General features: G+C 38.2%; 3 protein-coding genes across 5 annotated transcripts in view; 1 reads left to right on the top strand and 2 right to left on the bottom strand.

Moving 5' to 3' along the window:
- Positions 1-2,554: 2,554 nt before the first annotated feature.
- LOC138045747 (cysteine-rich motor neuron 1 protein-like) lies at positions 2,555-18,886 on the top strand. The gene is made up of 10 exons (XM_068892356.1): positions 2,555-2,682; positions 5,701-5,790; positions 8,991-9,033; positions 9,909-10,208; positions 12,100-12,339; positions 13,490-13,726; positions 15,626-15,856; positions 16,442-16,675; positions 17,812-17,949; positions 18,727-18,886. Exons 2-10 carry the CDS (start codon positions 5,704-5,706, stop codon positions 18,729-18,731), a joined length of 1,515 nt encoding a protein of 504 aa, XP_068748457.1. The 5' UTR covers positions 2,555-2,682; positions 5,701-5,703; the 3' UTR covers positions 18,732-18,886.
- Positions 18,887-19,253: 367 nt separating this feature from the next.
- LOC138045765 (uncharacterized) lies at positions 19,254-40,985 on the bottom strand. 3 transcript variants are annotated; one of them, XM_068892396.1, is made up of 7 exons: positions 40,884-40,985; positions 40,791-40,804; positions 27,049-27,062; positions 26,498-26,569; positions 25,808-25,853; positions 23,134-23,313; positions 19,254-19,454 (listed from the first exon to the last, which is right to left on the bottom strand). In XM_068892396.1, the coding sequence occupies exons 3-7, from the start codon at positions 27,052-27,054 to the stop codon at positions 19,381-19,383; spliced, it is 378 nt and encodes a 125-aa protein (XP_068748497.1). In that variant the 5' UTR covers positions 27,055-27,062; positions 40,791-40,804; positions 40,884-40,985; the 3' UTR covers positions 19,254-19,380. The 3 variants fall into 3 exon arrangements, with proteins under 3 accessions (XP_068748497.1, XP_068748488.1, XP_068748479.1); XM_068892387.1 differs by lacking the exons at positions 40,791-40,804; positions 40,884-40,985 and adding an exon at positions 28,916-29,019; XM_068892378.1 differs by lacking the exons at positions 40,791-40,804; positions 40,884-40,985 and adding an exon at positions 27,142-27,293.
- A 19,154-nt stretch (positions 40,986-60,139) lies between these two features.
- Positions 60,140-63,059, bottom strand: part of LOC138045481 (serine-rich adhesin for platelets-like) — an 18,631-nt gene continuing 15,711 nt past the window's right edge. The window contains exon 3 of the mRNA XM_068892002.1: positions 60,140-62,631. Within this exon, the coding sequence (XP_068748103.1) occupies positions 62,180-62,631 (452 nt within the window). The 3' untranslated portion in view covers positions 60,140-62,179. The remainder of the gene's footprint in view (positions 62,632-63,059) is intronic.

Here is a 63,059-nt window from a genome sequence, read left to right as displayed (position 1 = left end):
CAAGAGCGCTTTTCATTTGACCAAAACTTTGGGAAAATCCGGGTAAGGTTTCGAATGGAATTGAAATATCCCGGATTTTTTTTTGGGAAATTTGGGTATACCTCGTGAAATGGTCGGCCTAAGGTTCCCGGGAATGCCGGAAATACCCGAAAATCCCGTCCCATTAAATCATTCGAATTCCTCATCGGATGTCATCGGGCCTCATCGAGTTTTTATTTTGTGGCAATATTCGTTGATAACTAAAACTTCTGGTCGAACGGAAAGCACCCCAGATTAAGTTTCGAGAGTGGGTATTGCTAAGTCTCCACGAACGGAAAAAGTACTGCGAATTTCTTATAAGTTTGTCTTCAGGCAATCTCTAAATACACAGACTGAACAATGGTGAACTGAACATTTTTTGTTTTCGTCCACCAACATGGCGGCGTTAACGACGTAACATCAAAACGATTCCTAAGTATTTATTCGGCTATACGCCAAGCTATTTTTGGCACAACCTAAGCTAGAGTTCAGCGAAATATGAGCCTAGCAGTGGGTCTCGGCTTATAGTCGACAATTTAAAAAAAAACTCTCTTTTTCATTGCTTTTAAATAACACCGAATTGGCGTGTATTCACTTATAAGTACAAGGAAAGGTTACGTTTATACAAACGTTGGCCGTGTAGCACTTATATTTTAAACAAGGTTAACTGAATAGAGTGTAATGTGAAGTGCTGGATTTCAATCCCATATGAACCATGTGAGCGTTAGCCCTACAGATGGAAATGGGCCCACACAAGGACAGAGAAAAACTCTGACCAGGGTGGGAATTGAACCCACGACCTTCGGGTTAGATCTCCGCCGCCGCTCTACCGACTGAGCTACAAGGTGGGACGGCCGAGCGAAGGTGAAGACACAGCAAAGAAGAAATGGTTATAAACTTTTACAAATGTGGTGGCTCCTAAAGGAGGCCTTTGTTGTTTTTGACGAACTCCAATACAGTAACTGTTCGTCAGTTCCCTCGCTGTTTGTGTCAAACGCATCATCCATCTCCTCTTCCATGTTGACTTTGGAAAAAAACTCTGTATGAGTGAAATACCGTATTTCCCGTCTTTGGAACAGACCTCCAAAAGGACAAAATTGAATGGGTTTAGCTCAACGTTTGGGTAGACTCCACAAAGACTACATGAAATCTCCAATTTTCATTCGAACTAAAGATTAGGTTTTTCCTTTTGGTTTGTGGTGCAAGTTCTTTCTAAAAGTCCGCAATTCATATGGAGACTGGAAACGAGTTTTGCGCATCATGTGGTTTTTTTTAATTTTACACTTCACTTGCGGGGTGTGCTCAGCTAATAGCCGACTTTCTAGATTGCGTGCGGCGCATGCGAATAATACAGATGGCTTCTAAACAAGTTAAACAGAAGGGGAGAAAGACTCAAATGTATCTCCACGTTTGATCTCGTGTAACAATCCCCTGGTACGTGCAAATAAAGACCTACTGAATAGACTAGGCACATTAAAAAAGGTAAGGTAATTTACCAAGAAAAAAAATTCTCCGAAAAATGCTTGCATGGTGTATACTATTGCTAATTGCTTCAAAAAGATCCGAAAAAATATGAAGAGCTCCAAATTAGTTTTTCACGTGTCAGCTGAAATCATGCCAGTTACATGTCAGCTGATTTGACCTTCCGCTCAAACTATGGTTCCTACGCAAAATTAAACCAATTACTAAGCTACTTTTCCTTTTATTTGCTTCCGATAACCAAATTATTTTTTTGTATATCTTGCGTTTATCGATGATAAAGCCTAAGACAACTTTCTTGAAAAGGAACTCATTTAATTCTTTCAAACACCAAGCCCAACTGCCTTGCCTTAATATTATGAATGCCCAAGAAACTATACTTTTTTTTTTTTTATTTAAAAGTTTGTTTCTATATATTCTTTTTCACTATTTTCCATGTTTTAGTTACTTTGTAAAATAAATAATTGCCTTCATTAAATTGCCTCAAACCTCTGACAACATTGTTGAGAAACATTTGCCTCGGTGGAACGAGTTTTTGCAACAAATTTCGAATATTTCAAAATCAAAATACCTTAATTTGAGATGTACTTGGTTTGGTGATAATTGCATTAAATAATTCATTGCCTTTGAGCTGGCTCTTTGCCACAGTTTATTTGTGATTATTAGAAAACAGATCAGTACAACGTCACAGCTTTTGGGTGTGATATTTGTTTTTACGAAGTCTCAGACTTGGACAGCCTAAAAATATGCGTCCATAATTTTCCACCCTGGTTCGTTGTCTGAAATCAGGTCTCTCAAGCTGAAACGTTGAAGGATTAACACTAGAAAGGAGAAGAGATCCTGTTTTTTTTTTTTACCTATGCACTTTAGAATCACTGAGCAGATCGATAATTAGTAATGACTACTTTAAAAGTTTTCCTTTCTTCAGGAAGTGTTAAGAGTGATATTTGCTTTTCGATGGATTTGTTTTAATATTTACACTCCAGGGGAAAAACTTTGTTTGGTGAGATTGACAAAGCGATTGGATTTTCAAATACATATTTGCAGAGATTTTGAATTTTGACCAAGCTTGACAGCCGAATCAAGACTTGTCGTTACTAGCGCTTGGAATTAAATCAGTTCGTCCTCACTTAGTACCAGCAAGCTTGGCATATAACCTCTGGAAATTGTTGAACGTTTCGTTGGGTAAGAATTTATTTCTTGATAAACTAAATAACTTTAGAAGAAATCTTAGAAATGTAACCTAAAAACTATTTTTTTCTTGATATCAAACGCGCAAGGATAGACGTTATTTCGCCAAGGAAACAAACAATAGATTGCATTGTAAAACCCTTAACTTTAGGCAATTTTGGAAAAACTTCACATTACGTACAAGTTTTTTTACACCTGTGCAATTATAGGCTATCGTTACTAACATTCGCTACACAAAAAAATGCCGAGGAAAAACCAAATTGGAACTGGAAATGGTAAAGTCGACATCATTCAGGAATAAATTGTTCGTTTGTTCGCAATAGTATTGTTTTGTTTTCGCGGAAGGCAGTTTTCTTTCCATCCGGAAAAACTTCTTCCCTCTCTTTCCCCACGCCCTAAAAAAACGTCCACTTTAAAATGGCAGGAGGAAAGCGCAGATGCTCAGTGTTTCCAATTCGCATCCCTTAGATTTATTGAGTTTCTGAAGAAAACTAGTGATCAACGCGAAAACAAAAATGAAGATCATTCTGTTCACGAGCGTGCAAATGACGTTCGTTTCCTCATCTGCGATTTTTTTAACTTTCCGTAACTGGCCAACGAAACGAAGTCCGTAGCTAGCTGAAATACTCATATATTCTTAATCTGGAGTTCTTTTAAACCTCACTTAAAACACAACACGAACTCACAAGCTGTTCGACGAGTTCAAATTTACAATCATAGGTTCTAATATCGAATGTTTCTATAGGCTTCGTGTATCCAGATTAAGTGATATCGCTAGACTCCGAAGTATCTTCTGTCAGTACGTACGTACTTGCATTGAGGAATGTGATGTCCATCAAGCCACGTCTGCAAGTTGCTTTCTTCTGAGGATCATGTTTGTCAAAATCATTCCCATCCGCTGTTTAAATACATTATGACATTTCATATATTTTCAATTAGTCTGCTATATGACAATTCCTGGTCCACGCACCGATTCACTTTAAAGGAAAAATCCGTCTTCATTCGTTCCCTAATAGCTTAAAAAAAAAATTAAAATTATTTTTTCATTAATGTATGAATGTAACGGTGTAATAATCGCGTTGAAGCGAATCAAGATTGAGTTTTTTGTCGGTTGTTTGATCTTACGGTTCGCTCGATTGGCTGTATTCCGGAATAGGAATACATGGAATAGAACTTAGAAATCCCTCGCTTTTACGGAGATTCACACTGTAAAACACCTACTAAAATGTTATTTTAAACATACCTTTATTATACTTTTTTCCTCAGTGCGTGAGCGGGCGGAATTCAACAAATCCTGCAATCTGATTGGTTCCGGGGTCGGGCGGAATTTTCTCATCCGGCACGCTCACGGCGGGCGGAATCCTAGCCTTGGTTGCGTGAGCTTGTGTGATGACCTTAAATTTCCATTTCTTTTTTTACACCGAATCCGTCGTTTACATACGGAAGTTACTTTTTATTAGACAAGAGGTTTGGAAATAGAATTCAAAAATATATATATTTCTCTTTTTTTTTTTGTATATATTGTGCAAAAGAAAATTCAGGTGTCCCTGCCTAGGAGAGTTCCAAATTAGACTAATCAAATGGTTCACTGCTGCTCAGAAAAAGTAATATCTAAAAAGTATATCCCGAAAAAAACAAATATTAACTCTTAATATATGAGAGCTTGCCAGACCGTTGGTGATGTTACCTAACTTGTTTAATGTTACCCAATGTTTGAAACGTTCAGTTTGTAAGTCGCTTTAATACTACATTCGCTATCAAGCGCGGTACGAGTCAACAACTAAAAAAGTGATTGCAGTGAGGAAGGAAGAGAGAGAGAGGAATAAAACAAATAAGTTATTTACCAGCTAAGGGTCGGCGCGATTAGCGAAAAACTGTGACTTCGGTCTTGAAAAAGCTGCCTTCGGCCTGCGGCCTCGGGCAGCATTTTCAAGACCTTAGTCACAGTTTTTTGCTATACGGACCTCCCAGCTGGCAAATAACATATAATTATTTCTTTGTTGTGGCTGTCCTCTGTGAGTATATGGGTGGGTGGGTATATCAGGTCCATATCAGCTGAATAGCTGCCAAAACTTCAACCTGCTCAAACCAATAATAACAAACTAACAAACACCATTCTCACCCAGGTCTCAAGGGATAAGATGAAAAACAATTATTCTGCACGAATAGGAACATCAACTAGAAGGCTTAGAAGTAATGGGTTTTTTTGAGCGAGAATCATTATTTTACAATTCTGAACTGTTTTACTTACAGAACGACAGGATGTTGTGTCACAAAACAACTCGTGAATAAAACCCCGTGCGTCGCGCTTTCTATGACGTAAACGATATTTTCAAAACGACCGACGCAATCAGTTTCCAAATATGGTCATTACGGTATGTGAGCTGGTAACCAAGATTGAGTGAGCCAATCTGAAAGCTAGAAATGCAATATCCGAGATTGAAAATTTAATATATAATATTAATCAGTTAGTAAATGATTAGGCATGGAATATCATAATTTTTTATTAAAAACTGGATCATTGGATAATGCAAATCGAGAGTTTTGATTGGCTAAGCCATCATGGGTTGTGAGCCATTATACCATGATCTACAAACACGGCAAGCATATGCATGATTTTTTGGGCCTTTTCATATTTATTGTAGTCTAGTTTTCCATATTTTGGGGGCGTTTTTAATAAAACAATTATTCCACTCGCGCTTGTTGGATACGAGATGATTATAGCCAACTCGGCGCTACGCGCCTCGTTGGCTATCTATCATCTCATATCCAACGCGCGCTCATGGAATAATTGTTAAATACACAACACGGTAAGTCTCAGCGACAGTCAATTGTCCTTATAACTACTTTGACGTTTTACCAATTAGTCTTAACTACTAATAGTTTACCAAAATAACGGAAACAGGTCGAGTTTCATTGGTGAATAGGGAACTATTTCATTTTGTGTATAAAACTAGTTTCCATTCCATAAATATCTCACATAGAGACTCTTACGTAAATTTTTTTCAAAAGGTGATGGATTCTCGAGTATTTCTTCAAGCTTTAATGGTACTCATCAGCATCGTGATTTTGACAACAGATGGGAAATCATACATCACAAAGGTACCGTGCAAACGATCATAAATTATTGTCAGCAAAGTTAGAGTCTTCCACTCGACTACGAGCAGTTCCTAATATATTGAGCGAAGGTATGAAGTTAACAGCCGTGTGAAGTCTGGTGACTAGTGGCCATTTTTTTCGTGCTCTCATGCACCTCCAGTTTTCGCGGAGTCATTTTTCAGCCGCCAAAGTTTTTGTTTTTGTTTTGTTTGTTTTTCTATATATTTTTTTCATTTGAGCTCGACGGACTTAGCGAAGAAAAGAGTACCAATATTTAGTTGCTAAGCCAGTTACCACGATGTGACCGCATCTGTACACTGACCACACCCGTGCCAACATGCACTCTATTAACAACTGTTTTATAACCTTGGTTACTGTGAAGCAAGTGATATTAATCCACTACTGTAATGTACAGTAGAAAGGAGTTGTAGTATTGCAGAGTAATGTAGGAATAAAGTCGTTAAAATGTAATAATAATAATAAGAATCATCATCATAACTGATGATGATGATGATGTTTATGGCCATGATCGAAGATGTATGAAATCATAGTAATAATAATAATAATAATAATAATAATAATATCGCTTTGATGATCCATACGATGTTTTTGAAATTCATATTTAATCAATACATGTTTCGGATGAAACATCATCCATCGTCAGTTGACAAATGAGAAATAAACTAAAGTTGAGCAATAAATAGTGTAACAAAGTGAGATATAACATGAATAATTAAGGATGAAGGCGAGAACAGAATAAAAACACCCAACCACGAAACAAAACAGAAAAAACCAAACTGTTTAGGCTAAGAAAAGAAACTAATTAGTATGAAAGGGATAAATTAAGATGTTTGACTTGGGAATTTAAAGATGGCTGCTCCCAAAGGATATGCATGGCTTCTTTGATTTTCAATTGGAAACGTGTGGAAGCAGAGTCGAGGATTTTAAAACAGTCTTCTGAACACCGGGAGCGACAATTTTCAGAACCTCTCAAGTGCTTAAATATGTGGGAATGTTTGTCGGAGGCGAGATGTTCACGGATGCGAGTGGCGAAATGTCTATTGGTTTCACCAATATAACAGGCATTACAGCCTGCACATGAAAACTTGTAAATGACTCGCGATCGTAAACCCGCAGGGATAGGATCCTTCGCCCCAAACCAACTCCTAATTTTAAACGGGGTGAACACCAACTTAATTTCCAGGTCGCTGCAAAATTTGTTGACTAATTTCTTAATTCTGCGTTTTGTTATGATGGAAAAGGGACCGATGTACGGTAATTTAAAATACAAACAATTGTCCTTCCGAGCAACACTCTGAGAGGAATCGGAGGTAAAGTAATTGTTGAGAAATTTTCTAACAACATTCTCGATAACGCTAGAAGGAAACAAATTCTTACTTTAATGTTTTGGTAAGGTTGCTTATGTCCAAGTGAAAACCAGTCCAAGTATTACTAATTTTAAATACTCGGTCAACCAGAGTGCGTACTACAGGTACTAGTCCTAATTTGTAACTGAAAGGTACAAAGCTGTAATAATTAGTGAGAAGACCGGTGTAGGTCTTCTTGTGGAAAACCGAGGTAATAATGCCCTGATTACTATGGTTATCTAAAAGCACATCTAAGAATTAGATGGTTTTCCACAAGAAGACCTACACCGGTCTTCTCACTAATTATTACAACTTTGTACCTTTCAGTTACAAATTAGGACTAGTACGCACTCTGGTTGACCGAGTATTTAAAATTAGTAATACTTGGACTGGTTTTCACTTGGACATAAGCAACCTCACCAAAACATTAAGGAAGAATTTGTTTCCTTCTAGCGTTATCGAGAATGTTGTTAGAAAATTTCTCAACAATTACTTTACCTCCGATTCCTCTCAGAGTGTTGCTCGGAAGGACAATTGTTTGTATTTTAAATTACCGTACATCGGTCCTTTTCCATCATAACAAAACGCAGAATTAAGAAATTAGTCAACAAATTTTGCAGCGACCTGGAAATTAAGTTGGTGTTCACCCCGTTTAAAATTAGGAGTTGGTTTGGGGCGAAGGATCCCATCCCTGCGGGTTTACGATCGCGAGTCATTTACAAGTTTTCATGTGCAGGCTGTAATGCCTGTTATATTGGTGAAACCAATAGACATTTCGCCACTCGCATCCGTGAACATCTCGCCTCCGACAAACATTCCCACATATTTAAGCACTTGAGAGGTTCTGAAAATTGTCGCTCCCGGTGTTCAGAAGACTGTTTTAAAATCCTCGACTCTGCTTCCACACGTTTCCAATTGAAAATCAAAGAAGCCATGCATATCCTTTGGGAGCAGCCATCTTTAAATTCCCAAGTCAAACATCTTAATTTATCCCTTTCATACTAATTAGTTTCTTTTCTTAGCCTAAACAGTTTGGTTTTTTCTGTTTTGTTTCGTGGTTGGGTGTTTTTATTCTGTTCTCGCCTTCATCCTTAATTATTCATGTTATATCTCACTTTGTTACACTATTTATTGCTCAACTTTAGTTTATTTCTCATTTGTCAACTGACGATGGATGATGTTTCATCCGAAACATGTATTGATTAAATATGAATTTCAAAAACATCGTATGGATCATCAAAGCGATATCTTACTTCGTGCTGCTAAGAAGTTTTGGTAATAATAATAATAATAATAATAATAATAATAATAATAATAATAATAATAATAATAATAATAATAATAATAATAATAATAATAATAATAACAACAAAAGCAACAGCAACAACACGGGTGACAAATGTCTCTTTAACTTTGGCGCGAAATTTCAGCGTTAATTTATAATTTCACATGTGAAATTACAATGTTGCCATGGCAACTTTTTCTACGGTGTCAAAGTGACGTCTTATGAACGTAATTTGTCACCTATGACGTTAATAGCTAATCAAATGGTATACTCGTGAAATTAGGGAATGATTTCGATTGTGTTTTGTCCAAAAATCAAATAATTTCCCTCGCCTAAAGCGGGCTCGGGAAATTATTTGATATTGGACAAAGCACGCGTGAAATTATTCCCTAATTTCACTCGTCACCACCTGCATTTGATACTATTTGATTACCCAGACTAATAATGATGATGATGATAACATTAATATTGATAACGATAATAGTAATAATTATAATCAGTGACAAAAATTGTCTTCCACACATTAAAATTTTATTGTCCGTTGTTTGCAGGAGGCGAGGGAATCCAAAACCATTGCTGTTAGGGATGTAAACGGTGAGAAGGTTATCCTGGAAATGGTGATTGACATGAGACTTAAATATAATCGGGAGAAGCGTAGATCCCTTGTCCCGAACTGCCTGTCAGTGTAAAAGTGTATGAAATCACATCTGATACCGGGATAAAAAGGTTTGACGTGCCCTTTCATATTTCTGAAAAAAGATTTAAAAGGTTACATTGAATACTCGAAAATGATGAAATAGTTTCAAAAAACATAACCCTTATTCAAGTCGAGACCAATTGGTTGAGAGAAAAACAAAACTTAAAATATCCTTGGATACCCCATTACGCTTCTGCCAAGTGTCATTATCAATATGATACAGGTGATAATAATAATTGTTACGGCATCTTTGGGGATTTATTTTACAAACAGTTCAACTTGTGCATTTATTTAATAATTTCAAATCATTTGTTTCTGTGGGCATATACATTGAATCTATTAACAACAAATGAAGATGTTGATGAAGCAAATATTTGAAGGTAGAAGAGGTACCTAGCATCGGATTGTTTCAATGGGGGGAGTGGGAAGGGATCTACATACTACTTTTGTTTGAAGAGAGGAGTGTAATTTATTTGTGAGACTTTTATTTATCCTCATTTTAGAACCCCCGCCCTCATGCGACGCTCTTGAACGGGACGGGACGGGACGGGACGGGAACCAAAAGGGAGCTGTTTTCCTTTTTTAGTTTTCTTGACCATGCACCACACATTTATATTGCAAAGCACTTTTTCACTATAAGAGACGATTAGTTGAAAAATCCAGGGAGACACCACCGTCCCGGGCATGCGAAATTCTCACTTCTGGTATCCGTCCGTCGCGTTCTTAAGCTTCATTTCGAAGCTAAAATCTGGCTCTCGCTTTTCTCTTGCAGTTGAAGTCAGCTACATTCCTGTTGATTGTTTCTCCGATAGTAGGAAAAACAGGTCATTGGAAAAATTGGTGAAAAGCTTCAGAGGAAACGGATGGATCTGGAAGTACTATCCTAATATGACTCATGTTATTCAAGCTTGCGCCGAGGAGGCATTCAAAAAGGGCTATAAAATAGTTGGAATTCAATTTTATGGAGAGTGCTGGTCTAGTAAAAACGAAAACTATATGTTTCGCAGAAAAAGCAAAAACTGCTTCAATGGAGTTGGCAAGCAAAATGCAAATTACGTCTATCGCCTCGTTGGTAAGATTTTAAGAGTTTCTCAATCTACTTTGAGACTAGTTTATTGTTACAAAACAATTTGTTGTTTAATGGTAATGGTAATAATAAATAAAAATAATAATAGTCTTTATTCAGTCAAAGGATAAAAATACATATTCTAAGTTACAGTGAAAATATATTAAAACATAGACGATAAAATACAATAATAATATGATATAAAAATAATGCTATACTAAATTATGTTCAAAAATGAGTCTATTTACAAAGGTTTTCTTGTACCTCTCCGTTTTTATCTGAGGAAGATGACACCTTCTCCTACGCAAATTAAATTTTATTTCTTTTTTTTTTTTTGGAATCATGCACCTAGCATATAATTATTGATAGCTCTATTGAAAGCAGATTTATCTTGCTGTTCCAAAAGATTCAAAATGCTGACTGGTTGAGCGGTAAAATGACGCTTGTGGCACTTGTCTCAGGATTCTGAGACGGGGCCTCCGGTTTATAGTCCGTATTATATAAGACTAAAGAGTCTGACCGTTTGGGACAACCGGGGTTTAAACTCACGATCTCCCGCACGAAAGCTCCATGCTCAACTACCTGAGCCACCGGTCGAGGATAGCATCAAATGATACACACCACAATCAGAGACCGAGAGTCATTAAAATGACTGAGGAGAAAGTGTTGATATTGGAGTTACATCCGCAAATGGTTTGACCTTCATGTCTTTTCGGAAAATTGAGGCTACCTCTCAAAGCTCTTCATAAGCGTCAAAATCGTATGAAAAACACAGATGCTAGTTAAATCGGCTCGGACAGGTAGTCCAAACTTTTGTGGCCTCGCCTTGTTCTAGACTTGGGCACTTTTTTTTTTCCTGAATTCACTTCAAACTGCATGACAAGAGGTGTGGTAAAGGGAAATCTTTGTTTACATTTTTTGCCTTAAGGCTATCGTTTCTAATCAGAACTACCGAGTAGTGTATTTCATAAAGAGCTATCTGTATGGAATCATGCGCACCTTTTGAACGTAAGAATTTATCAGTTAACCCTGAAAAGCTTTGATGGTAGACTGGAAGAGACCAGTGAATGCTCTTCACTAGTTTACTCAATGACGCACTTCCAGACGAATAATGGAATGGTATAATAATGAAGATTGCAATGCATGGGGCTGTCCATAAGGAAAGGCGTTGAGCAAATAGTTGCTTTGCGACAGGACAACTGAAAGATTGGATACTTATGAGGGTTCGAACCTACGACCTCCGAAACACCGATCGGATATGCTCTACCCGTTGAGCTCTTGGGTCGTTTTTCTGCGTACTAAATGGGAAACGTATCCGGATCCTGCTCAGTGTTCTGCGGGCTCTGCAAAGCCACGCGCCTACATTTTTAAGTAATAAAAATGTAAGTAATTGCATTAAATTGAAATCCTGTCCCTAGGCACGGAAAAAAAAAAACACCAGGTGATGAGTCACGATTGGGTTTCATTTTACCCCTGCCAATGGTAAGGGAAAAGTCTGGCATTTTTCAGCCAGTGACCGAAAGTAACAATTGCAATGGTAAAATCTTCAAATATAGGAAATTAGTTGCTTGGCGACGGGAAAAAGGACAATTGAAAAATGAGAGTCCGAAGCAGGATTCGAACCTAAAACCGTAACGCCGCAGACACAATGTCGATTCAAAGGGCAGAGCATGCGCATGCGAGAAGCGTTACGGAAGTCTTGCCTACAAATCTGATTTATAAGTTGCCTTTTTGCACGTCGCCAAGATACTAGTTTTCGAATCCTCCCCACGGGCACAATACACCTTAATCATCTATAGTTGCGTCTTCAAATTGCTCTCCACTTTCGGTCATAAACCGCTATTTCCGATCTTTTGCTTTATCACACTTTGAGAAGTTTATTGATTTTTAACCTCAGGGAACCCAATACAACCAAAGGCAGCTGATTCTACTTGCAACGTCGATGGATACACCTTTACAGATGGCCAAAGCATGGAAGTCTACAATGGAAACCTGGTGAATGGTGTATGTGACCAGTGCACGTGTCAAAATGGATTGCTAGTCGATTGCCACCACATTTTCCATTGTGTTCTAAATGATTCCAGTTGCGATCGCTATGTAAAGAGACCAGATCAATGCTGCCCTGCCTGCGAACGAGGTATTAATAGGTGCGGTTACACTCACCATGGTAAATGCCATTTCCCATGGTAAATTATCCCGCGGTGCCTCACACTTGAGTTTTAGTATACCGCGTTAACTAGGGGTCACACGTTACGAAGATTACCGAGGTAAAACGAAATCTCACGCAATTCATTGGCGGGAAACTTAATCACAACTTCATCAGCATAGCGATTGGCTCTTGTACCTCGGGCATCAAAACACCCTTCGAACTTCCCACGTTAAATGTCATGGGCGCTTCCACTGATCTTTTTGACGTATCCATGGATATTTAACACGGGAAATTTACCTCGGGAAGCGTCGGTCACACTACTAAATACAGTTTCCCGTGGTGAAAAGGCAATTTACCACAGTAAAAGTGCACCGTGTAACCGCACCTAATAGCTTGATAAAACATAGTCACAAAAGTGTAAAGGCGCTCCAAGGCCAGGTTCAGACTAGGTGCTCCCATCCGGCTCTCGTGTATTGGAACTAGTATAAACGTAACCCCTTGTTGGCGCCTAGATGGTTCGATCGGACCCCCTAATAAATTAAAACAGCTAACGTCAAAAACCTGTACAAATATAAAGTAAATACAGTCAATCTTAAATGCAATAAATTGATAATCATGTAAGTTAAGGCTCTCAGGGTTTTGACTCTATTGAACATTCACTACGAAAAGTCCGTTGACTTCCGTGACGATGCTGTGGTTCAGCTTTTTTTGCAGAAAGATACCCCCGAAGAATGCTTTTTGTTGATCCCGTCTTTGACGAAACACAAAATTGAAGAAAAGATCAAATGCAGTATATTTTTATCGTAGTTTTATACGCAGCTTTGTTTCATTTTGATGCAAAAAGAATGGCATTTTAACTTTTAAAAATGATATTAAAACACCCTGACTTTGCCTCAGAATAGTGGAAATCGCGTTTCCGGCCGAGGACTTGAAATTATAAAATGTTCCGGCGTAGGATGCCCCCGGAACCCTCCTATAGGGTGTGCTCAGCCCCTTGTGCTTGTAAAATTTGAACTTTCCCTCCCAAAAAACACTTAATATCCTACCTGTTTACACTGATAACACGACCATTGCTTGGAAAACACTGGGAAGCCATGGCAAGAATTTAATGATATATTTTGATCGTCTGTATCCATAGATGTTCCTAAAAGTGCACCCGTCTGCTCAGCCGAAGGTAAAGTATACAAACAAGGCGAGAGCATGGAAATTCTAAAGGACATGGGCCAAGGGCAAATGCCAGAATGTCGCCAGTGCACGTGTATGGACGGGAAAATGGATTATGATTGTCACAGAATTTACTACTGCAAGCCAGATAAACTTGACTGTGGGGCTCAAGTCCAGGCTTCAGGGCAATGCTGTCCAGAATGCGCACGAGGTGTGCTAAATATAATGACTGAAAAACAGTGTTGCTATACTTTTTCATCGTTACTATGAAAACTATAAAAACCGTTTAATTTTCGTCTTGATGCATAATAATAATAATAATGATAACAATAATAATAATAAAAATAATAATAATAATTGTAATAATAATAATGATGATGATGATTATGATGGTGCTGATGACGATGATGACCGAATAGTAGTAATACGTCAATAACCTAGCCTTGTTGCAGCTTGATGGAGTTTGCCTTTTTTGATTGACTTAGCCGATCTAAGTTATGCAACAAAGACCTTCAAATAGGCATGCAGCAGGAAAAGTCCGGTCTGACTTTCTTCTCGCAACAGTGCAATGAACCTTGCCCTGACTGGTCATGGTGTTGGTTTGAGTTAAGTGGACCATGAGATTGAGGAAGTGCTCGAGGGGCTTGAGTAATAATAATGGCTTTTGAGATTCTGTTCCTTCCCTGCTGGTTGTGGAACGAACAACATACAAGACAGATATTTTAACTTTCAATGAACAAAAGGACACATAAATTTTTCGATCTGCTAGTCCATGAGAGTTCAAATCCCTGATAGTGGCTTATCTGGTGGGTAACTGGACGCCTCTGTTGTGCTTAAAACTCCGCCACTGGCCTTAATTGGTCAGTGTATTATCTCACTCTATACAACTACTGCTGCTGCTACTGCTATTGCCACTGCTACTGCTGCTACTACTACTACTACTTCTACTACCTGACAATGACTATCATCATCATCTTTCACTATAGTGCCATTTTTATCGATAAATCAATAGCGCTCAACAAGGCAACATGTAAGACAATGTATTAAAATTACAATTTGAATTAATGTAAAATTTATCAACATAAAACAGATAAAGGAGAAATAAGACGCAAACAGCGGTGACAAACATTATAAACAAGCTCATTTGAAATTATTCGTATGCTTCGACATACATCTTCAGAAGTGACCGTTAACTACCAATTTAAACTTTTTATATGTAACATAATTATATAAGGAACTAATTAATGGTTCAAAGACAATTAACTGAATGAGGCAAATAATGGTAAATAAAAGTAGAAAATAACTGACTAATTAACAATTAGACCCTTCGCCCTTGCGGGCTACGGGTCAATAGCCCGTGAGGCGAAGCCGAATGGGCTATTGACCCGTGGCCCTTGAGGGCGAAGGGTCTAATTGTTTTAGTATCATCCAACTAATCGGAAAGAAAAGGCAATAACAAAGTTAGCAAATGCAAGTTGAAGAAATATTTATTTGGGAATAAAACGAAAGAAAGCGTCACGCTTTTCGCTACTCGAGGGCTATTACTAATAGTCCTCTAGTAGCATAGCCAATCAAAATGCAGGATTTGCATTAGTCCACTAGTTGGGTGATACTAATGCTAGTTAGTAAAATTCTGACAGTCCCAACAACTAGCGTTACATACTTCCTTGGACCACTGTTTGCGTCTTATTTTTGATTAAGCTAAAATGGCCAAAGAAAAAGAGTATTTAAGATAAGGAGAAGCTAAAGGGAGTGACTAGTTTTATCTATGTGTATTTTTCTTGTAAATTAGTGATTTATCTATCGTTGAGCAGCATTTGTAATTTTAAATAGTTTGCTCTTAGAATTCCTCAGTATAAGCGCTATAGAAATGATAAATATTATACTATGTTACGTCATGTCATGTCATGTCATGTCACGTCACGTTATGTTATGTTACGTTACGTTACGTTACAACGTTACGTTATATTACGTTACGTGACGTTGCTTTATGTTAAATGGCTGCCGTTAAATCCAGCCGGAATGAATTCTATTTTGTGGAAATAGTCTTTTGTAACTGTCAAAAGTACTGGTTGACTTTGATAATGACTTTGTAATTTTTTTTTTTCAGTTATAACCAAACCACCTCCTCCATCCTGCAAAGTGGGCGGACGGGACTACAAACACGGAGCGAGTATGGAGGTATTCAAGATGTCCGAAGTTGAAAAAGAAGGAAGTTGTGATCAATGTCTGTGTAACAGAGGAGAGCTGACGGATTGTCACCATCTTTTCAACTGTTCTTTAAAGAACCCAAACTGTATAAGATACGTACAAAAACCGGAACAATGCTGTCCTGAATGTGGTACGTAAAGCAAATAGAAACTTTAAGATCAACGACGGGCGATGTTGACAAAGACCTAACCCTGACCAAGAACTAATCACCCCTCACTCACTACCTCCAGAATAGACATGGCGGTTTTTTGATCGAAGAGCCGGAAGACCATGATTCGCGGACTTTCTGGGTCGTAACCAGCAGCAAGTCGTTATTCTTGGTGCTGCCCGGAAGAGGACAACTAGGATAAGAACCTTCAGAAACGACGACATCTACGTGTACAAGAATGTTATTGGAAAATATTATTTCTCGTTATGGTTCTGACTTTTCGATTATTCCAACTCGTAATCCTTGTAAAATAAGGTAATTGTCCATGAATTTGATTGGCATAAACACCGTTAATAGTCAAAAGAAATGTAAAAAACAAGTTATTGTCGTGTACTCAAGTGTTCCTCATAACCTCAAGTTTGGCCATTTAACTTTGTAGTTTGGAAGACAACTGAAATGTACTAAAATGTAAAACGCACGTGCAGGGCGTGCAGTGCTATTTTGTTTTTGCCTCTTGTGTTCATTGATTTCGTCGCTCGTTAAACGATGTCCCTTTTGTACTTTAAGTTTCAGCTCAGCCCAACAAACACGCGTCTGGCTGCAAAATACTTGGTGAGTTGTACAAAGATGGTGAGAGCGCGGAGGTGTTGATGGAATCCGCTGACAAGAGCGTCGTGTATTGTCAACAATGCAGGTGCAAGGCGGGAAAACACACGTGTCATAAGATTTATGACTGTGATATTCAGAACGGGGCTTGTGAAAAGTCTTTCAAGATTCCAGGCCAATGTTGCCCAGTCTGTGGTAAGTCTTGCATGAGAGAGGTTGATTTCTTGAGGAAATCAAATGGCTTAATCTCAAGTCAATGATTTTGCCCTCCTGTTCCCCTTCCAAACCTTAACTGTGGCACGACACGGCATTCGTAATGTATAAGGTATAAATTGAGTATAGAAATTGGTTTCATTTCCATCCTTTGTTTCTCGTTGGAATTAACCCGAGACGAGAAAAATTGTGATTATTTCTGCTTCGAAAAAATAAGTTTTGAAGGCAAACCAAGTTTAATCCACGCCAGGTCTAAATTTGCGCCTTGGGCAGCTTGTGACTCAGAACATTAGAATCCAAGATGGCGGTCGTGTTGGTAAAACGGTCTGTTGGAAAAGAAAAGTGACAGGTGTATGCATTTCCTATTTCAAACGGTTGGCTTTCGATTGCTGTGGTGAGGTTCTTTAAAAATAAGAACAAAAACAAAAGGAATATATAATAAAAGGTAATTGGTTTTAAAGAGGTGTATACATTGTACATTAGCCAAACCCAGAGACGTCGTTTCGTGAGCTCCTTTCTGCCATGGTAACTATTACTACATCCTGTAATTGTCTGGAGGTATCCAAGTTCCTTTTTGCGGTATGATGATGCTTGCCAGCCTTGCCCGGCTGCAATGCGTGTGTTCAATAAGTTTCCACGCATGCGTGACAGCTCAGCTAGCCGCCATGTTGGATTTGGTATGGGCTGGAATTCGGCGATGAACTTATTACCATCTCCCTTGATAGAGCGCTTCAAAAATTCGAGAGAGCGGATGAATATTGCCTTTTCCTTTTTCTATTGAAATTTTCTGTGAGTGCGTCTTCTAAGAAACTACTGCACTGTAGGCTAAAATGATGCGAAAAATAAAACAAGAGCAAGGTTGATTGAATGGTGAAGAAAAGAAATAAAATACATAAACAAGCCAATATTTTGAAAAGCACTGCCTTTCTTCATCAGGGTGCTACAAACAACAACTGTGGTATGCCGAGGCTTTTACAATAGATTTCTTCACCGTTCAGTCAGCTTTCCCTTTTTGGCTTTTTAGATTCTTTCTTCAGGATCCGTTACTTCTGTTTGGTTAAACTGGTCCTTGCTTACTCAATTACAAATTGATCTGCTTTCGTCACGTTTTGTTGAAGCATGTTATCACAATGGGACGCAGCTGGGACCTGATGACAAATGGCAAAAGTTATCAGGAAGCAACTGCATTGAGTGCACGTGTCAAGATGACGGCTCTGCGAACTGCACTAGGGTAGAGAAAGGTGCCTGCCAATCAGGTAAGATCGCGCCCAGTCTTAGGAATTTATCAGATACTAGGGAGCTTAATTACGTAGTAACGACGACCTTTACGGAAAGAAGTTGATAGCAGCCTCGTCCAAGGTTCTTTTCGGCTTTCAACCTGATGTGTTGTCGTCAAGACCCTGGGCACGAGGTCGAAAGCAATAGGCTTAATGAGCAATTACCAGGGCTCTGCAGGCCCACATACGTTGCATGTTAACTTTTATTCCCTTAACGAATTTTTTATAGGCTGTCAGAAACAAAACGATGATTTCCAAACAAGAGATGGGTATTGTACTCCGCCAGGAGATGCTTGGTCAGGATTCCCCAAAAACACATTTTCGTCAACTGCTTTAGTGGCTCTCAGAAGCCCCTAAACGGAGCTGTTATACACATTCATTTTTTATTATTTTCTCAAAGCAGAGGCAGTGTGGCCCAGTGGTTTGGGCGCTTGCCTTGAAATCCAGAGTTTCCTGGTGCAAGGCTCTTTCTGACCCCTCGTTGAATTTGTTCCTGGTAGTCCCTGGTTCAACTTCTCGGTCGCACTTGTAAATAGCCAACTGGTTTGCCTCCGGCCAGTTGGGATTCTCAACAGTTGCTGTTGCTGTTGTCCTGTTCTGTCATTTCGTTGATTATGTTTCATTATGAAAAGTCCCTATGGGAAGTAATCAATTAAGTATGTATGTATCTATGTATAGTAAAAGCCATTTAATAACTTCAGAATTCAATTGCAACGATCTTAATGTTTTTGCTTTATTTCTCTTTGACGTTTTCAGAATGACGAGGAATTGAGCTGGCAGCCATTTCATCTGCAATGAAGCAATTTTTGACAAGAGGAATGTCTATTAAAAATTAACTATAATGTTAAAGTGTGTATAAAGAACTCTCGATGATCACGTAAAAAATAAATAAAGAGCTTAACTTGAGAATTTAAAAGCTAAGAGTTCTCGGTGTTTTGCCTGTTTACCATGCAAAGGCTTCTTTTCTCTTTTACTTGCTGGGATGAAGGACAGGAGAGTGTTGGGGAGGCAAAAACTTTTCCCTTCAGGTCGGAAATGACTGTGATTCGCATGCGCTGCGGTTACTTGCGGCTGCTACAAGACAGCGGAATTATTCAAAAGGCAAGCGCGGTAGTGGTAGTTGGCAAACATCAAAGGGGATTTCAACGGCCCGTCAGCGGCGCGATTAACGGCGCGGCTAAAGAGGAAGGTGTTTTCCGAGTTGTATGTTATTCCCGTTCAAAACTGACTTTTCATACTTTCCTTTCGCAGTACTGCTGAAGAAAGGTTCGTAACCACGGTGATGATTTGAAATCTTAACATGCGGTGGAGTTTTTTTTAATGCTTTTTTATTCTGTCCAAGATTGTAGCTGTGTACAAGTATCTTTGGCAATCTTTAAGTACTTATTGCATACTGGGGTTTTTCCAACTTCATATGCCATCAACGTCCTCAGGGAAATTTCTTCTTTTTATCGGGATCGAGATCTCGTTTGACGTCGCTGGATCTTGAAAAAAAAGAAAACCATTTAGGAGTAATTGCAGGAAATAATAACGAAAATGAGAAAACAGATTATCAGCTTTGAAAAGAAATCAGTTTTCAATGCACTCTAACACGCAAACAACAGTCAGGTAGGAAACTCTAATCACAAAATGGTGTCAAAATAAGGTGCATGAGACCATCGTGTGACACACATCTATCTTTTCTTTACTCTTGTTACACATCACGTGAGGTGAGGTCTTTTTCAGCTGGATGAGCAGCAACGGGACAAGATACGGGTATAAAAGAAGGAGACACTCAATCCAGCACTCGGGATATGGGAATTTTAGGTAACACAGCCCTAAACCCCTACACACTCGCCCCCTCTCTCTCTCTCTCTCTCTCTCTCTCTCTCTCTCTCTCTCTCTCTCTATCTCCTCTGTGTTTTCCTTTTTTGTTGTGTTTTTGTTTATGTAATTTATCGAGTATAAACCGCGCCTGAATCGGGCCTAAACCACGTCCAAAGCTCGTCTAAACCGCATCCAAACCGAGCTTAAACCGCGTACAAACCGCGTTCAAACAGTGTCGAGGCCACATACAAATCGAGTCTGCACTTCGTCCAAACCGTGTCGAAACCGCATCCAAATCGATTCTAAGCCGCGTACGAACCGCGTCTATACCACATCCAAACTGCGATTAGACCTTGTCCAAACCGCGTCAAAATCTCGTCCAGTCTGCGCCACACCGTTCGAATCGCGTCCTAACCGTTATATAAAAAAATTGGAGACCCATCTCTCTTTTAAACTGTGATCGTAAAATTGCTGCAAAATCAGTTGCTAGTAGAATAAGGAGAACTTTGCCGTCGGTGACAAGCAGTGATCAAACTGGTTTCCAAAAGCATTAAAAGCAAGGGGGACACACCATAACACCATATCCAGCGTGGCTATCACGTCACGAATGCACACAACCACTCCACCGGGTTTATTGGCAGCCATGAACAGCTGGAGCTGCCACTTAAGGGGGTGCCATCCTGACGATGCCTAACAAGTCCGAAACAGCTGTCCATGGCTGCCAATGAACCAGGTAAAATGGTGCGAATGCGTTACGTAATGGCCACGCCGGGTTTGGTGTTATGGTTGTGTTCACCTTGCTTTTAATGCTCTGTTTCCAAAAAGACAGTTTCGCCTCTGTTTCCAAAACGTTTATTGGCGAAAACCTAAGGTTGCTAAATCGCACCATAAGTTACACTGACATCGAAAGAAAAATCCAAGACTTCTCCTCTTTATCGATTTCGAATTAACAGATTGTTTCATGCGATTGTTTCATGCGTCTGTCCTGTTATTGATCATGAATTTCGACATAACATTGTCAAAGTAGGTGTGGATCCGGAGACTACTTTGACAATGTTATGACGAAATTCATTGTCAATAACAGGACAGACGCATGAAAAACTGACATCAATTTGTGTTTTGCAATAAAAATAACAAAAAGGTAGAGGGGTTAAAATTAAGTCAAAACACGACAAGAACGCGAGACAAAAATGCGAGAAACGTCAATCTGACGCAAGCAATATAGCGTCATTATCGCATAAATTAAAAAAATTATGTGTCTGTCCGCTTACTGACAATAAAAATTACCCAATGAGCGCGCGATAATTTTTCAGTCATTGTAAAAAAGCTATGGTCCTTTATTGATAAAACTCAAAATGTAAAAAATGTAGTTTGGAAATTCACTTATTTGCTGGATAAAACTCTGTTATAGCGATATCAGTAGCTATGTACAAAACAATGGTTGTGCCCCTCACATTTCTTCAATGTGACTAGAGGGGTACGTGAAGGCTGTCCCCTCTCCCCTAATCTTTTCAGTGTATCTTGGGCAAGGAGTGCAAAGTAAGCCAATATGCCAATGATACTACTCTTATATTACACAGCATAACGTCCTCGATAGGAAGGTCTTTTGCGCTTTACTATTGATATATTCACCCAATTGTCTGGTCTCAGACCAAGATACTATGAGGGTAAGAGAACACATCCCCCATACATAAACCTCTTCCCATGATAATCTTTTTCAATCTAATTTTAGCTCGTAGTCAAGCTGCGAGGCTATTTTAGGAAAGACACCTGATTGGTCAATTGTAATGACGTAATGACCGCTTTGCTGTTCTGCTTTGAGAAAATCGCGTCTGTAGTAGGCATCAAGTTTGTCGATGAGTCTGAAAACTTTGATTTTGAAAAGAGTGGGAAAAGTTCCCGTCCACGTAGAGAAAAATGGTCCATGCTGTACATAGCTGAATCCGATGAAGGTGATGTCGAATCAACAGAAAGTAGGGATGCGAGCTCTTTTGAGGAAGATGTTGAAATTTCGAGCTTCGAAAAATCTTTAAATTTCGATTTAGGATTTCGCTGGATCATGCGACCGCGAGAAAAGTCTTCGCAAGTTTCTTCACAATGACATCTGATCCTCTGACGATGGACCGCGCGGCCATGGGGACGAAACTAAAAATAACTTTCACAGCGTGGCGCGAAGCTTAAAATAGATTGAAAAAGATTATCATAGGGCACGGGGATGTGTCCTCTCACCTGATAGTCTCTTGCTCAGACTAAACTATGAAAAAACCAGTGACGGTACAAGCTGTCATTATTCTAAATTACCGGGAAAAATGAAAAAAAATCTTGAGAATCCTAACCTGTTGGCAACTTAGAAGATTAACTCTCCCAGGTAAAATATAAGCCAAGCAAAGTGGAAGATCTTTTCCAATCATTTATTAAACAATATGACGAAAACCTTCTTTTGACTCGCAATTTGAACCAGTCCGACGTAGCTGGTTTAAATAAGCTAGAAACCTTTACCAAAAGAAGTACTTGAAATTTGGGCAAACTTAAACTATGATGGTTACCCAACCCACTTCGGGGATTTTCCCAATAGTTTTACAATGAAAGCGCGCGCAGGGCCGTACAGGCCATATGATAATAGGTGAATACGATCCGATGTAGCTGTGAATTCACTATTTGGTTTATTTGATTCAATATCCGATGCAGAACTTCACACAGCAAACAATGCTATATTGATACGTAGCTGGTACACAAAGTCCCGACTTTCAATGTTACAATTAAGTTCCCGAAGTGCCATATTTGTCTATCTCTATCTCTACTATTTATATTATAATAAGCTCAATAGCGTATGCATTTTGATTGGTTCCAGCTCACCTAGTATGATCTATGAAGGCGCCGCAAAACGAGGAAACAATGTTGCGAAAACATTGCAAAAGTTTCCCCAGGAAACATTTGTAGCGGAAACAAGATTTGCTTCGCAGGAAGCAAAATGTCCCTGAATTTGTTCGGAAGCATTTTGCTTCCTCAGCAAATGTGTCCTCGTTTGCGCGCCAAGGAAACATTTCGGGAAATAATATTTCCGCAACGATCTTTCCTCGCCTTTGCGGGCGCCTTTAAAGGACATTGGCATAGCTGACGTCATTGTCAAAAACTATTAATTGCTTATTATATAAAACAAATAGATTCCATGTTGCGGTGCGTCTGTTTAGTAATAGATCACAGAAAACGTCAAAATGTGGTAAGAACATCAGTCGCACAGGTCGCGGCACCTTTTTTTTTTCCTTAGCACATTTTGCCGTCATCTGTGATCTATTACTGAACAGACACACGGCAATATGGAATCTATTTTGTCAAATTGCTTGTTGGCATACGTACGGCAGTGTTGACAACATGGTTGCGTCAAGATGGAGAGATCATGACAACTGGAGCAAGAGGGTAGCGAACCATTCTGGCACCATGCTTTATTAAAGACCAGACACCGACACCAGAAGCACTCATTTGTTGTACTGTTCCACCAAAACCACGTGTCGTTAGATCTTCGTCCGGGGTCGCACGCTGAAACAAAGATGTGGTGAAAGAAAAATTATAAAAGATACCAAAGCAAACGAATAAATACAGCTAAAAACCTGAGTTTCATTGTACAACTCATTAAAAGATATTTTGCTGTTTTCTACTCTGGACAAAGCCCTACCCATTCTCAGTATGTCTATTCTTAAATATGTCGTAGGACGTTCCACGTATTCTTAAATCCACCGTGATCTTGGTCGTTTGGAAGATGAAATTGTGATGCAAAGATCAAAGCGTTCCCAACTTCAACTACTTTTCTTAGTTGAGATAAATCTTTTCACCCGTGGCAAACATTTTTTTCCGTTTTCACTTATTTCAAATTTCACTCTCAGTGCACAGTAAAACGTACAACGAGAAGCCGTTTGTCCCATGGCTGAAGTTGGGAGAGGTATGGGTCGTTCCCTTAGATAGCATCACAAACTGCTTTGTAATGCAAAATATCCTTTGAAAACTTGAAGTGAAAGCAAAGCAGTTCGTGACATCATGGTGTTAAGGATAGACCCATGCCTCTCAACGTCTCGATCTGGGGACAAACGGCCCGTCTGTTTTGTCTACTTTACTCAACTAGTGTGACCACGAAATCGTGACTAGTTATAACAATTGTTTTATGGCGCTGAAATTTGACTTATATTGTAAGTTCTGTTGTAAGAGGCAATTTAAGGTGGCTCTAACCAGTTTCAACACTTTGAAGAGACACTCTCTCTGACTAGGAAGATTGCCACTACACGCTGTATCACGAAACAGCAATGTTATTGTGCAACGGGAAAGCCCAGCACAAACACCCAATATTTTGATTTCAGTTGCTCGTATCTCAAAAACAAACTCGGCCATCACGTCACGCATGCGCAGAAACATTTCACCTGGTTCATTAACTTTATCGATTTTCAAAAGGCATTCGATAGCGTGCACCGAGAGAGTCTATGGAAGATCCTTCAAGCATATGGATTACCTCCCAAGATTATCAACCTTATCAAGATGTTCTATGACAACTTCGAATGTAGTATCATCCTTGGAAACACCATTACAGAAGCATTTCCAGTAAAATCGGGAGTGCGCCAGGGCTGCATACTCTCGCCTATTCTCTTCCTTGTTACTATCGACTGGGTGATGCGTCAAGCAACCTGCGCTCTCGTGGAATACAGTGGACTATCTTCTCTCACCTTCAAGACCTTGATTTTGCTGATGATATTGCCATCCTTTCTTCAACACCTACCCATCTTCAGGAGAAATCAGACGATCTCAATACAAATGCCAAGAAAACGGGACTGATCATCAGCAAAAAGAAATCCAAAATTATGTGTGTCAACTCCGATGCATCAAGGTCAATCAACATCGATGGAGAGCCGTTGGAACATACTGAAGAGTTTACTTATCTCGGGAGTGTAATCAGTACAGATAACAGTGCCCAGAAGGACATCAAGGCTAGGCTTAACAAAGTCAAGTGTGCATTTAGTAGACTTAGAAAGATCTGGAAGTCTAAGCAGTATAGCCTTAAGACTAAAGTGCGCATCTACAACAGTAACGTTAAATCTGTGCTACTGTACGGCTCTGAATGCTGGAGAATTGTCAAGAGGGACATAAATAAAGTCAATGTTTTTCACAACAGCTGTCTGCGAAGGATCTGCAACATCTTCTGGCCCAACAAAATTTCCAACAATGACCTGTAACAGAAGACTGGGTGCACAAGTATGGATCTTGAAATCAAGAAACGCCGGCTTAGATGGTTGGGACATGTCTTACGAATGTCGTCGGAGAGGATACCCAAGGTTGCCCTTAGGTGGACACCTGCAGGCAAAAGAAAAAGGGGAAGACCCAAAACCACCTGGAGGAAGACAGTGGAAACTGAACTTAGTGAGATGGGTTTGTCATGGGGAGAGACACAGGCAATTGCGAAAGACAAGACCCGGTGGAAAAGAGACATTGTTGCGGCCCTATGCCCCATTGGGGGCAATAAGGACTAATATATATATTGGCGGCCATGAACATCATACGCACGATCATCATCATCATCATCATCATCAACAGCATCATCATCGTCGTCATCACCATATATCAAAAACAAACTCAGTTACCCCCATTTTTTATTGCTGGAAAGTGATCAGGAGGCCAAAATGAAACTTTGTGCAAAGTGTAAAATAATTGTGTACGGCAGATTCAGAACCCCCTTAAATCTGTGTTTTTTAAGGTGGCTCTGATTCTTAAACTTTGCAGAAAGTTTCATCTTGGCCTTCTGATCACTTTCCAGCAATAAACACGGGTTTATCATATCCAGGAGCCCATGACGTGAGCTTCCGTATGCACTATATCCTTGAGTCAACCTTTGTGCAAATCTCCCTTTTTTATGGGATCCACTCCTTCTGCAGGAGACTCACATTTACATCAATTTGCGTACATTGTTTGAGCTATTTTACGTATTCCAGAGCATTGGAGGATGACGATAATAATGACGATTATGATGAAGAAGATGACGATAAATACTTACGTTTCATTATAACAACTACTGCGCCATTATCTAATTCCCTTGAATCCTATAAAATAAAGAACGTTCTTTGTATTAAAGAGAGGGAAAAGACTGACTCCCTGGCAATGAATGCAAGCTGTGCATTCTTTTCAAAGCGTTCATCAGTCCATCAGGAAACTTAGTTTAGATTTCCGTGTTTAGTAGTACCAAGGTTATGAAGTGCTCACAATGGTCTTGACCGTCTACACAAATCGCACAGTTTGAATGTGTGGGAGTATTTTGACCAGCCCTTGGACTTTCGATAATCTGTGCTTCCTTTTAGGCACCCTTCATGCACATAACAAATGTGGTACAGCTGTTCTCCCAAAGCAATCATGTAGGAAGGTGAATCACCAAATGAGATCGGTGTGTCACAAAAATTGAAAGTGACGAAAACAAAAAAGCATGATGACACACCATAACAAGTAAGCGTGCACAATGTTCCTGACCGTCTATGCAGGTCTTACAGTTTGAAGGGGTGGGAGTATTTTGACCATCTCAAACATGTGTAGCTGTCACACTATGTTTGCCCTCTATGATAAGTTAAAGCTTAAGTAAGTCTGCCGGGACATTCGATAAACTATGCTTCATACAAGATGATTGAAACTAGGAAGAGGGAAAAGCTGTCAATGATCATACTTTAGCTGGACACTTTTTAACATATTTCCGAACCTTGAGCAAATCGTTTTCATTACTGAAACCCCCACATGCTCCGAACAAGACAATGCTGATCACCAAAATCACCTAAAATAATAAGAAAAAAGATCAATCAATGTGTCTGATTGACTGACTGACTGACTGAGTGCATGTCTGAAACGTCAGAAAGGTATTTCCCGTATCAACCAATCTCGTTCGCAGAGTCCTCGAACTTTTTGGTCAGCAAGTGGGCGTCCGGAGCTCAACCGCTGAGAAAAAAGCCCGCGGATTCTGGGTACTGAGAGAAGCATGCAACCTCGTTCCCAAGGCCTCTCTTCGTCCTTTCCCTGGAGGCTAACGAGAGGAAGAGAGACCCTGGGAACAAGGATGAAGAAGCAGAAGAAGAAGAAGAAGAAGAAGAAGAAGAAGAAGAAGAAGAAGAAGAAGAAGAAGAAGAAGAAGAAGAAAAAGAAGAAAGCTGAATAAATAATAAATGAATCCTAATTACCACTACTTTACACCATTCAAAGTTTTAAATATTTCAAAATAAGATAGTACACACTTGATAACTTGGAAACAAAGTTTACCTTCATTGCGTACTCTGCAGGAGAACAATTAAAAACAGAACAGTCATTTTTAACTTAAACTCAAATTATAAAAACTTTCACTACATTCATCACCTTCACAATGTCGAGGAACTTCTTTTTTTCCTGTTTCCGTTTTCTAAACTAGTTCAATTTCGATTTTCCTTTGTTTCAGATTATGATATTTCCTGCTAACAGAGGTCTCTTTTCTTTTGCGTTCTCTGGATTGACGAGTACGGCAGAAGACACCTCTGCCATTGGTCGAAATTCACTGTGTTGAGCATGCACGGCGGTTACTTAGCGACCGAATCCGTACGTCATACTTCATGTTGTGTGGGCTCACTAAACAACAGCGGAATTACTGTAAAGGAATGCGTGGGACACAGTGGGCTCAAGTCACAGTCAGCAAACATATCATTGGGCATGCGGTTTGAAGAGTGCCGTCCAAGGTTTGTCGATGGCGGCTGGATCAGAGCGAGTTTCAACGCATGGCAAAAGTCTTTTCACGTGCTCGTCAACCGAGCGAACGCAAAAGAAAGGAAACCTCTCCGAGCAGGGAAATTATGATAATTGAAAATTAGAAAAAAAATTTATTAAACTGGCTTGAAAAATTTTAAACTAAGAAAAAAAAGTTAACATGTACACTGAGCCAAGAGACCATACCTAAATTTTAACCGAAGATATAAAATAATTCAAATTTGCCAAGCCGTTATATCCCCGAATGATCGGTTCGTAATTATTACTTAGTTCTTATTACCCTTCACACCTATTATTATCCTTTATAATTTAGGAGTTTCAGTGAATGCATTTTAAATTTGTACATCTGTTACATCTTTTACTTTGCAAGTGAAAATTCATTCATAGCACAAAGTGTGATCCCATTATGAACTTCAATTAATCAGCTGAGCACACGTAGATATTCTCCAAAATCCCTTTTAACCTCGGTGGGTGCGGACTGCAAAACCTTCAGTTGCTTTAGACAAAATTCGATTGCGCCTTAAATTTACTCAGAAAGCGAGACAAAAGGGCCATTTATACGGGAGAAAATAAGAGGCGTCTTAAATAAGAAGCGAAATGCTCGTATAAATGGTAAAAAACAAGCGTTCGCGTCATATTTTAGACGCGACTTACATACGACGCGTCTTATCTTGAAACAGAATTTTCGGCTGTTCGGCTATTTTGTCCGCGTCTTAAATAAGTTAAGAACAACTTGATAACTGAGAACGACTTGATAACTGCGTCGTGACAAGCGCCAATTAAGTTATTTTTTTGTTTTAATTCAATTGGATTAAAAGAGTTTTCAATTCGCAACTTTGCGGATGAAAATTACAAAGGTGGTAACTGTGAATTAACAGTTATTCTTCTAGGGCGTGCCAGATTTATAATGATAAATAACCAAATAAGACGCGAACCATTTAGACGAGATGTTCGCGCCGTATGTAGAACGTAACGCGGACGTATAAATGGTACAGTTCCCGTCCTATTTAAGACGCGTGTTATTTTCTCCCGTGTAAATGGCCCTAATAATATATTTAGATTTTCTCGTGAAGATAAAGGAAGAATTTAGTAGTTAGCGTGAAAACGTGAAACCAACAAACCTAAAAAAGATCGTGTCGGGAAATGTTCAAAAGCATGAACCGTGAAAAGCCAGTCTAATAATCTAATTCGCAGTGTTTGGCAGAAGAAAACAGCTACAATTTCTGCAAAGTAGTCAGTTTTGATGAGTTACATTGCAGCAATTGAAAAGGCCGAGTACCAGTTTTCGAGCAAAGGCTTGGGTCAGTAGTAAAGCATCATTTTATGAGTGTCATGGTACTTTGAAAACAGGGATATTGGTTTGCATTAGTTTTGCTGGTGTTCATGATCTTACCTTGATTTTAAGATGCGTTTAGAGAGAAAAGCGATGATCAAATGATTAAAGGTGAGAGAAAAGTTTGTTTGGTCGATGACAGAAATTCTTGTTGAGGCTCTCGATTTCCATGGACACTCAACATAGTATTTATTGAGCCGGCCACATTTTCTTTCATGAAAAAAGTGTCTTCATTTCAAATTTACAGGAGAGCAGATTTTAAGACCTCTCCGCTTGGATATCGCTTTATTTATATGCAATTATTTCAAGGAAAAGAAGCTCATTGGACAATATATATTCACCATTATGCGTTTCCTTCACATAACATTTCTTATTTATTGTCACCGCATTGTAATAATAATCGATTTAAAAATGTTTGGTGTGTAGCCAGGCATATTAAAAATAATAAAAAAGTTGACACTGGCTAAAATATTGTGTTGGACGTTTCGGCAACTACTGTTGCCTTCTTCAGCAGGGATAAAAAATGCAAAAATCTAACGGCGTCCTGATGGTACACGATGCGTATAAATATTAAATCGCACCTCAAACGAATATTTCAAAATTAAATAGACAATAAAAACAAAGGTCTCCAGAGCATTCTAAAATATTACTACAAATTCTTTATGTTATTGTAAACGTTTCGAAGTGCTATATGCTCGTTTATAGCGTTCGTGTCTCGCAAGGAATGCCAAGCCTCAAGAATAAGTCTTTGTCGCCATGCCGATGACTTGTCAACAATTTCGACATTCATCAAGTCTATTTGGTGATTGTAGCACATGTGGTGTTTGGCCAACAAAGAGTTTCCATCTAATGTTGCTACGGCCTTTGTGTGCTCTTTTACGCGTGTTTTTAGCGCGCGCGATGTCTGACCGATGTAAACACAATCACAATCGTTGCATTTGATCTTGTACACGATTCCTCTGGAGGCCTCCCTCTCGATCTTGTCTTTTGGTTTTTTAAGTATGTATTCAAAGCATTAGGAAAAGTGCTTAAGTAAATAGCTGTCTGTTCAGTACAGATGATCACTCGCCTAGATAGCCAAAGTAAGTAACAGATGTTGACACTATTTTCCGGCCGCCATATTGGTGCACCACAGATGTGCACCAACACTGGGCTCAGTAAATTTCTGCGAAACATTTCGACGAATATCTGAAGTTTGGGGAAACGAACGGGCCTAAAACTTGAAGAAGTGTCTTCTTCATTTATCTTCTACAACATCACGAATTCTTGACTTTTTCCACTGCATTGTTTTCGATTTATTTTTTTATTGCGTGACAGTGAAAACGATCTATTGTCTATTTTATTTTGAAATATTTGTTTGAGGTGCGATTTAATATTTATACGCATCGTGTACCATCAGGACGCCGTTAGATTTTTGCATTTTTTATCCCTGCTGAAGAAGGCAACAGTAGTTGCCGAAACGTCCAACACAATATTTTAGCCAGTGTCAACTTTTTTTTATTTTTAATAATCGATTTACCTTACAGCCAACTCCGGGGTCTTCTTCCTCGTTTCTAACAGCAACACGTTGAAAAACTAAATTTGTTCAAGTTTTAATTGGAGGGGCAGGGGTCGTTCAACTACATTTAGTACGAATCTTTGGTTTTTCTATTAAACATATTGTTGAGCTTTGTTATTCCTCAAATCTGGAAATTCATATATTTTTGCATAGCAATTTTAGCACAAAATTTTCAACACCCATTTGGCAAAAAAATTGGGTTATATTTTTAGGTGACGTTTTCGTCTGGCGCTGTCGCCCAATCGCCGTGGCCACTTCTAGATTTATCTTTCATCCTTATAAAAACTATCAAAGAGTCAAAAGTCCTTTTACCAAAATCTTGATGTTCAGAGATTGTCACAATCGATAAATGAGGGACAAGAAGGGGAGGGAGGAAGATAGACCTGGGAACAAGGTTGAAGAAGAAGAAGAAGAAGAAGAGAGCTGAATAAAAAATAAATGAATCCTATTTACCAGGGAAATTATGATAATTGAAAATTAGAAAAAAAATTTATTAAACTGGCTTGAAAAATTTTAAACTAAGAAAAAAAAGTTAACATGTACACTGAGCCAAGAGACCATACCTAAATTTTAACCGAAGATATAAAATAATTCAAATTTGCCAAGCCGTTATATCCCCGAATGATCGGTTCGTAATTATTACTTAGTTCTTATTACCCTTCACACCTATTATTATCCTTTATAATTTAGGAGTTTCAGTGAATGCATTTTAAATTTGTACATCTGTTACATCTTTTACTTTGCAAGTGAAAATTCATTCATAGCACAAAGTGTGATCCCATTATGAACTTCAATTAATCAGCTGAGCACACGTAGATATTCTCCAAAATCCCTTTTAACCTCGGTGGGTGCGGACTGCAAAACCTTCAGTTGCTTTAGACAAAATTCGATTGCGCCTTAAATTTACTCAGAAAGCGAGACAAAAGGGCCATTTATACGGGAGAAAATAAGAGGCGTCTTAAATAAGAAGCGAAATGCTCGTATAAATGGTAAAAAACAAGCGTTCGCGTCATATTTTAGACGCGACTTACATACGACGCGTCTTATCTTGAAACAGAATTTTCGGCTGTTCGGCTATTTTGTCCGCGTCTTAAATAAGTTAAGAACAACTTGATAACTGAGAACGACTTGATAACTGCGTCGTGACAAGCGCCAATTAAGTTATTTTTTTGTTTTAATTCAATTGGATTAAAAGAGTTTTCAATTCGCAACTTTGCGGATGAAAATTACAAAGGTGGTAACTGTGAATTAACAGTTATTCTTCTAGGGCGTGCCAGATTTATAATGATAAATAACCAAATAAGACGCGAACCATTTAGACGAGATGTTCGCGCCGTATGTAGAACGTAACGCGGACGTATAAATGGTACAGTTCCCGTCCTATTTAAGACGCGTGTTATTTTCTCCCGTGTAAATGGCCCTAATAATATATTTAGATTTTCTCGTGAAGATAAAGGAAGAATTTAGTAGTTAGCGTGAAAACGTGAAACCAACAAACCTAAAAAAGATCGTGTCGGGAAATGTTCAAAAGCATGAACCGTGAAAAGCCAGTCTAATAATCTAATTCGCAGTGTTTGGCAGAAGAAAACAGCTACAATTTCTGCAAAGTAGTCAGTTTTGATGAGTTACATTGCAGCAATTGAAAAGGCCGAGTACCAGTTTTCGAGCAAAGGCTTGGGTCAGTAGTAAAGCATCATTTTATGAGTGTCATGGTACTTTGAAAACAGGGATATTGGTTTGCATTAGTTTTGCTGGTGTTCATGATCTTACCTTGATTTTAAGATGCGTTTAGAGAGAAAAGCGATGATCAAATGATTAAAGGTGAGAGAAAAGTTTGTTTGGTCGATGACAGAAATTCTTGTTGAGGCTCTCGATTTCCATGGACACTCAACATAGTATTTATTGAGCCGGCCACATTTTCTTTCATGAACAAAGTGTCTTCATTTCAAATTTACAGGAGAGCAGATTTTAAGACCTCTCCGCTTGGATATCGCTTTATTTATATGCAATTATTTCAAGGAAAAGAAGCTCATTGGACAATATATATTCACCATTATGCGTTTCCTTCACATAACATTTCTTATTTATTGTCACCGCATTGTAATAATAATCGATTTAAAAATGTTTGGTGTGTAGCCAGGCATATTAAAAATAATAAAAAAGTTGACACTGGCTAAAATATTGTGTTGGACGTTTCGGCAACTACTGTTGCCTTCTTCAGCAGGGATAAAAAATGCAAAAATCTAACGGCGTCCTGATGGTACACGATGCGTATAAATATTAAATCGCACCTCAAACGAATATTTCAAAATTAAATAGACAATAAAAACAAAGGTCTCCAGAGCATTCTAAAATATTACTACAAATTCTTTATGTTATTGTAAACGTTTCGAAGTGCTATATGCTCGTTTATAGCGTTCGTGTCTCGCAAGGAATGCCAAGCCTCAAGAATAAGTCTTTGTCGCCATGCCGATGACTTGTCAACAATTTCGACATTCATCAAGTCTATTTGGTGATTGTAGCACATGTGGTGTTTGGCCAACAAAGAGTTTCCATCTAATGTTGCTACGGCCTTTGTGTGCTCTTTTACGCGTGTTTTTAGCGCGCGCGATGTCTGACCGATGTAAACACAATCACAATCGTTGCATTTGATCTTGTACACGATTCCTCTGGAGGCCTCCCTCTCGATCTTGTCTTTTGGTTTTTTAAGTATGTATTCAAAGCATTAGGAAAAGTGCTTAAGTAAATAGCTGTCTGTTCAGTACAGATGATCACTCGCCTAGATAGCCAAAGTAAGTAACAGATGTTGACACTATTTTCCGGCCGCCATATTGGTGCACCACAGATGTGCACCAACATGGCGTTTTCATACTGGGCTCAGTAAATTTCTGCGAAACATTTCGACGAATATCTGAAGTTTGGGGAAACGAACGGGCCTAAAACTTGAAGAAGTGTCTTCTTCATTTATCTTCTACAACATCACGAATTCTTGACTTTTTCCACTGCATTGTTTTCGATTTATTTTTTTATTGCGTGACAGTGAAAACGATCTATTGTCTATTTTATTTTGAAATATTTGTTTGAGGTGCGATTTAATATTTATACGCATCGTGTACCATCAGGACGCCGTTAGATTTTTGCATTTTTTATCCCTGCTGAAGAAGGCAACAGTAGTTGCCGAAACGTCCAACACAATATTTTAGCCAGTGTCAACTTTTTTTTATTTTTAATAATCGATTTACCTTACAGCCAACTCCGGGGTCTTCTTCCTCGTTTCTAACAGCAACACGTTGAAAAACTAAATTTGTTCAAGTTTTAATTGGAGGGGCAGGGGTCGTTCAACTACATTTAGTACGAATCTTTGGTTTTTCTATTAAACATATTGTTGAGCTTTGTTATTCCTCAAATCTGGAAATTCATATATTTTTGCATAGCAATTTTAGCACAAAATTTTCAACACCCATTTGGCAAAAAAATTGGGTTATATTTTTAGGTGACGTTTTCGTCTGGCGCTGTCGCCCAATCGCCGTGGCCACTTCTAGATTTATCTTTCATCCTTATAAAAACTATCAAAGAGTCAAAAGTCCTTTTACCAAAATCTTGATGTTCAGAGATTGTCACAATCGATAAATGAGGGACAAGAAGGGGAGGGAGGAAGATAGACCTGGGAACAAGGTTGAAGAAGAAGAAGAAGAAGAAGAGAGCTGAATAAAAAATAAATGAATCCTATTTACCAGGGAAATTATGATAATTGAAAATTAGAAAAAAAATTTATTAAACTGGCTTGAAAAATTTTAAACTAAGAAAAAAAAGTTAACATGTACACTGAGCCAAGAGACCATACCTAAATTTTAACCGAAGATATAAAATAATTCAAATTTGCCAAGCCGTTATATCCCCGAATGATCGGTTCGTAATTATTACTTAGTTCTTATTACCCTTCACACCTATTATTATCCTTTATAATTTAGGAGTTTCAGTGAATGCATTTTAAATTTGTACATCTGTTACATCTTTTACTTTGCAAGTGAAAATTCATTCATAGCACAAAGTGTGATCCCATTATGAACTTCAATTAATCAGCTGAGCACACGTAGATATTCTCCAAAATCCCTTTTAACCTCGGTGGGTGCGGACTGCAAAACCTTCAGTTGCTTTAGACAAAATTCGATTGCGCCTTAAATTTACTCAGAAAGCGAGACAAAAGGGCCATTTATACGGGAGAAAATAAGAGGCGTCTTAAATAAGAAGCGAAATGCTCGTATAAATGGTAAAAAACAAGCGTTCGCGTCATATTTTAGACGCGACTTACATACGACGCGTCTTATCTTGAAACAGAATTTTCGGCTGTTCGGCTATTTTGTCCGCGTCTTAAATAAGTTAAGAACAACTTGATAACTGAGAACGACTTGATAACTGCGTCGTGACAAGCGCCAATTAAGTTATTTTTTGTTTTAATTCAATTGGATTAAAAGAGTTTTCAATTCGCAACTTTGCGGATGAAAATTACAAAGGTGGTAACTGTGAATTAACAGTTATTCTTCTAGGGCGTGCCAGATTTATAATGATAAATAACCAAATAAGACGCGAACCATTTAGACGAGATGTTCGCGCCGTATGTAGAACGTAACGCGGACGTATAAATGGTACAGTTCCCGTCCTATTTAAGACGCGTGTTATTTTCTTCCGTGTAAATGGCCCTAATAATATATTTAGATTTTCTCGTGAAGATAAAGGAAGAATTTAGTAGTTAGCGTGAAAACGTGAAACCAACAAACCTAAAAAAGATCGTGTCGGGAAATGTTCAAAAGCATGAACCGTGAAAAGCCAGTCTAATAATCTAATTCGCAGTGTTTGGCAGAAGAAAACAGCTACAATTTCTGCAAAGTAGTCAGTTTTGATGAGTTACATTGCAGCAATTGAAAAGGCCGAGTACCAGTTTTCGAGCAAAGGCTTGGGTCAGTAGTAAAGCATCATTTTATGAGTGTCATGGTACTTTGAAAACAGGGATATTGGTTTGCATTAGTTTTGCTGGTGTTCATGATCTTACCTTGATTTTAAGATGCGTTTAGAGAGAAAAGCGATGATCAAATGATTAAAGGTGAGAGAAAAGTTTGTTTGGTCGATGACAGAAATTCTTGTTGAGGCTCTCGATTTCCATGGACACTCAACATAGTATTTATTGAGCCGGCCACATTTTCTTTCATGAACAAAGTGTCTTCATTTCAAATTTACAGGAGAGCAGATTTTACGACCTCTCCGCTTGGATATCGCTTTATTTATATGCAATTATTTCAAGGAAAAGAAGCTCATTGGACAATATATATTCACCATTATGCGTTTCCTTCACATAACATTTCTTATTTATTGTCACCGCATTGTAATAATAATCGATTTAAAAATGTTTGGTGTGTAGCCAGGCATATTAAAAATAATAAAAAAGTTGACACTGGCTAAAATATTGTGTTGGACGTTTCGGCAACTACTGTTGCCTTCTTCAGCAGGGATAAAAAATGCAAAAATCTAACGGCGTCCTGATGGTACACGATGCGTATAAATATTAAATCGCACCTCAAACGAATATTTCAAAATAAAATAGACAATAAAAACAAAGGTCTCCAGAGCATTCTAAAATATTACTACAAATTCTTTATGTTATTGTAAACGTTTCGAAGTGCTATATGCTCGTTTATAGCGTTCGTGTCTCGCAAGGAATGCCAAGCCTCAAGAATAAGTCTTTGTCGCCATGCCGATGACTTGTCAACAATTTCGACATTCATCAAGTCTATTTGGTGATTGTAGCACATGTGGTGTTTGGCCAACAAAGAGTTTCCATCTAATGTTGCTACGGCCTTTGTGTGCTCTTTTACGCGTGTTTTTAGCGCGCGCGATGTCTGACCGATGTAAACACAATCACAATCGTTGCATTTGATCTTGTACACGATTCCTCTGGAGGCCTCCCTCTCGATCTTGTCTTTTGGTTTTTTAAGTATGTATTCAAAGCATTAGGAAAAGTGCTTAAGTAAATAGCTGTCTGTTCAGTACAGATGATCACTCGCCTAGATAGCCAAAGTAAGTAACAGATGTTGACACTATTTTCCGGCCGCCATATTGGTGCACCACAGATGTGCACCAACACTGGGCTCAGTAAATTTCTGCGAAACATTTCGACGAATATCTGAAGTTTGGGGAAACGAACGGGCCTAAAACTTGAAGAAGTGTCTTCTTCATTTATCTTCTACAACATCACGAATTCTTGACTTTTTCCACTGCATTGTTTTCGATTTATTTTTTTATTGCGTGACAGTGAAAACGATCTATTGTCTATTTTATTTTGAAATATTTGTTTGAGGTGCGATTTAATATTTATACGCATCGTGTACCATCAGGACGCCGTTAGATTTTTGCATTTTTTATCCCTGCTGAAGAAGGCAACAGTAGTTGCCGAAACGTCCAACACAATATTTTAGCCAGTGTCAACTTTTTTTTATTTTAATAATCGATTTACCTTACAGCCAACTCCGGGGTCTTCTTCCTCGTTTCTAACAGCAACACGTTGAAAAACTAAATTTGTTCAAGTTTTAATTGGAGGGGCAGGGGTCGTTCAACTACATTTAGTACGAATCTTTGGTTTTTCTATTAAACATATTGTTGAGCTTTGTTATTCCTCAAATCTGGAAATTCATATATTTTTGCATAGCAATTTTAGCACAAAATTTTCAACACCCATTTGGCAAAAAAATTGGGTTATTTTTAGGTGACGTTTTCGTCTGGCGCTGTCGCCCAATCGCCGTGGCCACTTCTAGATTTATCTTTCATCCTTATAAAAACTATCAAAGAGTCAAAAGTCCTTTTACCAAAATCTTGATGTTCAGAGATTGTCACAATCGATAAATGAGGGACAAGAAGGGGAGGGAGGAAGATAGACCTGGGAACAAGGTTGAAGAAGAAGAAGAAGAAGAAGAGAGCTGAATAAAAAATAAATGAATCCTATTTACCAGGGAAATTATGATAATTGAAAATTAGAAAAAAAATTTATTAAACTGGCTTGAAAAATTTTAAACTAAGAAAAAAAAGTTAACATGTACACTGAGCCAAGAGACCATACCTAAATTTTAACCGAAGATATAAAATAATTCAAATTTGCCAAGCCGTTATATCCCCGAATGATCGGTTCGTAATTATTACTTAGTTCTTATTACCCTTCACACCTATTATTATCCTTTATAATTTAGGAGTTTCAGTGAATGCATTTTAAATTTGTACATCTGTTACATCTTTTACTTTGCAAGTGAAAATTCATTCATAGCACAAAGTGTGATCCCATTATGAACTTCAATTAATCAGCTGAGCACACGTAGATATTCTCCAAAATCCCTTTTAACCTCGGTGGGTGCGGACTGCAAAACCTTCAGTTGCTTTAGACAAAATTCGATTGCGCCTTAAATTTACTCAGAAAGCGAGACAAAAGGGCCATTTATACGGGAGAAAATAAGAGGCGTCTTAAATAAGAAGCGAAATGCTCGTATAAATGGTAAAAAACAAGCGTTCGCGTCATATTTTAGACGCGACTTACATACGACGCGTCTTATCTTGAAACAGAATTTTCGGCTGTTCGGCTATTTTGTCCGCGTCTTAAATAAGTTAAGAACAACTTGATAACTGAGAACGACTTGATAACTGCGTCGTGACAAGCGCCAATTAAGTTATTTTTTTGTTTTAATTCAATTGGATTAAAAGAGTTTTCAATTCGCAACTTTGCGGATGAAAATTACAAAGGTGGTAACTGTGAATTAACAGTTATTCTTCTAGGGCGTGCCAGATTTATAATGATAAATAACCAAATAAGACGCGAACCATTTAGACGAGATGTTCGCGCCGTATGTAGAACGTAACGCGGACGTATAAATGGTACAGTTCCCGTCCTATTTAAGACGCGTGTTATTTTCTTCCGTGTAAATGGCCCTAATAATATATTTAGATTTTCTCGTGAAGATAAAGGAAGAATTTAGTAGTTAGCGTGAAAACGTGAAACCAACAAACCTAAAAAAGATCGTGTCGGGAAATGTTCAAAAGCATGAACCGTGAAAAGCCAGTCTAATAATCTAATTCGCAGTGTTTGGCAGAAGAAAACAGCTACAATTTCTGCAAAGTAGTCAGTTTTGATGAGTTACATTGCAGCAATTGAAAAGGCCGAGTACCAGTTTTCGAGCAAAGGCTTGGGTCAGTAGTAAAGCATCATTTTATGAGTGTCATGGTACTTTGAAAACAGGGATATTGGTTTGCATTAGTTTTGCTGGTGTTCATGATCTTACCTTGATTTTAAGATGCGTTTAGAGAGAAAAGCGATGATCAAATGATTAAAGGTGAGAGAAAAGTTTGTTTGGTCGATGACAGAAATTCTTGTTGAGGCTCTCGATTTCCATGGACACTCAACATAGTATTTATTGAGCCGGCCACATTTTCTTTCATGAACAAAGTGTCTTCATTTCAAATTTACAGGAGAGCAGATTTTACGACCTCTCCGCTTGGATATCGCTTTATTTATATGCAATTATTTCAAGGAAAAGAAGCTCATTGGACAATATATATTCACCATTATGCGTTTCCTTCACATAACATTTCTTATTTATTGTCACCGCATTGTAATAATAATCGATTTAAAAATGTTTGGTGTGTAGCCAGGCATATTAAAAATAATAAAAAAGTTGACACTGGCTAAAATATTGTGTTGGACGTTTCGGCAACTACTGTTGCCTTCTTCAGCAGGGATAAAAAATGCAAAAATCTAACGGCGTCCTGATGGTACACGATGCGTATAAATATTAAATCGCACCTCAAACGAATATTTCAAAATAAAATAGACAATAAAAACAAAGGTCTCCAGAGCATTCTAAAATATTACTACAAATTCTTTATGTTATTGTAAACGTTTCGAAGTGCTATATGCTCGTTTATAGCGTTCGTGTCTCGCAAGGAATGCCAAGCCTCAAGAATAAGTCTTTGTCGCCATGCCGATGACTTGTCAACAATTTCGACATTCATCAAGTCTATTTGGTGATTGTAGCACATGTGGTGTTTGGCCAACAAAGAGTTTCCATCTAATGTTGCTACGGCCTTTGTGTGCTCTTTTACGCGTGTTTTTAGCGCGCGCGATGTCTGACCGATGTAAACACAATCACAATCGTTGCATTTGATCTTGTACACGATTCTTCTGGAGGCCTCCCTCTCGATCTTGTCTTTTGGTTTTTTAAGTATGTATTCAAAGCATTAGGAAAAGTGCTTAAGTAAATAGCTGTCTGTTCAGTACCGATGATCACTCGCCTAGATAGCCAAAGTAAATAACAGATGTTGACACTATTTTCCGGCCGCCATATTGGTGCACCACAGATGTGCACAAACATGGCGTTTTCATACTGAGCTCTGTAAATTTCTGCGAAACATTTCGACGAATATCTGAAGTTTGGGGAAACGAACGGGCCTAAAACTTGAAGAAGTGTCTTCTTCATTTATCTTCTACAACATCACGAATTCTTGACTTTTTCCACTGCATGGTTTTCGATTTATTTTTTTATTGCGTGACAGTGAAAACGATCTATTGTCTATTTTATTTTGAAATATTTGTTTGAGGTGCGATTTAATATTTATACGCATCGTGTACCATCAGGACGCCATTAGATTTTTGCATTTTTTATCCCTGCTGAAGAAGGCAACAGCAGTTGCCGAAACGTCCAACACAATATTTTAGCCAGTGTCAACTTTTTTTTTATTTTTAATAATCGATTTACCTTACAGCCAACTCCGGGGTCTTCTTCCTCGTTTCTAACAGCAACACGTTGAAAAACTAAATTTGTTCAAGTTTTAATTGGAGGGGCAGGGGTCGTTCAACTACATTTAGTACGAATCTTTGGTTTTTCTATTAAATATATTGTTGAGCTTTGTTATTCCTTAAATCTGGAAATTCATATATTTTTGCATAGCAATTTTAGCACAAAATTTTCAACACCCATGTGGCAAAAAAATTGGGTTATATTTTTAGGTGACGTTTTCGTCTGGCGCTGTCGCCCAATCGCCGTGGCCACTTCTAGATTTATCTTTCATCCTTATAAAAACTATCAAAGAGTCAAAAGTCCTTTTACCAAAATCTTGATGTTCAGAGATTGTCACAATCGATAAATGAGGGACAAGAAGGGGAGGGAGGAAGATAGACCTGGGAACAAGGTTGAAGAAGAAGAAGAAGAAGAAGAAGAAGAAGAAGAAGAAGAGAGCTGAATAAAAAATAAATGAATCCTATTTACCACTATTTTACACCATTTAAAGTTTTAAATATTTCAAGATAAGATAGTACACACTTGATAACTTGGAAACAAAGTTTACCTTCATTGCGTACTCTGCAGGAGAACAATTAAAAACAGAACAGTCATTTTTAACTTGAACTCAAATTAGAAAATCTTTCACTACATTCATCACCTTCACAATGTCGAGGAACTTCTTTTTTTCCTGTTTCCGTTTTCTAAACTAGTTCAATTTCGATTTTCCTTTGTTTCAGATTATGATATTTCCTGCTAACAGAGGTCTCTTTTCTTTTGCGTTCTCTGGATTGACGAGTACGGCAGAAGACACCTCTGCCATTGGTCGAAATTCACTGAGTTGAGCATGCACGGCGGTTACTTAGCGACCGAATCCGTACGTCATACTTCATGTTGTGTGGGCTCACTAAACAACAGCGGAATTACTGTAAAGGAATGCGTGGGACACAGTGGGCTCAAGTCACAGTCAGCAAACATATCATTGGGCATGCGGTTTGAAGAGTGGCGTCCAAGGTTTGTCGATGGCGGCTGAATCAGAGCGAGTTTCAACGCATGGCAAAAGTCTTTTCACGTGCTCGTCAACCGAGCCAACGCAAAAGAAAAGAAACCTCTCCTAGCAGGGAAATTATGATAATAGAATATATTAAACTGGCTTGAAAAATTTTAAACTAAGAAAAAAAATTAACATGTACACTGAGCCAAGAGACCATACCTAAATTTTGACTGAAGTATGAAATAATTCAAATTTGTCAAGCCGTTATATTCCCGAATGATCGGTTCGTAATTATTACCAGCACTTATTACCCTTCGAACCTATTATTATCCTTTACAATTTAGGAGTTTCAGTGAATGCAATTTAAATTTTTACATCTGTTACATGTTTTACTTTACAAGTGAAAATTCATTCATAGCACAAAGTGTGATCCCATTATGAACTTCAATTAATCAGCAGAGCACACGTAGATATTCTCCAAAATCCCTTTTAACCTCGGTGGGTGCGGACTGAAAAACCTTCAGTTGCTTTAGACAAAATTCGATTGCGCCTTAAATTTACTCAGAAAGCGAGACAATAGGGCCATTTATACGGGAGAAAATAAGAGGCGTCTTAAATAAGAAGCGAAATGCTCGTATAAATGGTACAAAACAAGCGTTCGCGTCATATTTTAGACGCGACTTACATATGACACGTCTTATCTTGAAACAGAATTTTTGGCTGTTCTATAAGATCGTTTTCACCTGACGTCATCATTTTCTAAAATCCAAAACTAAAGAGCCACGAAAGTTTTTATCCTCATCAGGCATAAGAGGCGGTAAATTTGTATCCATTTGCAATTTTAAAGCTTAATAGCGTGCTTCGTTTGGAAACCAGAGCATTTTGAATTTCTGAGTTATAGCGGTGCGTGACACGAGGCGACGATCAAGTTTATTGAGAAATATATATTTATCTCATGGTTTTGAGCCATTTTAGAATTTAAAGCATTACAAAAAGTGCTTAAGTAAATAGCTGTCTGTTCAGTACAGATGATCACTCGCCTAGATAGCCAAAGTAAGTAACAGATGTTGACACTATTTTCCGGCCGCCATATTGGTGCACCACAGATGTGCACCAACATGGCGTTTTCATACTGGGCTCTGTAAATTTCTGCGAAACATTTCGACGAATATCTGAAGTTTGGGGAAACGAACGGGCCTAAGACTTGAAGAAGTGTCTTCTTCATTTATCTTCTACAACATCACGAATTCTTGACTTTTTCCTCTGCATTGTCTTCGATTTATTTTTTTATTGGGTGACAGTGAAAACGATCTATTGTCTATTTTATTTTGAAATATTTGTTTGAGGTGCGATTTAATATTTATACGCATCGTGTACCATCAGGACGCCGTTAGATTTTTGCATTTTTTATCCCTGCTGAAGAAGGCAACAGTAGTTGCCGAAACGTCCAACACAATATTTTAGCCAGTGTCAACTTTTTTTTTATTTTTAATAATCGATTTACCTTACAGCCAACTCCGGGGTCTTCTTCCTCGTTTCTAACAGCAACACGTTGAAAAACTAAATTTGTTCAAGTTTTAATTGGAGGGGCAGGGGTCGTTCAACTACATTTAGTACGAATCTTTGGTTTTTCTATTAAACATATTGTTGAGCTTTGTTATTCCTCAAATCTGGAAATTCATATATTTTTGCATAGCAATTTTAGCACAAAATTTTCAACACCCATTTGGCAAAAAAATTGGGTTATATTTTTAGGTGACGTTTTCGTCTGGCGCTGTCGCCCAATCGCCGTGGCCACTTCTAGATTTATCTTTCATCCTTATAAAAACTATCAAAGAGTCAAAAGTCCTTTTACCAAAATCTTGATGTTCAGAGATTGTCACAATCGATAAATGAGGGACAAGAAGGGGAGGGAGGAAGATAGACCTGGGAACAAGGTTGAAGAAGAAGAAGAAGAAGAAGAGAGCTGAATAAAAAATAAATGAATCCTATTTACCAGGGAAATTATGATAATTGAAAATTAGAAAAAAAATTTATTAAACTGGCTTGAAAAATTTTAAACTAAGAAAAAAAAGTTAACATGTACACTGAGCCAAGAGACCATACCTAAATTTTAACCGAAGATATAAAATAATTCAAATTTGCCAAGCCGTTATATCCCCGAATGATCGGTTCGTAATTATTACTTAGTTCTTATTACCCTTCACACCTATTATTATCCTTTATAATTTAGGAGTTTCAGTGAATGCATTTTAAATTTGTACATCTGTTACATCTTTTACTTTGCAAGTGAAAATTCATTCATAGCACAAAGTGTGATCCCATTATGAACTTCAATTAATCAGCTGAGCACACGTAGATATTCTCCAAAATCCCTTTTAACCTCGGTGGGTGCGGACTGCAAAACCTTCAGTTGCTTTAGACAAAATTCGATTGCGCCTTAAATTTACTCAGAAAGCGAGACAATAGGGCCATTTATACGGGAGAAAATAAGAGGCGTCTTAAATAAGAAGCGAAATGCTCGTATAAATGGTAAAAAACAAGCGTTCGCGTCATATTTTAGACGCGACTTACATACGACGCGTCTTATCTTGAAACAGAATTTTCGGCTGTTCGGCTATTTTGTCCGCGTCTTAAATAAGTTAAGAACAACTTGGTAACTGAGAACGACTTGATAACTGCGTCGTGACAAGCGCCAATTAAGTTATTTTTTTGTTTTAATTCAATTGGATTAAAAGAGTTTTCAATTCGCAACTTTGCGGATGAAAATTACAAAGGTGGTAACTGTGAATTAACAGTTATTCTTCTAGGGCGTGCCAGATTTATAATGATAAATAACCAAATAAGACGCGAACCATTTAGACGAGATGTTCGCGCCGTATGTAGAACGTAACGCGGACGTATAAATGGTACAGTTCCCGTCCTATTTAAGACGCGTGTTATTTTCTTCCGTGTAAATGGCCCTAATAATATATTTAGATTTTCTCGTGAAGATAAAGGAAGAATTTAGTAGTTAGCGTGAAAACGTGAAACCAACAAACCTAAAAAAGATCGTGTCGGGAAATGTTCAAAAGCATGAACCGTGAAAAGCCAGTCTAATAATCTAATTCGCAGTGTTTGGCAGAAGAAAACAGCTACAATTTCTGCAAAGTAGTCAGTTTTGATGAGTTACATTGCAGCAATTGAAAAGGCCGAGTACCAGTTTTCGAGCAAAGGCTTGGGTCAGTAGTAAAGCATCATTTTATGAGTGTCATGGTACTTTGAAAACAGGGATATTGGTTTGCATTAGTTTTGCTGGTGTTCATGATCTTACCTTGATTTTAAGATGCGTTTAGAGAGAAAAGCGATGATCAAATGATTAAAGGTGAGAGAAAAGTTTGTTTGGTCGATGACAGAAATTCTTGTTGAGGCTCTCGATTTCCATGGACACTCAACATAGTATTTATTGAGCCGGCCACATTTTCTTTCATGAACAAAGTGTCTTCATTTCAAATTTACAGGAGAGCAGATTTTACGACCTCTCCGCTTGGATATCGCTTTATTTATATGCAATTATTTCAAGGAAAAGAAGCTCATTGGACAATATATATTCACCATTATGCGTTTCCTTCACATAACATTTCTTATTTATTGTCACCGCATTGTAATAATAATCGATTTAAAAATGTTTGGTGTGTAGCCAGGCATATTAAAATAATAAAAAAGTTGACACTGGCTAAAATATTGTGTTGGACGTTTCGGCAACTACTGTTGCCTTCTTCAGCAGGGATAAAAAATGCAAAAATCTAACGGCGTCCTGATGGTACACGATGCGTATAAATATTAAATCGCACCTCAAACGAATATTTCAAAATAAAATAGACAATAAAAACAAAGGTCTCCAGAGCATTCTAAAATATTACTACAAATTCTTTATGTTATTGTAAACGTTTCGAAGTGCTATATGCTCGTTTATAGCGTTCGTGTCTCGCAAGGAATGCCAAGCCTCAAGAATAAGTCTTTGTCGCCATGCCGATGACTTGTCAACAATTTCGACATTCATCAAGTCTATTTGGTGATTGTAGCACATGTGGTGTTTGGCCAACAAAGAGTTTCCATCTAATGTTGCTACGGCCTTTGTGTGCTCTTTTACGCGTGTTTTTAGCGCGCGCGATGTCTGACCGATGTAAACACAATCACAATCGTTGCATTTGATCTTGTACACGATTCTTCTGGAGGCCTCCCTCTCGATCTTGTCTTTTGGTTTTTTAAGTATGTATTCAAAGCATTAGGAAAAGTGCTTAAGTAAATAGCTGTCTGTTCAGTACCGATGATCACTCGCCTAGATAGCCAAAGTAAATAACAGATGTTGACACTATTTTCCGGCCGCCATATTGGTGCACCACAGATGTGCACAAACATGGCGTTTTCATACTGAGCTCTGTAAATTTCTGCGAAACATTTCGACGAATATCTGAAGTTTGGGGAAACGAACGGGCCTAAAACTTGAAGAAGTGTCTTCTTCATTTATCTTCTACAACATCACGAATTCTTGACTTTTTCCACTGCATGGTTTTCGATTTATTTTTTTATTGCGTGACAGTGAAAACGATCTATTGTCTATTTTATTTTGAAATATTTGTTTGAGGTGCGATTTAATATTTATACGCATCGTGTACCATCAGGACGCCATTAGATTTTTGCATTTTTTATCCCTGCTGAAGAAGGCAACAGCAGTTGCCGAAACGTCCAACACAATATTTTAGCCAGTGTCAACTTTTTTTTTATTTTTAATAATCGATTTACCTTACAGCCAACTCCGGGGTCTTCTTCCTCGTTTCTAACAGCAACACGTTGAAAAACTAAATTTGTTCAAGTTTTAATTGGAGGGGCAGGGGTCGTTCAACTACATTTAGTACGAATCTTTGGTTTTTCTATTAAATATATTGTTGAGCTTTGTTATTCCTTAAATCTGGAAATTCATATATTTTTGCATAGCAATTTTAGCACAAAATTTTCAACACCCATGTGGCAAAAAAATTGGGTTATATTTTTAGGTGACGTTTTCGTCTGGCGCTGTCGCCCAATCGCCGTGGCCACTTCTAGATTTATCTTTCATCCTTATAAAAACTATCAAAGAGTCAAAAGTCCTTTTACCAAAATCTTGATGTTCAGAGATTGTCACAATCGATAAATGAGGGACAAGAAGGGGAGGGAGGAAGATAGACCTGGGAACAAGGTTGAAGAAGAAGAAGAAGAAGAAGAAGAAGAAGAAGAAGAGAGCTGAATAAAAAATAAATGAATCCTATTTACCACTATTTTACACCATTTAAAGTTTTAAATATTTCAAGATAAGATAGTACACACTTGATAACTTGGAAACAAAGTTTACCTTCATTGCGTACTCTGCAGGAGAACAATTAAAAACAGAACAGTCATTTTTAACTTGAACTCAAATTAGAAAATCTTTCACTACATTCATCACCTTCACAATGTCGAGGAACTTCTTTTTTTCCTGTTTCCGTTTTCTAAACTAGTTCAATTTCGATTTTCCTTTGTTTCAGATTATGATATTTCCTGCTAACAGAGGTCTCTTTTCTTTTGCGTTCTCTGGATTGACGAGTACGGCAGAAGACACCTCTGCCATTGGTCGAAATTCACTGAGTTGAGCATGCACGGCGGTTACTTAGCGACCGAATCCGTACGTCATACTTCATGTTGTGTGGGCTCACTAAACAACAGCGGAATTACTGTAAAGGAATGCGTGGGACACAGTGGGTTCAAGTCACAGTCAGCAAACATATCATTGGGCATGCGGTTTGAAGAGTGGCGTCCAAGGTTTGTCGATGGCGGCTGAATCAGAGCGAGTTTCAACGCATGGCAAAAGTCTTTTCACGTGCTCGTCAACCGAGCCAACGCAAAAGAAAAGAAACCTCTCCTAGCAGGGAAATTATGATAATTGAATATATTAAACTGGCTTGAAAAATTTTAAACTAAGAAAAAAAAATTAACATGTACACTGAGCCAAGAGACCATACCTAAATTTTGACTGAAGTATGAAATAATTCAAATTTGTCAAGCCGTTATATTCCCGAATGATCGGTTCGTAATTATTACCAGCACTTATTACCCTTCGAACCTATTATTATCCTTTACAATTTAGGAGTTTCAGTGAATGCAATTTAAATTTTTACATCTGTTACATGTTTTACTTTACAAGTGAAAATTCATTCATAGCACAAAGTGTGATCCCATTATGAACTTCAATTAATCAGCAGAGCACACGTAGATATTCTCCAAAATCCCTTTTAACCTCGGTGGGTGCGGACTGAAAAACCTTCAGTTGCTTTAGACAAAATTCGATTGCGCCTTAAATTTACTCAGAAAGCGAGACAATAGGGCCATTTATACGGGAGAAAATAAGAGGCGTCTTAAATAAGAAGCGAAATGCTCGTATAAATGGTACAAAACAAGCGTTCGCGTCATATTTTAGACGCGACTTACATATGACACGTCTTATCTTGAAACAGAATTTTTGGCTGTTCTATAAGATCGTTTTCACCTGACGTCATCATTTTCTAAAATCCAAAACTAAAGAGCCACGAAAGTTTTTATCCTCATCAGGCATAAGAGGCGGTAAATTTGTATCCATTTGCAATTTTAAAGCTTAATAGCGTGCTTCGTTTGGAAACCAGAGCATTTTGAATTTCTGAGTTATAGCGGTGCGTGACACGAGGCGACGATCAAGTTTATTGAGAAATATATATTTATCTCATGGTTTTGAGCCATTTTAGAATTTAAAGCATTACAAAAAGTGCTTAAGTAAATAGCTGTCTGTTCAGTACAGATGATCACTCGCCTAGATAGCCAAAGTAAGTAACAGATGTTGACACTATTTTCCGGCCGCCATATTGGTGCACCACAGATGTGCACCAACATGGCGTTTTCATACTGGGCTCTGTAAATTTCTGCGAAACATTTCGACGAATATCTGAAGTTTGGGGAAACGAACGGGCCTAAGACTTGAAGAAGTGTCTTCTTCATTTATCTTCTACAACATCACGAATTCTTGACTTTTTCCTCTGCATTGTCTTCGATTTATTTTTTTATTGGGTGACAGTGAAAACGATCTATTGTCTATTTTATTTTGAAATATTTGTTTGAGGTGCGATTTAATATTTATACGCATCGTGTACCATCAGGACGCCGTTAGATTTTTGCATTTTTTATCCCTGCTGAAGAAGGCAACAGTAGTTGCCGAAACGTCCAACACAATATTTTAGCCAGTGTCAACTTTTTTTTTATTTTTAATAATCGATTTACCTTACAGCCAACTCCGGGGTCTTCTTCCTCGTTTCTAACAGCAACACGTTGAAAAACTAAATTTGTTCAAGTTTTAATTGGAGGGGCAGGGGTCGTTCAACTACATTTAGTACGAATCTTTGGTTTTTCTATTAAACATATTGTTGAGCTTTGTTATTTCTCAAATCTGGAAATTCATATATTTTTGCATAGCAATTTTAGCACAAAATTTTCAACACCCATTTGGCAAAAAAATTGGGTTATATTTTTAGGTGACGTTTTCGTCTGGCGCTGTCGCCCAATCGCCGTGGCCACTTCTAGACTTATCTTTCATCCTTATAAAAACTATCAAAGAGTCAAAAGTCCTTTTACCAAAATCTTGATGTTCAGAGATTGTCACAATCGATAAATGAGGGACAAGAAGGGGAGGGAGGAAGATAGACCTGGGAACAAGGTTGAAGAAGAAGAAGAAGAAGAAGAAGAAGAAGAAGAAGAAGAAGAAGAAGAAGAGAGCTGAATAAAAAATAAATGAATCCTATTTACCACTATTTTACACCATTTAAAGTTTTAAATATTTCAAGATAAGATAGTACACACTTGATAACTTGGAAACAAAGTTTACCTTCATTGCGTACTCTGCAGGAGAACAATTAAAAACAGAACAGTCATTTTTAACTTGAACTCAAATTAGAAAATCTTTCACTACATTCATCACCTTCACAATGTCGAGGAACTTCTTTTTTTCCTGTTTCCGTTTTCTAAACTAGTTCAATTTCGATTTTCCTTTGTTTCAGATTATGATATTTCCTGCTAACAGAGGTCTCTTTTCTTTTGCGTTCTCTGGATTGACGAGTACGGCAGAAGGCACCTCTGCCATTGGTCGAAATTCACTGAGTTGAGCATGCACGGCGGTTACTTAGCGACCGAATCCATACGTCATACTTCATGTTGTGTGGGCTCACTAAACAACAGCGGAATTACTGTAAAGGAATGCGTGGGACACAGTGGGCTCAAGTCACAGTCAGCAAACATATCATTGGGCATGCGGTTTGAAGAGTGGCGTCCAAGGTTTGTCGATGGCGGCTGAATCAGAGCGAGTTTCAACGCATGGCAAAAGTCTTTTCACGTGCTCGTCAACCGAGCCAACGCAAAAGAAAAGAAACCTCTCCTAGCAGGGAAATTATGATAATTGAATATATTAAACTGGCTTGAAAAATTTTAAACTAAGAAAAAAAAATTAACATGTACACTGAGCCAAGAGACCATACCTAAATTTTGACTGAAGTATGAAATAATTCAAATTTGTCAAGCCGTTATATTCCCGAATGATCGGTTCGTAATTATTACCAGCACTTATTACCCTTCGAACCTATTATTATCCTTTACAATTTAGGAGTTTCAGTGAATGCAATTTAAATTTTTACATCTGTTACATGTTTTACTTTACAAGTGAAAATTCATTCATAGCACAAAGTGTGATCCCATTATGAACTTCAATTAATCAGCAGAGCACACGTAGATATTCTCCAAAATCCCTTTTAACCTCGGTGGGTGTGGACTGAAAAACCTTCAGTTGCTTTAGACAAAATTCGATTGCGCCTTAAATTTACTCAGAAAGCGAGACAATAGGGCCATTTATACGGGAGAAAATAAGAGGCGTCTTAAATAAGAAGCGAAATGCTCGTATAAATGGTACAAAACAAGCGTTCGCGTCATATTTTAGACGCGACTTACATATGACACGTCTTATCTTGAAACAGAATTTTTGGCTGTTCTATAAGATCGTTTTCACCTGACGTCATCATTTTCTAAAATCCAAAACTAAAGAGCCACGAAAGTTTTTATCCTCATCAGGCATAAGAGGCGGTAAATTTGTATCCATTTGCAATTTTAAAGCTTAATAGCGTGCTTCGTTTGGAAACCAGAGCATTTTGAATTTCTGAGTTATAGCGGTGCGTGACACGAGGCGACGATCAAGTTTATTGAGAAATATATATTTATCTCATGGTTTTGAGCCATTTTAGAATTTAAAGCATTACAAAAAGTGCTTAAGTAAATAGCTGTCTGTTCAGTACAGATGATCACTCGCCTAGATAGCCAAAGTAAGTAACAGATGTTGACACTATTTTCCGGCCGCCATATTGGTGCACCACAGATGTGCACCAACATGGCGTTTTCATACTGGGCTCTGTAAATTTCTGCGAAACATTTCGACGAATATCTGAAGTTTGGGGAAACGAACGGGCCTAAGACTTGAAGAAGTGTCTTCTTCATTTATCTTCTACAACATCACGAATTCTTGACTTTTTCCTCTGCATTGTCTTCGATTTATTTTTTTATTGGGTGACAGTGAAAACGATCTATTGTCTATTTTATTTTGAAATATTTGTTTGAGGTGCGATTTAATATTTATACGCATCGTGTACCATCAGGACGCCGTTAGATTTTTGCATTTTTTATCCCTGCTGAAGAAGGCAACAGTAGTTGCCGAAACGTCCAACACAATATTTTAGCCAGTGTCAACTTTTTTTTTATTTTTAATAATCGATTTACCTTACAGCCAACTCCGGGGTCTTCTTCCTCGTTTCTAACAGCAACACGTTGAAAAACTAAATTTGTTCAAGTTTTAATTGGAGGGGCAGGGGTCGTTCAACTACATTTAGTACGAATCTTTGGTTTTTCTATTAAACATATTGTTGAGCTTTGTTATTTCTCAAATCTGGAAATTCATATATTTTTGCATAGCAATTTTAGCACAAAATTTTCAACACCCATTTGGCAAAAAAATTGGGTTATATTTTTAGGTGACGTTTTCGTCTGGCGCTGTCGCCCAATCGCCGTGGCCACTTCTAGACTTATCTTTCATCCTTATAAAAACTATCAAAGAGTCAAAAGTCCTTTTACCAAAATCTTGATGTTCAGAGATTGTCACAATCGATAAATGAGGGACAAGAAGGGGAGGGAGGAAGATAGACCTGGGAACAAGGTTGAAGAAGAAGAAGAAGAAGAAGAAGAAGAAGAAGAAGAAGAAGAAGAAGAAGAAGAGAGCTGAATAAAAAATAAATGAATCCTATTTACCACTATTTTACACCATTTAAAGTTTTAAATATTTCAAGATAAGATAGTACACACTTGATAACTTGGAAACAAAGTTTACCTTCATTGCGTACTCTGCAGGAGAACAATTAAAAACAGAACAGTCATTTTTAACTTGAACTCAAATTAGAAAATCTTTCACTACATTCATCACCTTCACAATGTCGAGGAACTTCTTTTTTTCCTGTTTCCGTTTTCTAAACTAGTTCAATTTCGATTTTCCTTTGTTTCAGATTATGATATTTCCTGCTAACAGAGGTCTCTTTTCTTTTGCGTTCTCTGGATTGACGAGTACGGCAGAAGACACCTCTGCCATTGGTCGAAATTCACTGAGTTGAGCATGCACGGCGGTTACTTAGCGACCGAATCCGTACGTCATACTTCATGTTGTGTGGGCTCACTAAACAACAGCGGAATTACTGTAAAGGAATGCGTGGGACACAGTGGGCTCAAGTCACAGTCAGCAAACATATCATTGGGCATGCGGTTTGAAGAGTGCCGTCCAAGGTTTGTCGATGGCGGCTGGATCAGAGCGAGTTTCAACGCATGGCAAAAGTCTTTTCACGTGCTCGTCAACCGAGCCAACGCAAAAGAAAAGAAACCTCTCCTAGCAAGGAAATTATGATAATTGAATATATTAAACTGGCTTGAAAAATTTTAAACTAAGAAAAAAAAATTAACATGTACACTGAGCCAAGAGACCATACCTAAATTTTAACTGAAGTATGAAATAATTCAAATTTGTCAAGCCGTTATATTCCCGAATGATCGGTTCGTAATTATTACCAGCACTTATTACCCTTCGAACCTATTATTATCCTCTACAATTTAGGAGTTTCAGTGAATGCAATTTAAATTTTTACATCTGTTACATGTTTTACTTTACAAGTGAAAATTCATTCATAGCACAAAGTGTGATCCCATTATGAACTTCAATTAATCAGCAGAGCACACGTAGATATTTAACCTCGGTGGGTGCGGACTGCAAAACCTTCAGTTGCTTTAGACAAAATTCGATTGCGCCTTAAATTTACTCAGAAAGCGAGACAATAGGGCCATTTATACGGGAGAAAATAAGAGGCGTCTTAAATAAGAAGCGAAATGCTCGTATAAATGGTACAAAACAAGCGTTCGCGTCATATTTTAGACGCGACTTACATATGACACGTCTTATCTTGAAACAGAATTTTTGGCTGTTCTATAAGATCGTTTTCACCTGACGTCATCATTTTCTAAAATCCAAAACTAAAGAGCCACGAAAGTTTTTATCCTCATCAGGCATAAGAGGCGGTAAATTTGTATCCATTTGCAATTTTAAAGCTTAATAGCGTGCTTCGTTTGGAAACCAGAGCATTTTGAATTTCTGAGTTATAGCGGTGCGTGACACGAGGCGACGATCAAGTTTATTGAGAAATATATATTTATCTCATGGTTTTGAGCCATTTTAGAATTTAAAGCATTAGGAAAAGTGCTTAAGTAAATAGCTGTCTGTTCAGTACAGATGATCACTCGCCTAGATAGCCAAAGTAAGTAACAGATGTTGACACTATTTTCCGGCCGCCATATTGGTGCACCACAGATGTGCACCAACATGGCGTTTTCATACTGGGCTCTGTAAATTTCTGCGAAACATTTCGACGAATATCTGAAGTTTGGGGAAACGAACGGGCCTAAAACTTGAAGAAGTGTCTTCTTCATTTATCTTCTACAACATCACGAATTCTTGACTTTTTCCTCTGCATTGTTTTCGATATATATTTTTTATTGCGTGACAGTGAAAACGATCTATTGTCTATTTTATTTTGAAATATTTGTTTGAGGTGCGATTTAATATTTATACGCATCGTGTACCATCAGGACGCCGTTAGATTTTTGCATTTTTTATCCCTGCTGAAGAAGGCAACAGTAGTTGCCGAAACGTCCAACACAATATTTTAGCCAGTGTCAACTTTTTTTTTATTTTTAATAATCGATTTACCTTACAGCCAACTCCGGGGTCTTCTTCCTCGTTTCTAACAGCAACACGTTGAAAAACTAAATTTGTTCAAGTTTTAATTGGAGGGGCAGGGGTCGTTCAACTACATTTAGTACGAATCTTTGGTTTTTCTATTAAACATATTGTTGAGCTTTGTTATTCCTCAAATCTGGAAATTCATATATTTTTGCATAGCAATTTTAGCACAAAATTTTCAACACCCATGTGGCAAAAAAATTGGGTTATATTTTTAGGTGACGTTTTCGTCTGGCGCTGTCGCCCAATCGCCGTGGCCACTTCTAGACTTATCTTTCATCCTTATAAAAACTATCAAAGAGTCAAAAGTCCTTTTACCAAAATCTTGATGTTCAGAGATTGTCACAATCGATAAATGAGGGACAAGAAGGGGAGGGAGGAAGATAGACCTGGGAACAAGGTTGAAGAAGAAGAAGAAGAAGAAGAAGAAGAAGAAAGCTGGATAAGAAATAAATGAATCCTATTTATCACTATTTTACACCATTTAAAGTTTTAAATATTTCAAGATAAGATAGTACACACTTGATAACTTGGAAACAAAGTTTACCTTCATTGCGTACTCTGCAGGAGAACAATTAAAAACAGAACAGTCATTTTTAACTTGAACTCAAATTATAAAATCTTTCACTACATTCATCACCTTCACAATGTCGAGGAACTTCTTTTTTTCCTGTTTCCGTTTTCTAAACTAGTTCAATTTCGATTTTCCTTTGTTTCAGATTATGATATTTCCTGCTAACAGAGGTCTCTTTTCTTTTGCGTTCTCTGGATTGACGAGTACGGCAGAAGACACCTCTGCCATTGGTCGAAATTCACTGAGTTGAGCATGCACGGCGGTTACTTAGCGACCGAATCCGTACGTCATACTTCATGTTGTGTGGGCTCACTAAACAACAGCGGAATTACTGTAAAGGAATGCGTGGGACACAGTGGGCTCAAGTCACCGTCAGAAAACATATCATTGGGCATGCGGTTTGAAGAGTGGCGTCCAAGGTTTGTCGATGGCGGCTGAATCAGAGCGAGTTTCAACGCATGGCAAAAGTCTTTCCACGTGCTCGTCAACCGAACCAACGCAAAAGAAAAGAAACCTCTCCTAGCAGGGAAATTATGATAATTGAAAATTAGAAAAAAAATATATTCAACTGGCTTGAAAAATTTTAAACTAAGAAAAAAAAATTAACGAGTACACTGAGCCAAGAGACCATACCTAATTAAATTTTAACTGAAGTATAAAATAATTCAAATTTGTCAAGCCGTTATATTCCCGAATGATCGGTTCGTAATTATTACCAGCACTTATTACCCTTCGAACATATTATTATCCTTTACAATTTAGGAGTTTCAGTGAATGCAATTTAAATTTTTACATCTGTTACATGTTTTACTTTACAAGTGAAAATTCATTCATAGCACAAAGTGTGATCCCATTATGAACTTCAATTAATCAGCAGAGCACACGTAGATATTCTCCAAAATCCCTTTTAACCTCGGTGGGTGCGGACTGCAAAACCTCCAGTTCCTTTAGACAAAATTCGATTGCGCCTTAAATTTACTCAGAAAGCGAGACAATAGGGCCATTTATACGGGAGAAAATAAGAGGCGTCTTAAATAAGAAGCGAAATGCTCGTATAAATGGTACAAAACAAGCGTTCGCGTCATATTTTAGACGCGACTTACATATGACGCGTCTTATCTTGAAACAGGATTTTCGGCTGTTCTGTAAGATCGTTTTCACGTAACCTCATCATTTTCTAAAATCCAAAACTAAAGAGCCACGAAAGTTTTTATCCTCATCAGGCATAAGAGGCGGTAAATTTGTATCCATTTGCATTTTTAAAGCTCAATAGCGTGCTTCGTTTGGAAACCAGAGCATTTTGAATTTCTGAGTTATAGCGGTGCGTGACACGAGGCGACGATCAAGTTTATTGAGAAATATATATTTATCTCATGGTTTTGAGCCATTTTAGAATTTAAAGCATTAGGAAAAGTGCTTAAGTAAATAGCTGTCTGTTAAGTACAGATGATCACTCGCCTAGATAGCCAAAGTAAGTAACAGATGTTGACACTATTTTCCGGCCGCCATATTGGTGCACCACAGCTGTGCACCAACATGGCGTTTTCATACTGAGCTCTGTAAATTTCTGCGAAACATTTCGACGAATATCTGAAGTTTGGGGAAACGAACGGGCCTAAAACTTGAAGAAGTGTCTTCTTCATTTATCTTCTACAACATCACGAATTCTTGACTTTTTCCACTGCATGGTTTTTGATTTATTTTTTTATCGCGTGACAGTGAAAACGGTCTATTGTCTATTTTTTTTTGAAGTATTTGTTTGAGGTGCGATTTAATATTTATACGCATCGTGTACCATCAGGACGCCGTTAGATTTTTGCATTTTTTATCCCTGCTGAAGAAGGCAACAGTAGTTGCCGAAACGTTCAACACAATATTTTAGCCAGTGTCAACTTTTTTTTTATTTTTAATAATCGATTTACCTTACAGCCAACTCCGGGGTCTTCTTCCTCGTTTCTAACAGCAACACGTTGAAAAACTAAATTTGTTCAAGTTTTAATTGGAGGGGCAGGGGTCGTTCAACTACATTTAGTACGAATCTTTGGTTTTTTTATTTAACGTATTGTTGAGCTTTGTTATTCTTCAAATCTGGAAATTCATATATTTTTGCATAGCATTCATTTTTAGCACAAAATTTTTCAACACCCATGTGGCAAAAAAATTGGGTTATATTTTTAGGTGACGTTTTCGTCTGGTGCTATCGCCCAATCGCCGTGGCCACTTCTAGATTTATCTTTCATCCTTATAAAAACTATCAAAGAGTCAAAAGTCCTTTTACCAAAATCTTGATGTTCAGAGATTGTCACAATCGATAAATGAGGGACAAGAAGGGGAGGGAGGAAGATAGGTTGAAGAAGAAGAAGAAGAAGAAAGCTGGATAAGAAATAAATGAATCCTATTTACCACTATTTTACACCATTTAAAGTTTTAAATATTTCAAGATAAGATAGTACACACTTGATAACTTGGAAACAAAGTTTACCTTCATTGCGTACTCTGCAGGAGAACAATTAAAAACAGAACAGTCATTTTTAACTTGAACTCAAATTATAAAATCTTTCACTACATTCATCACCTTCACAATGTCGAGGAACTTCTTTTTTTCCTGTTTCCGTTTTCTAAACTAGTTCAATTTCGATTTTCCTTTGTTTCAGATTATGATATTTCCTGCTAACAGAGGTCTCTTTTCTTTTGCGTTCTCTGGATTGACGAGTACGGCAGAAGACACCTCTGCCATTGGTCGAAATTCACTGCGTTGAGCATGCACGGCGGTTACTTAGCGACCGAATCCGTACGTCATACTTCATGTTGTGTGGGCTCACTAAACAACAGCGGAATTACTGTAAAGGAATGCGTGGGACACAGTGGGCTCAAGTCACAGTCAGCAAACATATCATTGGGCATGCGGTTTGAAGAGTGCCGTCCAAGGTTTGTCGATGGCGGCTGGATCAGAGCGAGTTTCAACGCATGGCAAAAGTCTTTTCACGTGCTCGTCAACCGAGCGAACGCAAAAGAAAGGAAACCTCTCCTATCAGGGAAATTATGATAATTGAATATATTAAACTGGCTTGAAAAATTTTAAACTAAGAAAAAAAAATTAACATGTACACTGAGCCAAGTGACCATACCTAAATTTTAACTGAAGTATGAAATAATTCAAATTTGTCAAGCCGTTATATTCCCGAATGATCGGTTAGTAATTATTACCAGCACTTATTACCCTTCGAACCTATTATTATCCTCTACAATTTAGGAGTTTCAGTGAATGCAATTTAAATTTTTACATCTGTTACATGTTTTACTTTACAAGTGAAAATTCATTCATAGCACAAAGTGTGATCCTATTATTAACTTCAATTAATCAGCTGAGCCGGCACACGTAGATATTCTCCAAAATCCCTTTTAACCTCGGTGGGTGCGGACTGCAAAACCTTTAGTTGCTTTAGTCAAAATTCGATTGCACCTTAGATTTACTCAGAAAGCGAGACAATAGGGAGAAAATAAGAGGCGTCTTAAATAAGACGCGAAATGCTCGTATAAATGGTACAAAACAAGCGTTTTGAAACAGAATTTTCGGCTGTTCGGCTATTTTGTCCGCGTCTTAAATAACAACAACTTGATAACTGAGAACGACTTGATAACTGCGTCGTGACAAGCGCCAATTAAGTTATTTTTTGTTTTAATTCAATTGGATTAAAAGAGTTTTCAATTCGCAACTTTGCGGATGAAAATTACAAAGGTGGTAACTGTGAATTAACAGTTATTCTTCTAGGGCGTGCCAGATTTATAATGATAAATAACCAAATAAGACGCGAACCATTTAGACGAGAAGTTCGCGTCGTATGTAGGACGCATAAATGGTACAGTTCCCGTCCTGTTTAAGACGCGTCTTATTTTCTCCAGTGTAAATGGCCCTAACAATATATTTAGATTTTCTCGTGAAGGTGAAGGAAGAATTTAGCAGTTAGCGTGAAAACGTGAAATTAACAAACCTAAAAAAGATCGTGTCGGGAAATGTTCAAAAGCATGAACCGTGAAAAGCCAGTCTAATAATCTAATTCGCAGTGTTTGGCAGAAGAAAACAGCTACGATTTCTGCAAAGTAGTCAGTTTTCATGAGTTACATTGCAGCAATTGAAAAGGCCGAGTACCAGTTTTCGAGCAAAGGCTTGGGTCAGTAGTAAAGCATCATTTTATGAGTGTCATGGTACTTTGAAAACAGGGATATTGGTTTGCATTAGTTTTGCTGGTGTTCATGATCTTACCTTGATTTTAAGATGCGTTTAGAGAGAAAAGCGATGATCAAATGATTAAAGGTGAGAGAAAAGTTTGTTTGGTCGATGACAGAAATTCTTGTTGAGGCTCTCGATTTCCATGGACACTCAACATAGTATTTATTGAGCCGGCCACATTTTCTTTCATGAACAAAGTGTCTTCATTTCAAATTTACGGGAGAGGAGATTTTACGACCTCTGATTGGCTAAATAGAGTTTCAATTGCATTTTGCAAGTTATTGGATATCGCTTTATTTACATGCAATTATTTCAAGGAAAAGAAGCGCATCGGACAATATATATTCACCATTATGCGTTTCCTTCACATAACATTTCTTATTTATTGTCACCGCAATGTAATAATAATCGATTTACCTTACAGCCAACTCCGGGGTCTTCTTCCTCGTTTCTAACAGCAACACGTTGAAAAACTAAATTTGTTCAAGTTTTAACTGGAACAAGGCAGGGGTCGTTTAACTACATTTAGTACGAATCTTTGGTTTTTCTATTAAACATATTGTTGAGCTTTGTTATTCCTCTAATCTGGAAATTCATATATTTTTGCATAGCAATTTTAGCACAAAATTTTTCAACACCCATGTGGCAAAAAAATTGGTGACGTTTTCGTCTGGCGCTGTCGCCCAATCGCTGTAGCCACTTCTAGATTTACCTTTCATCCTTATAAAAACTATCAAAGAGTCAAAAGTCCTTTTACCGAAATCTTGATGTTCAGAGATTGTCAGAACCGATAAATGAGGGACAAGAAAGAGTTCGTTTTTGAAGTGGTGTAAAGGATTGTCGGGACAGAAATAGTGTAAAAAAATCTGAAAAGAATATTGAAGGCATGTCGGATTGAATGAGGACAACATTCTGTTGAGAATTAATTATCCGGCCCCTTTTTTCGTTTCAGTGAAGAAATATGACTTTTAGTCGGGGATGGGAGGGAAGCGGGAGCTTGCGAAAACGGGGCATGAGGCTTGACCTTCAAACAAACGCAGGCAACAACTGCTGAATTGTATCGCGGTCGTCGGGGATAAATTTGAATAAGCCACTTCGAAATTTTTGCATAAGCATTTTTTTTTTTGTTTACCCCAAGAGAAACTGGAAACAATTCTTAGGCAAAATTTGAGGGGACAAACAAGGAGTCTTGTGGTATTTTCCGAAGTGGTCTATTTCATCAGGGGCGCATGACCAAGAATCAACCAATCACGGTGTTCGTTAACGTCTAGGTATATAACGATGGCATTTGTTGCCTTTCACCAACAAGGAATTGCTACAAAAATGGCTGGTTAACATCAAACAGACGGACACGCGCCTGTAAACAAGAATTGCTACTTACGCAAACGGCAAACATTTTTAGGAAGAATGTTTTCAAAAACCGCTTGGAGAACAGAGGATACAGTAGACTGATCCCCGGCGATAGCCATAACTATGATGTCCACTGACCGAGCAGGCGCAAATGTGATAAGGCCTTCTAGTCGGTTGCATTATAGGTCACCAATGGAATGACATGCCACATGTACACGAGTGTCAGCGTCTCGAAAGCCGTCGAAATAGCCGGGACACAATGTTATGCGGGACGAAAACACGGGTTATGGCGAGGGGGAACCGTGAAATACGCGATTTGACCCCGTGTCCTATCCTACCCATTACGTCACGCTCCGGGAAAGAACAGATAAATGACTTCATTTTAGAATCTGTACACTTTTATTAATCGTTTTGAGTCAACCTGTGAAATCTTATAACATTGTACCCAAGTTCTCATCATCAGATTTATTAAGTTATGTCTTTATGTCGTTCTAGTGGACAACATGCAGACGAAACCACCCTGAAAACACTTATTCACAAAGATATTTTGCTGAGTACAAGTCAACTTGCCTCAAGGTATTCAACACTCAGTTATAGGCGCTTGATAACACTATGATGGCAAAATGGTTGGTAGTGAAATCTTCCTGGTGAATTCTCGAGTAGACGGAGTCATAAAGGGCCTCTGCGGCGCCCGGTGTCCAGGGTATATTACTTGATTCTAATAGTTCCGTCCAATCTGCTATTCTGACTCCCAGTTAGGGTATCTACTTCCAACCCCACACCTCTGCCATTAACGACGAAGTAAAAATTTCTTCTTCGGACTTATAGCTTTTGTAAATAATAAAAATATTAATAATTAATTCATTAATTATCTAATTAAATATGACGAAAACTTTGTGCTTTTAGGAATACAATTAACGTAATCAAGAAGTAAAACAAGAACTAATAGCTAAGAGCGTGTAGCTGTGTAATTGTGTGTCACGGGAGGCTTGCTAGTCAATCAAAATCTTTGCATAATCTGAAGGAAAGGAGCGCGGGTGGGGGGGGGGGAAATTTTTTTTTTACACCACTTGTAGTTACAAGTCTTTTTTTGTCAACCAAAGATTTTGTTTTCCTCTCACTTTTCCGATGCAAAATTTGTTTGAAGTAGTTGCCGAACCCATCTCACTCCATCGCAAAATATTTTAATCATCCGGCAAACGGTTACCCTTGACATTCATTGAGAAAAGCTAGTGAACTTTCCGTGGAAAATGTTAAGTAAATCTGGAGCTCAAAAAATATCTCGGAGCTCTGTGACGACCTCGTACTGTAAATGACAGTTACACGCTTCGAGTGAGGACAATGTGCGAGCCAGCGAGCCGTGCGAGCCATGCGAGCCATGACTGCGAGTCAGGCGAGTCACGCGAGAGAATATGGCGAGCCATGCTGGTCAACATGCGAGTCACTCGCGTTTTAAAATGGGTGCTTAAACTTAAATGCGAAATTCGCATGAGTCGCTGGCTCGGAGATTGTCCAGCCGCGCACGCTCCCAGTTATAGCCTCCTGAGTAAATATATGACTCAGTTACAACTTTTCAGGGAATAGACCTCGTCCCCGGCATGTGAAGAGGGCATGACATGGTGTTAACGAACGATGTTCAACCCTGAAGCGGCCTCCATTGACCAGTAAAGTTGTCTGACATTAGACAGAGTAAAATCTGTTACTGCAATTTTCATAATTCAGCGGAATCTTTAATACCTTCAAGCGCTAAGCGCCAAACTTTTGGCTTCCATCAATCAAATTTCCGAACATAGCCGGGAAGATCGACTCCGCCTCCGGAAAGTGAATTGGAGTTTTGTTTAGTTCACACTTTCGAACACCATGTTTTTAGGGGTGCGTTCGATAGGGAAATCTGGATTTAGATCTTAAAATCTGGATCTTCGGATTTCCAGTCGAACACAAAATCCGAAAACGGATTTCGCGACGGATTTTGTTAATTGAAATCCTTACCCGACATGGATTTGCAATTAGTGAATCTGCGACAAATTCCGTTTTCAGAATTTGTGTTCGATTGGAAATCCGAAGATCCAGATTTTAGGATCTAAATCCAGATTTCTCAATCGAACGCTCCCTAGAAATTCTTCAGTAAAAAGAATCGTGCAGATTCCATCGTTTTTCATCGGCGTCGAGTTCGAATGTACCGTGGGAACCAAAGGTGCTGATTGGTGGGTTATGTCACGCATCAATTGATTTCGTCATCTGTGGTTGGCGTCGGAAGTTTGAATGATGGAAGCAAAAACGCAGTTTGGCCGTTGGCGCTTGAAGATGAATTCCGCAGAATTATGAAAAACGCAGTAAAATTTAAAGGGTCAAGTGTTCCTTTTCACCATTTTACAAAGAAAGCTAGTCAAGAGTGTAAGAGACGGGGTTTCGACTGCCATCTACAAAGCACTGTCCTCGCTAAGTCCGGCATTTTCTGCGCTTTGTGCTTCTTGTTTGCTTCCTGCGGCAACTCCGTTCCTCGCCTCTGGGCCGTGAAAATTCACGGGCGGTACCTTCGACTCGGAGTCCCCAACAAATCCGCGATGAGTCACGCCAACCTCCGGCATCTTCTTGTCGGCCGCACTTCCGGGCGTAACCGTGACAACGGTAACCTTTCCGGCTTCTGCGTCGGTTTCGAGCTTTCCTGCTTCCGGTTCCATTTTGGTCCAGTATTCTGGATACCATTTCTTCCGGAAAAAGAAGTAGTAAATGGCAAAGAGGCTCACCAGGGTTACAAGGACGCCAACTAGACATAATCCCACTATTTCTAGCGTCCCTATTGTTTTGCCCTTCGCTCCCGTCGGTCCTGTATACTTTGGAGTTGTGGTCGGATTGCTTTTCAAGGTGGAAACTGTGAAGTGAGAAGCGAAAAAAGGATAAAAGAACAATTTACAAGGCTAAAAGTTTGTACAAGTAAAAAAAAAAAAAAGTTTTAAAAGTGAAAAACCGTAATGTCGAAAACGTTCAATTTTTTACTTTTCAAATTTTCTAGCCTTGGAAATAGTTCTTTTTAAACTTAAGCAAACTTAATGGACACAAACTAGGATATTACTTAACATAATTGACAGCCGTTGTCAACATAACCTTTGAATATGAAACAGCGATTTTAAGTGTTAAGTGTTAATGAGTACAAATAACACATAAAAAATTGTATACCGTATCCCAAGAAGTAGATCTAGCAATGAGGGAACTATTCGGCACCCGAGGAGGAGACGTCTTACTCCGCATGCAGAAGGCGGTCATCTCTCACTCTCTAAACATTGCGCGCACTTTTAAAGT

The sequence above is a fragment of the Montipora capricornis genome, chromosome 1 (genome assembly GCF_036669925.1).
Source record: "Montipora capricornis isolate CH-2021 chromosome 1, ASM3666992v2, whole genome shotgun sequence".
In the NCBI taxonomy this organism is placed as follows: Eukaryota; Metazoa; Cnidaria; class Anthozoa; order Scleractinia; family Acroporidae; genus Montipora; species Montipora capricornis.
Note: the sequence above shows the minus strand (reverse complement) of the source record. Positions and strands in the feature narration are given on the sequence as shown.

Coding starts and splice junctions, on each gene's coding strand:
- LOC138045747 (XM_068892356.1), top strand. CDS start 5,704: ATGGATTCTCGAGTATTTCTTCAAGCTTTAATGGTACTCATCAGCATC. Junction 12,340..13,489: donor CTGCCCTGCCTGCGAACGAG/GTATTAATAGGT, acceptor CTGTATCCATAG/ATGTTCCTAAAAGTGCACCC. Junction 16,676..17,811: donor CCAATGTTGCCCAGTCTGTG/GTAAGTCTTGCA, acceptor GTTTTGTTGAAG/CATGTTATCACAATGGGACG.
- LOC138045765 (XM_068892396.1), bottom strand. Junction 25,854..26,497: donor ATGAAAACGATTTGCTCAAG/GTTCGGAAATAT, acceptor TTTATTTTATAG/GATTCAAGGGAATTAGATAA. Junction 19,455..23,133: donor ACCATGTTGTCAACACTGCC/GTACGTATGCCA, acceptor TTTTTTTTCAAG/ATCCAGCGACGTCAAACGAG.